Raw genomic sequence first — 72,089 nt, forward strand, 5'->3', positions numbered from 1 at the left:
GTCCACACTAGAAGGGAGGGAGGGTTATGACGGACAACAGGGGAAGGGGTTGAGCTACAGTGGATGTCCATGATTAGTATACATTTATATATAATTATATATATATTTCTCAATTATATTAATTAATATCATTGTTAAATGCCATTGTAAACAGTAAAGCATCACTTCCGATTATATTTACTTTGTTGTATTGATGAAATCATCCATATTTTCCTTAAATGGAAGTTAAAATGGAAGACGATCCACTCTAAAACTGTTCTGTTACCAGATGAGAACAAGCGATGCGAGTGTTTAGAAAAGAAACTTTTAGACCGAATAAACAAGAACGTTGCTGTTTCCAAGTGATAAAACTCCCCAGTTTCTATGACGTATGGTAGATTGATTTTCAACAAAACGACGATAGTTACAAAAATCACGTTCGATTTTTTCGTCTTACTTGTTCTTTATTTTGCTCTTAACACAGCTTTGGAAACTTTTTTCCACTTCCACATCTCATTTACTTGTCCTTCTAAGAATAAATACTATTGAATCTTTTGAATTTATGTCTAACTAATTTGCAACTATCTCTCGTATCCTCGTGTAAAGTTGGCAGCGAACGATGCTACCCAATGGTTAGAAACGACTACTTTAAATGCACGAGATGATTCATGCTGTAGTTTGCATTTAAAAAAAATATCCACTCTCTGTAGAATGATACTCATAAACATCTGAATGTAATGCTCTCTTTTGTTGTGGTTTCAGTTGAATCCCCGCATTTCTTGGAAGAAAAGTGTATTGCCAACATATAGAAGAATTGTATAAAGAATTATACAGATGGAATTTTTGGTAGGAACTTCTACGATTCCAATCCTGAAATTAAACAGAGCAGCATTTCTCTTTCTTCTCTCCTTCCTCTTCTTTCTCTTCCTCTTCCTTTTCCCCTTTTCCCTTTTTCTTTTCCTCCTCTCCTTCCTCTTCTTCCTCTTTTTCTTTCTCTTCTTCCAAACATAATACGTAATTTTGTGCATCAATGAGTTAACATTAAATACACGCCATTTGCCTAGTGGATAATACCGTAGAACATTCGTTTTTGATCGTGGGTTCAAGCCTCAATAACTTGGGGTTTTCCGGATTTTCTCCGAAAAACACTTAAATAAGTCCCAGTTTTTCGTAGAAACTCCTTCTGTGAGGTACCTTCTTTACATTTTCCGGGTTTCTTCACGTGACTAACACCTAAATAAAGTCTATTTTCCCATAGCCATGAGGTACCCTCTTTGCAGATTTCCCACGTGTTGCTATACCCTAAAACTCATCAAACAGTTGTGCTATTGTTGGATAATGATAAATCCTGTATAAAAATGAAAGATAAAGCTGCAAAATCAAGAGTTTTGTTCGTAATTTAATATTCTTTCTTGCTACAACTATTCCTTGGTGAATTGAATATTTTTCCTTTATAGAACTAATGCTTCGTGAATGCAACATGCTTCCTTGCTAGAGCTACAATTAGGCTGCAATATGAAAAAATTGTAGACCTATGGATATCCACTGTTGTCCATGTTAAATTCAGTTTATTGAATGACAGATTAAACCCCTCAATCGCTTGTTTAATTAATTAAATCGCATTGTTCTTCTTTTTCAATTTGTTTGTAGATTTACTTTGCAATGATTATATACAAAGTTTTTTCTTTATTTTTCCCATTACACCGCTTCCAATTATGTTTCCAGTTCTATGCGATATTGTTAAATTACATCCAGTTACAAATCCTCATTAGCGAGTATGTTATATCGAGGTTTCTTCCAGAGAAAATGATTGAAAAGTATTATAATATGTAATTCTGTTCATGTTGGAAGCTATGTTAAGGATTGATAGGAGAATAATCAATTTGTTTTACTTTAAATTTGAATTAAGGAAAAACTTCAGGTTGTAGAATTTATAATACATTAAAATATATGCTAATTTCAAAACAATAGCTTCTTAATTATCCTCACTAATGGTGAAAATAAAAATATGAATAATTCAAATTCGAAAAAATAGATTATCAATACATTATTTCATGTCAAATTTAATAATTCAATTTTTAAAATATTTTCGTATTTTTTCATATACTATACTTGAAAATCTGACGGTTTCATTCTTTCTCATCCTCTTCCCTTTCTCCCTCCACTTCTACCTCTGCTTTTTCCTCTTCTACCACTTCTTCCTCTTCTATCTCTTCCTCCTCTTCTACCTCTTCCTCCTCTTCTACCTCTACTTCTTCCCCTTCTTCCTCTTCTACCTCTTCTTCCTCTTCTATCTCTTCCTCTTCTTTTCCCTCCTTCTACCTCTTTCCCTTCTACCTCTCCATTCTCTTCTACATCTACCTCTACCTCTTCCACCTCTCCCTTCTCTTCCTCTTCCACCTCTCCCGCCTCTTCCCTTCCTCCTATTTTACTTTTTCCTCTCTCTCCTCTTCTTCCTTTTCTTCTTCACATCTATTCAAGAGTGTGGAGTCGCACACGAATTACTATTCTCTATTGGTTCCTGCTTTGTGCATTTATCCACATTTGAAAGAATCCAGAATATATTATTCTGGAGAACAACGACTTGATGCAGGTAATTCAGGGATTTCCTCTTTACTTCTTCAAGCCATTCTTCCATTTAGCAACACGCTTGACACCACTGAATATTGGTAGGTGGTCGCTGATTTGATCTTCACTAATGGGCTGGTCGGGTGAAGTTTTCACACTTTTCAGAGTCTCTCAGAGGCACCACATCTTGTTAGATAGATTACCCATGTGTTGCGTGCCTTCTATCAATCTGATGTTAAGTGATGGCTTATAGACTTAGTTTCCTGTAAGGTTCCTGTAATTATGCCTATGAATATGAAATTCTTAACTGTGAGGAGCAGAAGACAGCGAGTTGTGGTGCATTTCAATCAGATGAAACATTTCAACATTAAAGATTCTAGGGGAAGAGATTTTGTTAATGTTTACAATGGCTTTGTTAGTTAAATAATTGAAATATAAATAAATAATTAAAAATACACGTTGAATGTCCATCGAATAGTCTGGCCATTCGACAAACTTTCATTCGTGGATCAAAATAGTGGATACTGGTCCCTCGAAACCACGCGGAAGCGGCTACAACTAATAAAAATTGCCGTAAAATACAAAGAATGATTCGAATTAATTGTCACGGATGCTTTTAGATTTCACATGGATCCTTAAGAATATTTTTGGTGTCTTATGAGGCACTAAGATGGCCATTTTTAGTCATAGCCATCGTGGATTCAGCCAGACCCTCTATGGGAAAGCTGAGTATTGAAGGATGGTGATTGACATATCTTGTACACTCCATCCTTTAAGAATTCCTGGGAGTTCTAACTCGGATTCGAACCAGGAACTCCTCGAACAGGTAGACTGATGCATTAACCGCTCCGGTCATCCGGCCATCAAATATTTGAAGACCTAGAATATATTTTTATGAAAATCCCAGGATAGTACAAAGATCTTTGTCTTCTTCAGCATCTTCTTGAAAGGCCAGCAGAGATTTGCTTAGAAGAAAGAAACGTAAATGGTCCCTCTACCAATCAAAAATCCGCTTCCGCGCTCGTCAGTGGAACCAGTACCTTTGGTTTAATTCTTCAGTTGTCGGTGCAATGCGTTGTAGGAGCGATGTCATCTCTCTGGAAACGTAGTACGGGGGATCATGCTCCTACAAGGGATCCTTCCTTCTGCAAATAACACGGTAAACGGGTTACGCGCGGTTCGTGGGGAGGAATCACTTACCTAAAGTGAGTTTTTCCCCAGAATCGGGTGGCAGTGTGAAGCCCAATAACGTCATCGAAGAGATTAGAACGCAGGGGATGATAAGATTGAATCCGTAATACAACGTCCTCCGACGAATATGAATGGTGAATGTGATGTCTACATAAGGCTCCGGACAACATGCGTAGTATATTACATTTCGAATTCCCGGTAACCCTGAAATACAAAGGGGGGTTAGATTGGATCCGGGTTGGAGACTTCAAACTCTTCGAGTGTTTCCATCTTACCGATGAGATCCCATTCGCCATTGATGATGTACGTCGACAGGTCTCCGCCGTCTTCGCTGGCCAGCCTGAGATCTATCTGGTTCCCATCGTAGGTCCATGATCCAAATTTCATTTGGCACATCTGATCATCGAAAGGAAACCAGGTGATGTCGATTTTGCACGTGCTTTTGAAGATTCCCGGAGGTATGTAGGTACAACTTCCGTTGTTACGCACCACGACGTTGGTGGGATACGTACCATCAATCTTCTCATCCGCGCTGGAAAAGTCACGGTTTCAGCACTCGTTCTATGGCCAATTACGGACGGAAAAAAATTTCGGAACTCGTTTGAGATCGGGGATTCGAATCGGGATCTTTAGCACGGGGATGGGAGCCCATTCGTGAGGTCAGTGTTTTCACTTTGCAGGATTTTAGAGTGATCAATTTCTACCGAAATCTAAGGAAATACATTGAAGTACCCCTACTTTTTGGTTGGGTATTAGAGTAACGCGCGTGTACTGAACTGTGTTTGGGGCATGCATTCAGAAGGAAGACTACGTCACAAGGGTTTGGCTCTCCGCTTACGGTTCCTGAATTTCTTTCCGACCATGGAGGAAAGTGCCACCAAAGTAAGAAACTCCCGCATTTAAGATTGAGGCACACGCGGTGGTGGATGCGAATTTTAACGTGACGATCNATAAATATAATTTATCTACTAGGCGACTTTACGGCGCCCGTTCCTTCATTTCCACATTCAATTAAGCATCTCCAAACATACAACGATACTCACATACTGTGGCATATCGTGCGTTTCGGAACTTCTGTGATGATAATTCAATACTACCACCGTCATCACCACAGAAAAGGCTACCATTATCATGATGCAAGCAAAGTAGGTGCCTGGAATACAACAGACGATATTATAAAATTCCGAATGATCATCTCCTTTATTTTTTTTTCTTCTTTAAATTACTTAACTATGTGCACTAAAAATATATATATATATATATATATATATATATAAAACTCAAAAAAGGGAAAGAACACTTAAACGTGCAGTAAAAAAAGAAACAAACGAAAATCATCATCCGTCTGTCGTTCTGTTCGCTTCGATAGAACGTCCGAAAATCGTTACAACAACGAATAAAAGTCCCATTTTTGTATTTTCTGCTTACCCCGCTACACCCCGCTTTATCGCATAACTTGATAACCGAAAACGTGTTGCATCAGCAAGATATAGAATCCACCAAAGAATTTCTTCTGTATCCATTATTGTGTCGATGAATAAAGATTCATTCATTCTTCCTTCCGCATCACTTTTTACAGTTTATAAATGTAATTTTCTTATGAACGAATAACGTGATGAGACGTTTAAGGGATGGAAAAATCACATTGTGTGACGAAATCTCCTTTCTTTCGAGGTGAGAAGAAGCTAACAGAACAACAGACGAATCGTTCGAAAAGAAAAACATAAAAAACAAATAATGGAAGACGTAAATCACGAAATGCACGATGTGTAAAAAGTATGACATAAATTAATAAATGAAAAACAAACTGACTACAATAAAAAACGTATAAATTAATAATAAAAATAAGAAAATAAAAAGGTGTAAACGTATGTAATCGATACCTCTTCCACATTTCTAATTGGAATAGGTAAGCTCGTGTTTTTTTTTTTATTTCTTTAATTAAGTTACGTAACTTAAGGTACTTACCACTCACAAGTAAACAACTAAAATACTAAAAACATTTAAAAAAAAAAACAAAAGACAAATTCTGCACATAGAATATTTATAAGAGTTTTTGGTATTTAAAAAAAATAATAAATAAATAAATAAATAAATAATTGGTTGACGACAGACTATTACAGCGGCAGGACTGCAAATTCACGACATACAAGAAACAATATGTGCAAAGTGTTCGGTGTGAGCATGCATCTAAAAAGGTGCGCAACACACAAAGAAGCGCCTGTGCAATAATACTTCATGCTTTAATAATTATCATTAAATTTATTTGAATTTTTTTTTTATTTTTTTATTTTTTTCATTCCATTCATGCAAATTTTAAAGTGACGTCACTGTTTATGCGGCGAAATATATAGGAAATTTTTTGCACACGGCCGTTCCCGGAAGTGAGTTTCGTCGCCGACAAGTAGGGAGGGGGGTGGATGAAAGCATCCGTCATAGAAGAGTAATGGAATTTTGACAAATGTCTACGTGTTACGTCATCGTCCACTCTGCGTGACGCGTGTCCTTCGTCAAGAAAGTAGGTCGTACGGTATTGTGTACGTTTAAACCAATAGGAAAAGTCGTTTTTTTTTTGTATTTCTTCTGGTGTAGGGTGGTAAATTTTCCGACTAGCGGTTGCAACTCACTAGCGGGAACGACCTGACTGACAGTAAATGTATACACATATATAAATACAGTATACATAAATCCACTATAGATGTCATCTTAAAACCTTAGACGGGTTGCCAATCCAGTTTTAGGGGGAAGGGGGCTTTAAATTTTTCTGTTGTCTTCGTACTCCAGAAAAAAAAAAACAACCAGTGTCTAACACAGGGTAAAACGTTAATTATTTTTGAAATTTGTAAGTTAAGAAAAAAACAAAAACAAAATTGAAATTTTAGAAAGAGAATAATAATAATAGATCTACTCGAGTTAAGCACGGCTCCGTGACCTCCTAATTATCTTTCGAGTTCTCGAGATGATGTCAGAAATTACGAAATGTTNGAGAATAAATAGATTATTATTATTATTATTATTTTTTTTTTTTTAAAACGAGAGGTCAAAGGAGGGGGCCAGCCTGGGCCAAACGTGGGTGAAGTGCAAGAACATAAAACAAGCAACGTGGCGAAAGTAACGTATAAATACTAACAAAAAGGGATAAGTAGGAGGGACGCGTTTAAGCTAGGTGCGTTATATATATATATAGCGAACAGTCGGTGACTCCTGCATAAAAATCGCTCTCTTGGAGAAAAAGTAGCTCAGTCCTGCCTCGAGTCATCATATTTTTTTTTTCTTTTTTTTTTACATTTAAGATTCTAAGTATAAAAGAATACGTGTCGAGAGAGAGATAGAGAGAGAGCGCATCAGTGTAGTTATCTATTATTTATTTTGTTCGCACCTATTATGGCAACTGCATCAGAGGTCACCGGAAGGGTGTCTGTGACCAGCAGATTAAACACAGTCAAGGACAGAAGAATGGTGATCCCTGTGAACGGACAAACCGTGCGATAATTAGGGAGGAGTGCAATATTATAAAGTCTCTCGTTCCTGTCTGTTAAAGAAAAAAACATCTACACCATAGTCTCAACTACTCTGTTCCATCCCATGCACTTTTTTATTTTTTTTTTTTTTCGTTTAAAACATGGATATACTGTGTCTACTGTCCGCACCTATGATGGACACAGCATCTGATGTCGGTGGCATGGTTTCAGCCAACTGCAGCATAAACACCGTCAGAGAGAGCAGGATGGTTACCCCTATGGACGACAAGTACAATCATGTCAGAATGATGAAAAGTTCAGGGACACACTGCCTAGATCTTCCTCTTCCTTCACTTTACCCCCAAACCGCCGATTGGTAGACGGGCGGGACGGAGTGGGGAAGAGGAATTTAGTAACGAATTGTAATACCCGAAAATCCCGTGGGTACTCCACCGTCTATCCGGATCGGTGGATAAATAACTTATCTTATCTCTCCCCCCCCTGCGGCCTCCCAATCTAGGCAATGTTCGTCCCGGCCGCTTTCTTTACTTACCTCGACACCGGTGTAACACGCCACACACGCATCAGAAGTGTGAGCGTAAGCGTGACGTAGTCACGCGTACGCTCTTACGCCGATTGTTTCCTCTACGTGACTTATCCCGTCTACGTGGAAGATAACTCTCGACATTTATAGTCTAACCAGCACTTCCCAGTATCCGGAAAAAGAAAGAATAAAGAATCAGGGGTTCGAGTTCCGCACGTGCTTTTACAGCATCCTTCACTTAATTATTAACTTGTTAACTCGAAGCACGTGACAATATTATAATAGGAAAGTTACTAAACGCGTGTAGGTAAGGAATAAGTAAAAACTAGCATGTGTTAAAATTTGACGTCACTAATACAGTTACCACGAAAAGGTCACGTAGAAAGTGCTGATTATTTATACATTTATATATAATTATATATATATTTCTCAATTATATTAATTAATATCATTGTTAAATGCCATTGTAAACAGTAAAGCATCACTTCCGATTATATTTACTTTGTTGTATTGATGAAATCATCCATATTTTCCTTAAATGGAAGTTAAAATGGAAGACGATCCACTCTAAAACTGTTCTGTTACCAGATGAGAACAAGCGATGCGAGTGTTTAGAAAAGAAACTTTTAGACCGAATAAACAAGAACGTTGCTGTTTCCAAGTGATAAAACTCCCCAGTTTCTATGACGTATGGTAGATTGATTTTCAACAAAACGACGATAGTTACAAAAATCACGTTCGATTTTTTCGTCTTACTTGTTCTTTATTTTGCTCTTAACACAGCTTTGGAAACTTTTTTCCACTTCCACATCTCATTTACTTGTCCTTCTAAGAATAAATACTATTGAATCTTTTGAATTTATGTCTAACTAATTTGCAACTATCTCTCGTATCCTCGTGTAAAGTTGGCAGCGAACGATGCTACCCAATGGTTAGAAACGACTACTTTAAATGCACGAGATGATTCATGCTGTAGTTTGCATTTAAAAAAAATATCCACTCTCTGTAGAATGATACTCATAAACATCTGAATGTAATGCTCTCTTTTGTTGTGGTTTCAGTTGAATCCCCGCATTTCTTGGAAGAAAAGTGTATTGCCAACATATAGAAGAATTGTATAAAGAATTATACAGATGGAATTTTTGGTAGGAACTTCTACGATTCCAATCCTGAAATTAAACAGAGCAGCATTTCTCTTTCTTCTCTCCTTCCTCTTCTTTCTCTTCCTCTTCCTTTTCCCCTTTTCCCTTTTTCTTTTCCTCCTCTCCTTCCTCTTCTTCCTCTTTTTCTTTCTCTTCTTCCAAACATAATACGTAATTTTGTGCATCAATGAGTTAACATTAAATACACGCCATTTGCCTAGTGGATAATACCGTAGAACATTCGTTTTTGATCGTGGGTTCAAGCCTCAATAACTTGGGGTTTTCCGGATTTTCTCCGAAAAACACTTAAATAAGTCCCAGTTTTTCGTAGAAACTCCTTCTGTGAGGTACCTTCTTTACATTTTCCGGGTTTCTTCACGTGACTAACACCTAAATAAAGTCTATTTTCCCATAGCCATGAGGTACCCTCTTTGCAGATTTCCCACGTGTTGCTATACCCTAAAACTCATCAAACAGTTGTGCTATTGTTGGATAATGATAAATCCTGTATAAAAATGAAAGATAAAGCTGCAAAATCAAGAGTTTTGTTCGTAATTTAATATTCTTTCTTGCTACAACTATTCCTTGGTGAATTGAATATTTTTCCTTTATAGAACTAATGCTTCGTGAATGCAACATGCTTCCTTGCTAGAGCTACAATTAGGCTGCAATATGAAAACATTGTAGACCTATGGATATCCACTGTTGTCCATGTTAAATTCAGTTTATTGAATGACAGATTAAACCCCTCAATCGCTTGTTTAATTAATTAAATCGCATTGTTCTTCTTTTTCAATTTGTTTGTAGATTTACTTTGCAATGATTATATACAAAGTTTTTTCTTTATTTTTCCCATTACACCGCTTCCAATTATGTTTCCAGTTCTATGCGATATTGTTAAATTACATCCAGTTACAAATCCTCATTAGCGAGTATGTTATATCGAGGTTTCTTCCAGAGAAAATGATTGAAAAGTATTATAATATGTAATTCTGTTCATGTTGGAAGCTATGTTAAGGATTGATAGGAGAATAATCAATTTGTTTTACTTTAAATTTGAATTAAGGAAAAACTTCAGGTTGTAGAATTTATAATACATTAAAATATATGCTAATTTCAAAACAATAGCTTCTTAATTATCCTCACTAATGGTGAAAATAAAAATATGAATAATTCAAATTCGAAAAAATAGATTATCAATACATTATTTCATGTCAAATTTAATAATTCAATTTTTAAAATATTTTCGTATTTTTTCATATACTATACTTGAAAATCTGACGGTTTCATTCTTTCTCATCCTCTTCCCTTTCTCCCTCCACTTCTACCTCTGCTTTTTCCTCTTCTACCACTTCTTCCTCTTCTATCTCTTCCTCCTCTTCTACCTCTTCTTCCTCTTCTACCTCTACTTCTTCCCCTTCTTCCTCTTCTACCTCTTCTTCCTCTTCTATCTCTTCCTCTTCTTTTCCCTCCTTCTACCTCTTTCCCTTCTACCTCTCCATTCTCTTCTACATCTACCTCTACCTCTTCCACCTCTCCCTTCTCTTCCTCTTCCACCTCTCCCGCCTCTTCCCTTCCTCCTATTTTACTTTTTCCTCTCTCTCCTCTTCTTCCTTTTCTTCTTCACATCTATTCAAGAGTGTGGAGTCGCACACGAATTACTATTCTCTATTGGTTCCTGCTTTGTGCATTTATCCACATTTGAAAGAATCCAGAATATATTATTCTGGAGAACAACGACTTGATGCAGGTAATTCAGGGATTTCCTCTTTACTTCTTCAAGCCATTCTTCCATTTAGCAACACGCTTGACACCACTGAATATTGGTAGGTGGTCGCTGATTTGATCTTCACTAATGGGCTGGTCGGGTGAAGTTTTCACACTTTTCAGAGTCTCTCAGAGGCACCACATCTTGTTAGATAGATTACCCATGTGTTGCGTGCCTTCTATCAATCTGATGTTAAGTGATGGCTTATAGACTTAGTTTCCTGTAAGGTTCCTGTAATTATGCCTATGAATATGAAATTCTTAACTGTGAGGAGCAGAAGACAGCGAGTTGTGGTGCATTTCAATCAGATGAAACATTTCAACATTAAAGATTCTAGGGGAAGAGATTTTGTTAATGTTTACAATGGCTTTGTTAGTTAAATAATTGAAATATAAATAAATAATTAAAAATACACGTTGAATGTCCATCGAATAGTCTGGCCATTCGACAAACTTTCATTCGTGGATCAAAATAGTGGATACTGGTCCCTCGAAACCACGCGGAAGCGGCTACAACTAATAAAAATTGCCGTAAAATACAAAGAATTATTCGAATTAATTGTCACGGATGCTTTTAGATTTCACATGGATCCTTAAGAATATTTTTGGTGTCTTATGAGGCACTAAGATGGCCATTTTTAGTCATAGCCATCGTGGATTCAGCCAGACCCTCTATGGGAAAGCTGAGTATTGAAGGATGGTGATTGACATATCTTGTACACTCCATCCTTTAAGAATTCCTGGGAGTTCTAACTCGGATTCGAACCAGGAACTCCTCGAACAGGTAGACTGATGCATTAACCGCTCCGGTCATCCGGCCATCAAATATTTGAAGACCTAGAATATATTTTTATGAAAATCCCAGGATAGTACAAAGATCTTTGTCTTCTTCAGCATCTTCTTGAAAGGCCAGCAGAGATTTGCTTAGAAGAAAGAAACGTAAATGGTCCCTCTACCAATCAAAAATCCGCTTCCGCGCTCGTCAGTGGAACCAGTACCTTTGGTTTAATTCTTCAGTTGTCGGTGCAATGCGTTGTAGGAGCGATGTCATCTCTCTGGAAACGTAGTACGGGGGATCATGCTCCTACAAGGGATCCTTCCTTCTGCAAATAACACGGTAAACGGGTTACGCGCGGTTCGTGGGGAGGAATCACTTACCTAAAGTGAGTTTTTCCCCAGAATCGGGTGGCAGTGTGAAGCCCAATAACGTCATCGAAGAGATTAGAACGCAGGGGATGATAAGATTGAATCCGTAATACAACGTCCTCCGACGAATATGAATGGTGAATGTGATGTCTACATAAGGCTCCGGACAACATGCGTAGTATATTACATTTCGAATTCCCGGTAACCCTGAAATACAAAGGGGGGTTAGATTGGATCCGGGTTGGAGACTTCAAACTCTTCGAGTGTTTCCATCTTACCGATGAGATCCCATTCGCCATTGATGATGTACGTCGACAGGTCTCCGCCGTCTTCGCTGGCCAGCCTGAGATCTATCTGGTTCCCATCGTAGGTCCATGATCCAAATTTCATTTGGCACATCTGATCATCGAAAGGAAACCAGGTGATGTCGATTTTGCACGTGCTTTTGAAGATTCCCGGAGGTATGTAGGTACAACTTCCGTTGTTACGCACCACGACGTTGGTGGGATACGTACCATCAATCTTCTCATCCGCGCTGGAAAAGTCACGGTTTCAGCACTCGTTCTATGGCCAATTACGGACGGAAAAAAATTTCGGAACTCGTTTGAGATCGGGGATTCGAATCGGGATCTTTAGCACGGGGATGGGAGCCCATTCGTGAGGTCAGTGTTTTCACTTTGCAGGATTTTAGAGTGATCAATTTCTACCGAAATCTAAGGAAATACATTGAAGTACCCCTACTTTTTGGTTGGGTATTAGAGTAACGCGCGTGTACTGAACTGTGTTTGGGGCATGCATTCAGAAGGAAGACTACGTCACAAGGGTTTGGCTCTCCGCTTACGGTTCCTGAATTTCTTTCCGACCATGGAGGAAAGTGCCACCAAAGTAAGAAACTCCCGCATTTAAGATTGAGGCACACGCGGTGGTGGATGCGAATTTTAACGTGACGATCAGCAGACGGCGTTTCGTACTTTGGCAGGGGGGATAGAGAAAAAAATCATTCACCTGTTGTACATCAACACGTCTGGTTTCCAAAGCCGACTGGGAGGAATTCTCAGGTCCTTGACGCCGCCGTACTCCGAGGCATTCCATCGTAGGTTGATATCTACCCATTCCTACGTGCGAGAGCCAGTTAATTCGGGTGTGACGTTTTGCCGTTCCCGCCGACAGGTGGCACCGAGTCGCTTCTCTCGGCCGCCCATCACGTTTGCTCACCAGCCACAGTTGCAACATCCGAACCACGGATGAGGAAAGGGGTAGAAGAGTGCGCGCGCGCGAAAGAGCGGCGGAAGAGAAGCGGCGCGCGCAACTGTCGGCGGGATGCGAGGGATTAAAAATTTTTTCTTTTTTTTTATTTATTATTTTTGACATTCTGGCTTTAAGTTTAGGTATTTTTAAAGAAAATAGCACTTTAAATTTACTTTGATTTTAAAATAGAAAAATATGAAAAATATGCAAAGGGAACGAAGAGAAGCATGCAAAGGAGAGCGAGGAGGATGAGGATGAGGAAGAGGAGGAGGAGTTTAGATAGTGTCGAATCATGCGGATACAACAAAAGAGCAGGGGAGTGCCTGCGGGAAGAGGGGTGAGCGAGAAACACAACTGACATTATAGATGCTTCAACACTGGAGGACGTCTCGAGCTTGATTTTTTTTCTTTTTTTTCTTTTTTTTTAGAAAAGTTTACACGTCACGAATGTTAAAATTCGAATGTTATTCAAGGTTATTTATTTTAGAGTCACACCCGTCGAATTTTTAGTTCCTGTTTTAAGTATATGAAATTTTATTTACGAGACGATTTAAGGTAATATATTTTTTTTCCTTTTTTTTAGACATAATGGTCAGTTTTGTTTTATCAAATAAAATAAATTAAAATATTTAAAACCGGAAGGAAATATTAATTAATTAAATTAATTGGATTTTAATCTTTTAATTTAAAAAATAAAAATTCATGCAGATATTTTAAGCGTTGTAGAGGATAAAAGTTGGAGTTTTTCTTTTAGTTTTGCTTTAGTTTTGTTTTAAATTTGATTATTTTTAGAGGAGATTTTTTTTTCTTTTATTAGAAGTATTTTTTATTAATTTTTTTTAAAAATCATAATATATATACTTTTTAGGTTATTTTTTAAGAGGTTTTTTTAATTGGGGGGTAACATCTTTTATCCTCTAGATTTCACTTTTTAATCAATATTTTAGCTTTAACTTACCAATTTTAACCAGATATTTGTTATTATTTGTTGGTTCTTTTCGTCCTAAAGAGAAAACGAAAGCAAAGAAGAAAAATCATTTCCATTCAGATGAAAAAAAGAGGAGGAGGGAAGGAGGCTGGGAGGGGGACATATCTTGTGCCATAAACAGTTGCGGTACTCACCAGATTTAACCATATATTTGTTATTATTATTTGATTCTTTTCATCCTAAACGGAAGACAAAAAATCACATAACAAACATTTCCCTATTGGTCAGCCGGTATACTACTCATTTTTTTTTTTTTTTTTACATTTACGGCACTTGGCCTTAATTTTAATTCTTAATTTACTTTTAAGAAACCGAGAGGCGGAGGAAAAATTCGTTTTGTTCCCACGTCATTTGACCTCTGACCCGCTTGCCTCTTCTTGCTTGTGAACTAAGAGATGAAGACGTCATCAAACTATAGGCCATCTTCCTTATCAAAATTAATTATGTTTATTTATTTTTAGATTTTGTTCTGTATTTTTATTATATCCTGATACTTTTTTTTATGAGGAAGAAGAAGAAGAAAAGATTTCACATCTCATTATAGACAAGGATGTGTTACGTTTTTGGATGTTGCAAAGGGGCCCAATCACTAGAGAAATTTATCCAAAATTCCTTTTGACGTTTGTCTCTGAAGATAAATAAGAAGATAATAGGAATTTGGGTCAAGGTTCGTGTAGACGTGTTATCATTTAGGGAATGCCGTTTATATCCCTATAAATTTACGTCATAATTGGTCTCAGGACAGCGAACCTTACCGGAAACTCTCGTGTTTATGTCATATATTTTTATCTGTTTTATATACCATACTTCTGGTATATTTTAATATAAGGTGAGAATTTTCTTAAAGATTAAATACAAAATGATATATTTTCTTTCATATATTACACAGAATATATATATTTATATAGTAAATAAGCAAAATACTTACTCCATTTTATTTCATTTTCTACAGATGAGAGATGAGAAAGAGCTACACACTTTATCGTGATCTCTCCCTCTTTGTACTCATAATATAAATTTTATCTAGAAATAAAAATTATTAGCCTACACTATGGCCTAATATTTGTGACGTCTCGAGTTTTAGAATTGATGAAAACTCCAGATAAATTCAATAATTTTTCTTCTGAGGGCGAGAGAAACAGTTTGGATAAGAAGGATGCGGAAGATCAGCATCCGAAAAGTATCTAAGATGCTCTGTTGGTTTCTTAATCGGAATTTAAATGAAACTTCTGGATTTAAGATATTTTAATTCCAGGATTAAGGATGAAGGATTAGCCGAATCCATCTACAAACGTTTGTAAGAAACAGAGAAGAAGAGAAAGTTGACGGATGCAGCATCCATTAAGAAGCACCTCTTTCCATCATTGACGTAGACCGTCAATCTAAACGCTTTTAGTCACAAATAAAACGTGACAGGAAATGTGTTAAAACGTAACTTCCGGTTACATAACCTCCCGAGGCAAATTCCCCATTCGATCGAATTTTTCCTCTGCCCCGGTCCCAATAACGCGTTTACTTTTAGGCACCGACGAGGGAGAGCGAATCGAAATCTGCCCTTTGGGCATCGTACGGTAAAACCTCGTGGAGGAAGAAAAAAGGACTGATGGAAGAAAGATTCTGGGGGGAAGAGAAACCACCGGCTTTCAGCGGAAATCTTCTTTAGAAACTCGCTTCTCATTGGTCCCTCGGGGAATTTCCGTTCGAGTCACACGTCTCTAGCCACGAAAGAATGACGTCAGATGGCCCACGAGGTTTTATTACCGAATCGCGATCTATCATCGTCCGTTCCCTCTATATTTAGCGACGACGGTAAGCGCGTGGGATGACAAGTTCCGGTTTTTCTGCGATTGATACCGATTCATCCCCCATACAATCTTCTAATTAATTAGGTTATAAAATTAGCTCTTTAACACGGAGCGAATTATTTAAACGAAGTGAAAAAGACTCTTTATATTGTCTCGCATCCCTATAGAACTCTAGAGGAATTATTTACTAACGTAGAGGTCCATCACGTGAAGAAATTTCATCTCGGACATCCGCGCTAGGAAAACAGAGGAAAGCGGGGAAAAACGGGGAAAACGAGATGAGTAACGCATTTTAGGGCCATGAAATTAAGAAATTATATCGTTTAATGTGAATTATTCATTAAAATTTTGTATTTTCTTGCGATTGTATCGCTTCCAATTGCTCACAATCAGCAATTTTCAATAGAGAAAAGGAGAAAAAGACGTAGCAATTCTGTCGTCAGCAATTTCTACACCGTCGTTTAATTCTCAAAAATCGATTATAAATAATGGTTCCGTTTATTGAAAATAATAATTATAAAATGAAAATTTATTTCCACATTAAAATGAATACTTTACCTGATTTTATTGAAAGAAATTGAATTGAAATTTTCGTAACTGCTCATTAATTAAATGATGTAACTCGTAACAGAATGACATTTTTTTAAAGTGAAGACATTTTAAGTACCATAAACTTGACAATGACGGTTTTTTATGGGAAGGCCCTACAAAGGGGCATCAGTATTATATTTCGAAAACGTTTCTCTCATCTTACCTCATTTTATGATAGTGTAAAGTGATCAATTCCGCTCATCTTACCCTATATTTCCCCGCATCCCACCATCCTCATTTTTTAAACTCCATCTTATCAATACTATCGATAGGGATGGAGTGAAACTTATTCACTTTATTCACGCGATTTTCTTCCTATTTATAGAATAGAAATAGAGGAAGACGTTTAAAATAGTAAATGACGCTTCTCTCAACCTTTATATACGTTTCTACCCCATTCAATTTCCTCCCTCACCCGTCTTTTACTTCTCCTTCTATCACTTTTATGATGTGGAAAATCAGCCAGTCTCTTTTATTCACCTTCCACATAAAACGTTGCTTAATTTGTTGAAGAGTTTCTTATTTTTCGAATTTGTTTAAGTTTTCTTCCTCTTTTAATCCAATTATTCCACTTTAAACGACAATGTTCAATCCATGGATGCTTCTGGAATAGGAAGAGGCTGATATTTATCAGCTTCTTTCATCCAATTCTCGTTGGCAGAATCTTTCTCTCGTTTAAAATCTTATTAAATTTCGACAAAATTCTATAGATGAATGTAAAAGTTACAATTACGAGATCGCTTATCGAGTTAATAATGCCAAAACACCCGTAGCATCCTCCTCCTATCCTCAATTTTGTATACAATACTTAAATACCTGTCAACACCGATACAATATAGTAGAACGTTTCAACTAAAAAGAAAGCAAATAATTATATTTAAAAATATTCAATATTTACTAAAGAATATCCAGTGATAATTTTAATCATTTGCTTATCGTTAGCCTAGTAAACAGAATTTCGGATGTTGTGCGACAGATGGCTCCGTTCGACCTCACCTTACACTGCATCCGACCTCTCATCACTAATTCTCATTTAAAAGAAATACGGCAACCAATTCGTGGTTTTAAAACGTATACTAAAATTGAATCGCCTTGAGCTGCGGTAACGTCTCGTTCCAAGTATATGAGAGACATGTCATCGAAGATGTGAAGATTTAACTGAAATTAAATCAAACTTGAAAGATTTATTCAGAGCTAAGTTCAAAATATAACATGCCAACCAGTATCCTAGCAGATAACACTACTGAAGTCGTGGGTTTGCGTGCCCATGGGTGCTTGTCTAGCTCCTTAATAAGGGGCCAGTTCCGTATAGAATGTCACTTTTACGATAATTTATAGCATTTTTAACTCGATCCGGAAGGAAATACCCCGTTTCCACCCTACGAATACACAAAATTCTATCATTGAACTCAATCTCGCGGCCATGTTTGTGGTTTCGGCTTAGTTTCTCAACCACGTTTCGTGGTTTTTTCGGTTTAATCTCTTTAGGATGGACCAAAAAACACACGGTAATCTTGATATTTTTTGTAAGACATTTTTGTAAGCGTTTTTTTTCTTTTTTTTTTAAATTAAAAAACATCATTTCAATTTTATTTTACTCATCGATAAGAGACGAAATTCCGCATTGTTTCCCGTTGGCACGCTGCAAGCATTCATTCCTATTCAAAGAGTTTGTCTGTTTACGGACGGATCCAAAATCGATACGAAGCGGGAGTCTAAATCTTAAGGGAGTAAATTTATTGCGCGGTTTGTAAATTCTCCATTTTATTTTCAGTTAAAATACACTCGCCAATGCCTTCTTGTTGGAAAGAAATTTAAATTCTCGAATGATTCCAGGTGGGATGTCTGTTATATTTCTGAATGGCAGCTTCACTAACTTTTGACTTATCAGATTGACTCGCCAATGTTTTCTGTATCCACTGCATGCTCTGGAAATGGAGAAGGAGAAAGAAAATACTACTTTCTGGATCACGTGGCTGTCAAAAGCAATTTGCTTCTCCATCCTTAAGATAAGTTGAAAATCGTTCGAAGGGAAACTTTGATTTCTCGCGTTGAAGGTCTTAACAGAATTATTTTTGATATGATACATAAAATTTAAAAATGCTCTTCTCCACTTTCTAATATTGAAATAATATTTATGGCATTTTAAAATGTTCTACGTTCTTCTTCCTTCCTACATTTCGCTCTTCGTTTACGTCATTTTTTAATGTTTTTTTTTCACAGTTTCTGGCTCCGCACCAAACTAAAAATCTCAATTGTTGATTTGTTTTTATTTTCTACATTGGAAAAAGTGGTGTATTATTTATTGTGACATGGTCACAATTCCCTGCTGCAATCTTCAATCATATTTTTTTACATTTATTTAATGTAAAATATATGCTCTCCATCTCAAATTAGTAATTGCTTGCCCCTGTAAATCATACTTTGTCTGATAACGAGTGAGTCGTGCCGGTCATGCATTTAACCCAAGTGAAGGAAAATTGTTGAATTAAAAAATCACTTAACTTCTATTTAAAATTGAATAAAATTTAGTAATTTATTATCTTAGAGCTAACGATATAATATATATAATACAACAATATGATATTTTTATATAAGAAAATCCTTAAAGGAAGATATGAATAAGAATGTAACAATCTCTTCCAAGATGAATTCGTTTCTTATGCAAATTACATTCAAAACTGTAACGTAATAAATAATTCATGGATATATTCTTGAGACATTATTTAACAAAAGGATCAGAAAAGAGAATCATTATATAACTTGAAACCTCATTCAATTCGAGCTGAAGTAACACATGACATAACATGAATGGCATCGTTTTTGTTCCTCAGAATTTCATGAGATTTCAGCAAATAAATATAAGTTTACACGTTATAAGATAGTAAACGGTGAGGATTTCGTTGGTTGTGTGCTTAAAAACACCGTGTTAGCTTCCTTCAACAATGCCAATTGAAACCTTTTGCAACACGCTTCATGAATGGTTCGATTTATTTGTATACGTGAACAATGCCCTTCCGAGAGGACTTTCTAAGGAAAACTGGCCTCTACTTACAGAGAAAACTCTATGAGGCAACCCGTTGGTCAGACCACAACCAGTGTTCAGAGGTTTTTATTCCCTCAACCACTGGTGGGATTTCTTCATAAATAACTTAAAGCTAAGTGATCGTTAATATATGTTTTTTAACTATAAAAATAAGAAGAAATATGAGGTTTACGTCCGGTATCAACTGGACTAATGAGCAACGAATGGTACTTTTCACGGTCTAGTTTAGTCATGCACGAACCCACTGAATACGTGGGTTCGTGCATGACTAAATCCGAGATTTCCTGATTTTATTCACGTTCTAACACCTAAATAGGATTAGTTTCACCTAAAAATCCTTCAGGAGGCACCCCCTTTTTTGGCAAATCGTCTACGTGCTGCATCACTCAATCTAATCAAAAGTACAGATGAGTTCTTCTAGACATAACTCATCTCGAAAACATCACAGACGTGGCACTCAATCTTTTGTAAATGGCAGTTTTGTTATCTTGCAGACATTAATTTCTTGCTCGATCTCTTCAGAAACTAAAAATCATTAGAATAACTTGAAAATCTTCATAATAGAAAGTAACCATTTCTTGAAAACTCAATGTTTTGCCTATTTACTTGTTAGCTTTCTATATTTTTCTAACTCAGTTTACACTCGTTACCACATAAAAGAAAATGTAACTTGATGATAGTGTTTAACATCTCTCCATATTATTTTAATGGGTAATAAATATTCAAAAAAAAACCTTGATGATGGATGATCGGATGGAAAAAATATTGACAAACTCGACCCATTAAACATATTGATCTCTTTGTAAGATCCAGGCAAAAATCAATGGAGAAATCCACAGAAGATTATGTTAATCAATTGATTTTTAACGTTACAGAATATTTTTTAAATCCCTCAAGAGTTTCTCCTCTTCATCCATTTCGAATTTCAGCAAAGTATAACAGGAAAAAATGCAGAAAATACTTGAAAATTTTTTATTTTTATGCAATTTTATAACCTGCTGAATGAAATTACAAATTATTATTCAAATAATATAAAATTTTAAGTTGAAAAATTAACATATTTTGAAAGATTCTGCCTACGAAAATGGAGTAAAATAAATGATGAAGTAGAAAGAATCGAGTGCAACTTCTGATTAGTTTCTGTGCTTAATTTGGCTCGAAAAATCGGTAAATATATAGAAATAAATATAAAAATTAATTCGAAATTTGAATTTAGGTAGAGTTCACGCACATTTTCCCAAACTTAATGGTCAGAAAAGTGAATAAAACGAAAATATTTTCCGTTTCCTTCGTGTAAATGTCCAACCTTGAAACATCGGATTATCCTCCAAAGAATTCTCAGACCAATAAATTCCTCGTTCATTCTGGCACGTGATAAGAAGGTGGAGAGAACCAGTTGACCTGGATGTCGGTCGTCGAGCGGGTGGCATGTTGTTAATTATCCTTCGATGTTCCCACGGATGTCGGATGTTGCACGCGCTTCGTCTTCTCTTCCGTATCATTTCTGGAATTGTATATCTTAGAATGGATTTAACGGAAGCCAAATGAAAAATATTTTCGTTTCATTTTCTTCGCGAATTTTCTACCAGATAATGAAGAGAAAAATCGATGGTTTCTTTCATAAGAGGTAGAAATTAACACAGAAATTAAAGACGGGTGATGGCGGAAAAGAATTAGATCATTCTCTACAATAACCTTTGAGTTTTCGTGAAATCTCGGAGGATCTGCCAAATGATTCTTCTCTTCCTCTTCCGCTTTGTTTCTCAAGTTCTTCGTCCGAGAATCCGGTATTGACGTCTCTAAGAAATTCACGAGATTAACAAAAGACGGAGTATTTTAAAGAAGAGGAAGAGAATCGAGAATCATTTTCGCATCTTTCTCCACGCAATCGGCGCGACCCACATAGTTTCTATTAGTCGGACGAACGAATGGACGGAAAGGGTACTTACCACATCAATTATTTGCTGAAGCGTTAAGCCGAAGCTGAGTAGTAGAGGCTCGGACTCGTTGGCTACGGGTCTTTCCAGCACGTTGTAATCGTTCAGCAGTTTGTTGAGCAGTCTTTTCTCGTGCGGACCTTGCTTGGACTCTGAAAAAACACCCAGACATTCAGTACATCTCACTTAACACTCCCCTTTCCATCGCGAATCATGCTCTTCACAACTCTCTCTCCATCACTAATTCCTCCTGGATTATAAATATTTAAAAGTGGAAACTGGATCCTCTCGAAAGATTATCCGTAAACACCCTGGATTAGTCTAATATTCAAACTGTTTTGTACCAGTCTGTACCAGTGGAATGTACCTTAAACTAAGTAGAGAATGGAGGAATCTGAAACCGCATGATGATGCCGATGCGATTTTAAATAACGACATACAATGAAGGAATGATGCTGAGGAGGGAGTAGTAATGTTAGAGTGAAACGTGAGGGAGTATCGAGATTTGAACATTTTCAAAATATATTTTAAATATAAAAATCCATATCTGAATGCGGTACATCAAAATCACATTTATTTATAACGAAAAAAAAAGAAAGATTTCCCGTCGCTAAAGCTTCGATTTTATATTAAAAAAATTATATAAATATAGAGTTAGTCTCCTTTTTTTTAAGGTCGGACATTATGTAAAAATGAAAACGTGTTTTCGTTGCGTGCAAAGATCCATCGTTTTCCAACAGAAGAACGGATTTTTCTTATAGATTTTTTACAAATATTATAGTTAAATATTCAAAAGATGAAGATGCTGTTGGGTTAATGAGATTCTCTGAAAGATTTACAAACGTGAAAGTCAATACAATACTCTTAAGTTTGAACTGTTGGATTTCCTTTTGTGATTTCGGAAATATCCCCGAACACGTGATAAAAAATTCTGTAAACTCGAAGAAAAACAGAAAGGATCGCGTGTTGTGGCGTCTCTACGACGCCATATCACGTCATTCAAACAACATTTACACACCAAGACGGAGCCGAATAAGTAAGAAATCCACTGGGTTGAGCTTTCTTAGCTTAGATTTATAGCTTCTTTTCCATGGGGTGGTGCAGCCTGATTATCTTCCTGATGCCAAGTTTTTCTAGAAGCATCAGGAAAATAATCAAAATTAATTTTAAAAGTGAATTATAAGAGAATTATTCTTATAGAATGTCTCGTTTTTTTAGTAGAGTGGAAGATTCGTAAGAGATGATGTGGGAGAAGCTTGTGGAAAATGAAGAGCAAGAGGAACTGATACTTAAATTAGTGATGCTGTTACGAGTTTTAAATACGATAAATCTAAAGGAGACTGAATGCTGCGGAGATACGTAAATACTAAAATTTAGGATCCGTTTAAATCGCTCTCCGCATCACGAGAAGATAATGCGAACCAGATTGCTCCGGTCCGCATCATGCGGATGCGAAGCAATTTGCTGGGTGGAAAGAGAGATGTCGAAAACAGGAACATCCTACCCGGATGTTACCGAGCTCCGACTGATTAGAGGTGGTCCCAAAGCGGTACCCTTGTCGATTCTTGATGAGAATGGGCAGGGATATCTGACGAACGGAGAGGAGAAAGCTAAGGAGAGAGGTAAACGATCGATAGCAAGGTGGGGGACGTCGATAATTATATTATGAAACAGGATGCTGTTTGGGTTTTCCTTTTATACAACAGAAAATTCTGTAACAAATTTTCTGTAGTGTGAAAGAAGATTAAGGAGAATTCCTTGTTGCAAATAGGGCATTCCATGTTACATTCTAGCGCTTGAGTATCGACGAATTAATCCTGATCCTCGAGAAACTTCTCTCGAAAGTGAACCTGGAGATCCTATTTTAATTTCCGGACAGACGGAAGAAAATTTCGGTAAATTCGATCAAGTCAGCGATGGTGGTTCCGGTCGAAAGTCACGAGGAAAGCCATTCTCCATCCCGCTAAATTGTCTGTCCGGCGAAAGTTTTTGCACTCGAGAACACGTCGAGATGAGGAAGAAAACAAGAATGTCTCGTCTCTCCTACCGCCATTTTCCCAGCGCGGTTGCCCCGACAACAGAGCTCGCGCGCCAAAAGGATGGTCGGGATACGAGGTCGACAAATCGGGTCAATATTAATGCAGTCGTTGTTTATATGAAACGACAACGGTAGGCGCCGCATCTCCAGAGACGTCGGAGGCGAAAAAAAAAAACACGTGACAAATTGTTTTTCGGACCGCTCTCCTTTTTGCAGTTGCCATTGCGCGGTTGGAATTCGTCACCCTCCATCTCTGGAATGGATATTTTGGCTGGCGCATCTCCCACCTTCTAGTGTAAAACGATAAAGAAAGCGGGATACATCTAACTGGGTTCTTCTGTGTAAGAAGCTGGAGAGGAGGAGGGAAAGAGAGAATATGGTCGATATTTCTTCTGACGTGGCCCGGTCCACTTGTTGACTCTAGATGGCTTCTCGTTCCCTCCCCCTTCGATCCGAGAAGTCGCTCCAACCGGAGGAGGGATGCTGGATCAACGTAATCCGTTAGCGCGCGACGTCCTCGCAACCGCGAGCTGTCGTGAGACTCGCGTAAGCTAACGAGGGGAGCTTTTTTCTAACCAGGCGGCGCCATCTTGCTTTTCGTTTATCGATCGGGACGGCTCCAGTTGCTAGTTGTCACCGCCATCGATCACCGGACCGAGTCGAGTCGCTAGCTCTCGCTCCGTCCGGAAGGATAAGCGCCGGAAAGTTGGCGTTAATCCCCTGAAAACGGGGAGGGAAGTGGTGAGGCCGACTCCTCCTCCTCACTTTTCTCTGGTGGATTCCTCCCCCCCCGTCCGGACAACAGTTACCTGTACAAATCGCAGTCACAATTCATACAGAAGAAGTTCCACCAACTGCCGTTTGGTGGCGTTTTTTTTACGCTACGGAAGGAGTCATTAACTTCTAGCGCCAATGCGGAACGTCGTATAACCCGCACGTCATTTTTTTTCGATCCGGGATCGCTTTCCTCCCTCCCTCCCTCCTCCCCCTACCGGATAATCACGCGTGGCTTATGACGTAAGATTAGCGCTGACGTGAAGAAGGAGGGGGGTGGTTATTCTTTACGCGGCAGTACGTGATCCGGCGGAAGAGGAGAGTGAAGAATGGGAGGACGTGTACGTCACCGTTGGCTAAATGATTGCGCCGGGGATGGAAGGCGTCGAGCACGCTTCGCTTATCCAATTAGGATGGCGGAAACTCGATTGCGCAAATTGAAAGCCGACACTTTGACGGACGGCCGCATCCTCTCGTTCTCTCCGAAAAAAAAGTATTGTCTCTGCGGCTGGTAACACGTCGGAAGGACAAGAACGGCCGTCACGTGCGACTACCCCTCCGAGTTTGATCCATAGTCACGCGAAATCCGGCAGTGTTGCCAGGAAAACAATTTAATAAAATGTTTACGGACGACGGAAGCGCCCACTAACACCGCGCGGCGGAAATGTCTTTAATTTCGCGCTCCGTTTCACAATTTTTCTCACGTTCCTCCTCCTCCTCCTCGGTAGTGGGAATTAAGAAGACGCCAGCGGGGATTATCTCCCCTTTTGGAGGAATACTATTGTCTTCTGTGGCCAAATAAAAGGCTCAGACGAATATATATATACGAGCGCTTGTTTCCTCTGTGTAATGCGCTCGATCTCTCTCGTGTTTTAATTGTCTGACGTAGAATTCGTAAGAATACACTAGAGGAAATTACGTTAACATAGAAAGCAGGGAGATATTGGTTAAATAAATTACGTACTCGTTTACAATAAGAACCATATAATCATCACTCCTGTAATGTATGCGTGAAGTAGGAGATGTTAGATGTAGCAAATAATCGAGAAGAGTAAATTGGCCAAACACTAGATTTATAACTAACTTACCCAACCGGGTGTTTAACATGTTGTAGCGTGATGAACAGCTGCGTGCCGGCGATGACGAAAACGTAATTTTCTCCTTCACCTGTGCCTAACGGGTACTATATTTCCACAAAAGGATTCCTCTCGGGCATTAAGCGGGCCTCCTATTTTACTGCTTAAACGTGCATACGTCAAATTCTACTAATGTGAATCGGCAATTGTTTGAGCAGTGGATCCCTATCCTAATGCCAAAAAATCTTCAATTGCCTGTAGAAAATCACTTTTACTATATTTTGTGGGGATATTTACACGATCCGGAGAGAAATGCATCGTTTGTCCCTCTCTGAAGGGGCCCCAAAACAATCTTTTTTAAGAAAATCCCCACACGAACTTGAGGCCTCTTAATTCAAATCGGCTTGGGCCTAGCGAAGTCATAAAGCGCTAGTGGTAGGAAACGTGTCGTGGGGACAAATTACAGAGATATTTACGGAATTTCTATATAATTTGGCACTTTTTTACGTTTCTCTCGACAATAAAAATATGAAATGAAGAGTTAAAGAAGGCTAGGAAAAAAGGAATTTCTGTTTAGAAAATCCGAATCTCCTATCCATCGATTGGTGGTGAGAAAAGTAATGGAAGTAGACAGAAAAACACAAAGAAACTGTGCAGTATCGTTTAGAGAAATAGCATAAGTTGCCTGTTCAGTGTTTTCTAGTAAAGTAAAAGAATTACGGCTTCAGTTTCCTGTCTATTTATATCACAGAATGTATACATCATCCTCCGCATCTGCAGCCCGATCGACATTCTATTCCAGTGGACATCTCGAGTAAATTACGATTTAGAAAAGAGAAAACCATCGTTATTCTACCGATTAATGCTTTACTGATGAAATCTTCCACTCCAGGTACTCTTGGCTCTCTTTCTCTCTCTCTCTCTCTCTCTCTCTCTCTTTCTCTCAAGATTTTCGTATTGAAATTAAGGAGCCGTGTCGAGTCATCTCATCTTGACATCGATACTACATTTACTGAATGTTTTTTAACAAACCTAACTGGAATTTTAGTTAAGCCATCGACTTTAGTGAAAGAAAAACCGCAATTATCTATTAAAAAAATTGAAATATAATCGAATAAAATTACTTCTACATCAATTACTACTGATGATAAGCACCAGAGGATGCTGGAGATGAAATTTTCATCTCCATTCTCTAGCATCCGGCTCTTCCGCATCCTTTGGAAATTATGGTAAAATACGTGTGTTATGGATCTTAAATGCTATCTTACGAGTAAATTTAAATAAAATATAGTTCGATTTAAGTGAGAAATTGCAAAAATTAACGACCTATTGATCGGGGGTTTATCAGAAAATCGAGTATCTATCAACCGATCGATATCTAACTCCGCCGTGAGTGATTAGATCTTATGATAATCATATTTAATAAATAAATTAATTTGTATCGTAACTAATTTATTTTAAATTTTGTATTTGTTCTGTGATGAATTTTGTTTCGGTTATAATTACCTAATAAATTTATTTAACTAAATATAATTAATATTTACTTTATTCTGGATTGCAGTGATAAGCATACGTTTCCATTGTTTATGAGGAAGTTTGCATCCTCCTGACTTTACCTTCGAGCTTTCAGATCCTCCAGATGCGTGAGGATTCTACAGCGTGACGACACAGAAAGAATTTCGACGATGTGTATGATCTAAATCGTTAAAATGGCGTCATTACGTCAAGATTATACTCCCCCCCAAGCAGCCAACAACCTGTTCGATTAGTACATATAGTCCATTAAATGCGAACACTCCATACATCTTGTGGATTGCTCCGCGTTATCTCGAGTGTGTTGTTAATCGTTAGAGAAACAAAATTAATTCACTAAGTAAAAGCTGGATGAATAGAGAATTTGATGTTCTGTATTAAATCAGAGAAAGTAAACTCAGAAAATGATGAGAAACTGAATTATCTACCATTTCTGAAAGCGTAGGACGGAGCGACGTTGTTATCTGTCAGTTGACCAGACATCGACGAGATGACCTCGACTCCCGTGTTAGCTTTTAAGTGTCAGAATGACATCATTGTCACCATCCGGTAGTGGTCTGACAGCATCCAATAGCGTTGTAGTCAGGACGAAATTTGCAGTTACTCTTCGCGGAAAAATGGGGTGTAAAATATGCCATTACACAGGAGCACCTTTTGTTTAGTTTAATGGAATGCGCAACGGTTGAAGATAAGCCGTTTCCATCACACCAATGTGGTCATATGTGTGATGTAATGATGACGAATACGCTAGAAACGACTCGTAACGACTCGTCGTTAAAGAAACGACGTGACGATGGAGTAAAAACGACTACTTCAATGATGACGTATCGCTAGAGGAATTGGAATTAATTCCGCGTCAAGCTCGCGTGCGTTACGTTATATTTTTATCCTTTTGCGTCATACGCGTTGCAAATGAATAGGAGCACGGTCCTGACTTTGTTTTATTTTCCATCTCGTAGAATTTTATGAAAAAAATCACGTGCTCTTTCAGGATTGTATAACAAAAACTTCATAAACTTGGAGTAATTAAATAAATAAACGTGTATATAACTTAATAATTAATAAGATATTTTCAATAAACTTACATCATCGTGAATTTTGAGTATATCGTTATTACTGAAGCTTGAAATCTCATTAAGCAGTGTCGTGCTGATGTGGATTATGAGAATATTCCAGGGATACAAATGCCGCTCGCTTCCGGATGTCACGCGATTGTTTACAGCTATTGTATTTGAGAATTTTTATACTCTTCTATAAAATTTAGAAGGTCTCACGACGATCTTTTCGTCAAATAAATGCTTTATCTTTACGATATTGTAACAGCATCCCTAAGATTTATCCGAGTTCTCCTCCGCATCACATGGAAAGAAGTATCAGATTTTTTTTTCCTTTTTTAACGAATTCTTTTATAGAAAGCGGTTCGTTCTGTCGCTTTAAACACTACTTTTCGACAAATTGGGATAATCGCACGTACGAAATGTTATAGAGTCGTCACGAGACGTCAAAGGTCATCGTTAGGAAGCGACGTGTTTACCATGTAGATTGTGGCATTCCATTATAAGCATCGACATTGGAACGCGGTTAGCAAGTGTTTCCAGCTCTAGAAACGATCGAAAACAGGCCAATTTAGTGGATATTGTCAACTGGAGTGTAAATTTAAGGTCGAAAACTGCCCCTTTTTTCACCTCTCCATCAGAGAAACGTGCATATCAAAGGGTGGGATGTTCACGAGAATTTTTATACAATTCCACTTATTTTGAAGGGTGGATTAGAGGAAGAAAAGAGATTTTAACATTCTCGTGTTTTCAAAGAAGATCTCTTGAGTTTTTTCAATGAGAATTATTCCAAAAGTGTTTCTGTCGAAGGAGCAAAATGAAGCAGTAAAGGAGATGAGATAATCGGCTTATAGAATGGATAAATCAATTAGACTTATCACCAAGTTATAGGAAAAGGGCGGAGGCAGACTGAAAGCAAACACATATATGAAAGTCAATAGACGACAGTGGATTCATCTAATTATATTTAATTAAATAAAACATATGAGACGAAGGAATTTTGCATCGTTTTACAACAAAGACAACGAGCATCCCTTAAGAAAACTGCATCTTCTTAACGATATTTTGAGCAGAGAGCTTAAGTTTGTATGAAAAAAAAGTCAATTGCTTTATTAAATATTTAAAAAAGGGGGTTTAAGCGAGTAGGATCATTCTTAAAAGATGCACTCGGTCGACTTTGTATCAACCTTTGTTCTCCACTCTCACCATCCAGATTAATGATACCTATCTCAGGTATCAGTGACAAATGATGAAGTTGGAAGTGGCATTGTTATAAATTGAACAAAAAAGGTAGACGAGTTACCTTCTCCTTCGCTAACCAAATGATATAATGCTAACACATCGAAAAAAACAATAGGTTTTTAGATGTTTTCGAGTCTGAAATGCGGTGTTAAACAATTTTCTCCTTGTGGTACCTGACTTACTATCACAGAAACACCCTAAAAATATAGATTTAGAATACTACAGAAACCCCTTTTCTTAGTTTTATGATTATAAATTAATATTTTGTACGTCTTTCCGGAATTTACATCTTTATCATTAAACATCCTTAGCATCCTTACCTTAGCATCTTTATGATTATACATATTCAGCATCTTTATTAAACATCCTCGGCATCTTTACCATTATACATCCTCAGCATTTTTATCATTAAACATCCTCAGAATCTTTATCATTGAACATCTTCAGCATCCTTAACTTAGCATCTTTACCATTATACATCTTCAGCATCTTTATCATTAAATTAAACATTCTCAGCATCTTTACCATTAAACATTTTCCATCAAAGCATTGTTCTCCTCTATAATTTAACTATATATTTCGAGTATTGTTTTCCTGTCTTCCTGTAATATTTAGAAAACATTACACAATGCAGAAAGGTCATTAAAATTTAAGTATATTTTATCATGGAAAACATCGAATTTCCATTCATCAACAAGAGAAAATAGCGTGCTTCTACAACATTGATCCTCAGCATTATGCCATTATTTAACATTATGTTGTTATTTACTACAATTATATCGTAATGCTCTTCTAGAATTACAAACATGTAAGTCATATATTTACTTTTTATATTATATACCCTATGAGGTAATTGCGTACTACATACATGTACTGCACAGTACACGTGTTAGCAAACAGAATAAGTTTGTGTAACGTTTCGAGTCATACATTCAAATTCAAGAGAGCAGAAAGAGTGGGGAGAGTGCTACGTAAATTGCTATTACTAATTAAAATATTGAGCAATAAAATAGGTGTAGCGACATTATAGCTGCAATTATGGTTATTTAACGTGTAGAGTTCGTGTCTAGAATATAGTAAAATATCTTTTCCAACGTCTAGTAGCCAGGGAAGTTCCATTTTAATTCACAAATTACAATCTGTAAAGTAGTTTTCCACCGTAGGGATTATAAGAGGCAGTGAATATACTCCACATTCTAGGCTGTTTTATGAATTAAAAAAAGGAAAAAACAAGGAAAACACTTAAAATATTTTAAAAAAATAACTCGAAATTTTTAAATAGGACCACTTAAATTCGTACGTAAATGTTTTTATAGTCAGCAGATGCTTCACGATGATGCTTCATCCGCATCATTGATTTAATTGTCACTTGGTTACACGACGACGATACTTATTTATTTTTTCAGTCGAAGGATTTTAGTTTACGTAAGACATTTTTTATAGATATTTACCTATCATCCTATTTATAAAATGTCAAAAATATACATCTATTCTTCTACACGTAGAATGTGAAATATATTTTCAAGCATACTATAAATAGAGCTTTTCTACAAACATACATCACTTTGTATACAAAAATAGATTTTTGAAATCTCGATTTCTTAGTTCTGAATACCTTTTTCTAGTTAAAATTTACAGTATTTTCTTCTCTAAATATCTCTCTACGCGTTAATTTAGTACATTTTAAATCGTAGATGAAGTCAGTTTTTGTTTGGGATGCTGCAGGATGATGATCACTTACGGATGCTGAAGATGATGAAATTTTATATTAAATTCCTTGTTTAACTATTTATTTACTTACTTTAAAATATTTATTTTCGTTTTTGGGAAAGAATGAGAGGAATCAGTAGCTTACAGAATGAGAGGGAGAGAAGTTTTGGAACGAATGCCTTGAGGGTTCGATTGAATATATTAAAAATAAATCGAGAACTATGATAACTCCGTGTATTTACTTAAAGAAAATAGAAAAAAAAAATGAGATGGAGTTCCGAAATTAGTTTGAAAATATTAAAATTGTTAAGAAAAATAAATTTTCCCAGGAGTTTACCTCAAAATGAAGGGTTTAAAACACTAGAAATTAAGTAAAAAATGCTTCCAACTTATGCATATTTTCAATTTTTTTCTAACGTAAATTAAAATATTATTTCAATAAAAGGCTCATAAATGATAATATAAGAGTTACGCTGTATAAAATTGGAAGTTTTTCCATCAATCTCGAGTTTAATCTAAAGTTAAAGTCGCACTTTGTAATATCGAGTTCGCTGCAGCTGCTGAGGCTCTTCGCCAGCTCCATAGTTATAAAAAAAAAGGTATAGGATATAGTATACCGAGTATAGTCGAGCGGTCGATCGTGAACTACAATCAACCGTGGTGTAGAAAGTGTGAGAAGTTTTACGAGTTAAAAAAGTTATCCTCCGCATCACTCATCCGATTGGAGAGTCGATTGAAATCACTATTTACTCTAGGAACAAGATTCTTTGATTAAATTCGACATGAAAATGAGAAAAGTGTGCCATTCGGGAACCAATTTTGGTAAATTTTTCTTGGCACAAACATATATTTTATCCGTTCAGAAAGGAAGATGATGCGGAGCAATTCAGAGATGCTAATCTTTCTTCTTTGTGGTTGGATTTATGGTGTCAAAAAAACCAAAGAAAATATTATCTATCCGACAGAAAAATAGGAAAAATTTACCATTTAGGAACCAATTTTGGTAAATTTTTTGTAGAGAAAATCGTAAATTTATCCGCTTAGGAAAGATGATGATGCGGAGCAATCCAGAGATGCTAATCTTTCTTCTTCATTGCTGTTGGATTTACGGCTTGAAGATTGGCTAACCGCAGAAAGTATTGTCTTTTAGACAAGTAGCAGACTCTCGAGAATTCCATATATAAATTAAATCCTAAAAATCAACATAATTAAACCATGTTAAAACAGGAATTCCATGCAGTAAGTTATTGCAGAAAGAAATTGAAGGTGTGTGCATTGTATTTGTATATATATATATATATATTCTTAGAAAGAGAGCAATAAAACGATGCCACACGTCGACTGAATTATTTATATTCTCCTTCCTGCCTCTACGATTAAAAATCGCTTATTGGTTGCGTGTTCCTGGCATTTTTTTTGGTGACTTTTTCCTAGCGTAAACACGATTTGAATTGTGCATCGTACTGATGGATAACACTGCGATAACAAAGGGGAAAAAATGGATGGAGAACATTAATATACAATGTTTTTCATTATATTTATACATAAATCTGGTACAATTTTTGTTTACATTTTCGACTTTTATATTAGATTTTTATGAGTAGGTCCTATTATATTATGATACAAATCGACAGGGATGGATAAATTCCGGAATTTTATATAATAAACCACAGCATTATTCCCGTGTTGATGTTTGTGTCATACGTTTTATTATTCAGTTTTCTGTACTGGAACGTAATTTAATTTAGTGATTTCGTGTCATTTTCTATCGAAATTGCCAATTTTCTTGTTGGGATGCTGGTGAAAAGATACGTGCCAGAAATTTCGACAAGGAATTTATCCCTTTAGCATTTTAATAATGTCATTTTCTTTGCATTCCCCCTTACTATTTTTCCCTTACTATCGGATATATTTTAACTAGAAAATCATTTTAGTAAACGTCGAACAAAGCACAAATTCATATTCAGTAGCAGTTACATTCAATGACCATAAAATGCGAGTAACTTTTAACCTCCATCAACTGAGGATTTATAGTCGTGTAGGAGTACAAAAAAACGTTTCTTTTTATAATTTAAACGTTAAATATTGCGTAAATTTTCGTATAATTACGGGAATATTACATCAATAAATCCGAGAATCGATTAAATTTACAGGGGAATTTGTGTAACGCAACACTACTTAAAGAGTGGTGTTTTCGATTACGTTATACGATTTAACGTGTCTATTTTGAAGATTTATCGAAAATAAGCCTTTAAAATATACCGCTCCATTAAAAATAAGCCTTTAAAATATACAATTTTGTCGAAAATATTGTGTTTTTAAAGCTTAAGTAGAGAAGAATCACGTCGTATCACTTCTCCCCCCTTCTACACCTATTAAACTTAATTACACCCACAAACCGCATTGTATCGAATGTTCGAATCGATAATATGAAAGTTTAAAGTGATAATATCATCACCGTTTAGGGATATTTTTTATAGAACATAGGAAGAATCCTAAACAAGTGATGCACTTCTGTTAAGTCTTTAGTGAGAACGTCATTAAGTCAAACGTCGTTCCTTTAATTTGGTATAGGTTTATGTTAGCAATTGGTTCATTTTGAGGAGGAGTAGACCGCGGACGAGACGAGGAGAGCGAATCAATGAGCGAATGGCAATTCTCCCCATTCGTAAACAGTGGAAGTGACCCGCGCCATTGCGTCACGGATAAGTCGTTTCCGATACCTTCCTACGTAACAAATTCCAATTTGTCAATTAGTTTCATGTTTAAACTTTAATTTTTTAAAACGATTTAACGATAAAATATATAAATGATCGAAAGAAACAATGTAACAATACCAGTTACTCGGTAAGAGTTTTCAAGTGATGCAACAATTGTTACGTCTCTAATACTAGAGGAAAGTTATTCCAAAACTTTCATCCACAGCATCCCTCGTCCTCATCCCGACGTGTAAACATTAAAAATTGTGTAAAATTTAATTAATTTTTTAATATATTTTAACGTAAATTCATAATCTCCATCTCTCTTAAGAGAAAGAAGAGCGGGATCAAAGAAATTGTAAGCATTTTACAAGAAAATGACGGCTGGAATATTGCATATCGAACGTCGCCGTATATTATAATAGTATTTGAAATAAATTCTGTAATGTTAGGTTATATGGAAAATATATTCTGAAGTTTATTTGCCCGGAGAGATGCTCTTCTTTGTGTAAGGGGATTTCGAAGAAGCGAGGATGCTGCAGCAAGTAAAGAAGGCGCTTAAGTCGATGTACGTGCCTCCGTTTGGTTAGAAGAAAAGCGGATTGTTGACGAAACCCGGGGATGTATACAAAGAAAAACAATACCTTAGAACAATAAGAATCGTGCTAGATACAACGAACACCTGCAAACATTATTACAGAGGTGATAACAGGGATCAGCTGATGATTCAGGAAAATTTCGCTTCAATTAAGTGGCGCCAAGTACCGAATATCTATCGAGATTGGCGCCGCAAGTCCTATAAAACATGATAAATTACTCCAGGTGCAAGAAAATTCGAGAGAACGTCGACACAAACGTGATTAAATCAGAATAAGTGAATAAAATGATGCCAAAATCTTAGAGAAGATGATGTAAATCTCGTTTATCATCAGAATGCTCAGGTTTATCTTTTATCTCCTTAATTATTTACAAGATTTAAATTGACTTATAGGGTTGTAAAGGGTTTCTTTCTATTACCTTCACGTCTGTAAGATTTATATTTCTGTAAAGTTTTTCAAAGTGTCGGATGTAATTATTTGTACTTTGAAACGGAGCAGGTACCGTAGATCCGGTTCGAGAAACTTTATCTCGATCAATCAAGTTTTTGTCTCGAACATCTGAATCGGTAAAGCGTCTTTTCCTAATCGATAAATTGTTTCGAGTTAGCTTCTTACAACTCTCTTACCCCTGGATCGATACTTCTCTTCGCGGAGAATGCTCGAGCTGTTGCTCCTTCGCTTCTAACTTATGAGCTTCATCTTCTTCCTATCCTTCCGTTGACTTAATTATAAATTTGTAAATTAATATCCTAACCTATCAGAAAACTTGTCTAGTTTAGTACATCCACTTAAATCCGGCGTTAAATACGAGAAATACTCGATTTAGTGCAATCCCAAACGGATTATATATCAAGGAAAATGAATCAAAATCCTAGTTTTTAAAGATGCTGGAGAGAAATATGCAATGGATAAAACGAGTCGCGGGTTCGGACCTCACACGTGAAGAGTGTATAAAACTAAATTAGGGGTCAGTTTTCTACCGGGAGGCATTCCCTCGGTACTTCAATCCAACTAGTTTCCAGGAGGAGCGGGATGATAAAGAGAAGATCGTAAGAGGCAGTGAGAAAGGGAGGAGAGTTTTCTTTTTATTTTCTGATCATTAAATTGAGTTTAGATTAGAAATATGAAGAAAAACTTCTTCTTTCTACCCATTTTAATCTCTAAACTTTAAATTCTCGAGCTCTCGAGCATCCTTTCTCCCGGATAAAAGTGACAGAGAGAGCGAAAAGTAAACTTTCTAACTGCTCACTCTAACGAGGGGTGAGGAACGTTTCTCGTGTCTCGATTCATTCGTCAGCGAAGCACGTGACCGTGTAGAGGGGGGAACGGAGGGAGACATCGGCGCCTCCGGCACTCAAACATTTCCAATTATTGAAGCAAACGGGTAAATTTCCAGCGATTAACGGCGATTCAAACCGAAGTTGGCCGGGGGCCGAACGATTAACGTTCGTAAATTTGCCATAAATTGGATTAATTAGAATCGTCCATCCGAGCGGAGGACGGAACTTCCCGCCCTTTATGCAAATCTGGCGCGTGACTAGGACAATACCAAATGTACCAATCTCCCTCTTCCGTTTCTCGTGAATCGACAGAACGGATAATCGCCACGTCATATGGTGTGACGTAACCGGATGTCACGTCACCTTCTTTCGTAATTCCGACTTCATCACCGCAGCATCCCACTTTGAAAACTAAACTTTTCCGACGTCTTTGGTTGGCACCCGGAGTACTGAATTTGATAGGATGTGACGTGGAAGGGGGGGGGAAAGGGTTAATCTGAGGACCATCTTTGGTAATTAGTGAGAAATGTCGTCTTGTCGTCCCGATTCGGAACGGGGGGTGGGGAGGGAGAGACAGAAACTTCGATTATCGCACGAGCAGACAGAGTACCGTATCGGCTTTTTCTTTGGAGAAAAACCGAGTTAATTAAGGTTAGGGCGCTTCTCAATTAACCTCTGTTGGCAGTTTACTTTGTCGCCAAGTTTATCGTCACGCTCCGCGGCCCCGACGACTAATCGCTATTTAATTGCCTCCACCCGTCCCTTACTCCACGTCATCGTGTCGCCCCCGAACTATTCCTTGCATCGGGTCACCTACGAGCTTCTAATCGCAGCGCGCGCTAAACCGCGGTTCTTATCTCCCTTCGTCACTCGATCAAAACCCCGTAACGTAGTAGTAGCATTACAGTTACGTTTCGTCAGTTAGGAGGATACAACGAAAGCATTCGGTTTATCTACGTAACAATTGTGTGGAACAACCGCACTGTGGATGAGAAAATGATCCTTTAACCAGTTACGTTGGACGTAATATGAAAATCTTTTTTTTATTAACTATGGGATGGCGTAATAACTTCCGTTATTACCAACGTTCCCGGGAGGACGTTAACCGGACGATCGACGTCATTAGTGTAATGCTCCTCTCTTTCCTTCGTCGTTACGCCCCAAATGGAAGGATTCCTTAGCGTAATGTAACGTATAAAGACTTAATAAATAACTAAAATACGTCATTTGTGTTGTAAACGTAACGGGAAACATAAGAGAACGTTACTACGCCAACCACATAGCTGTGTATACGAAGATTTTTCAACCCCTTCCTACTCGGTTCCGCGTTACGTTGACGCCGTAACGTTATAAACGGGAAGAATATGGCTCGATTTAATGAGAATTTTCCACGAAAATCCATCAAATTTACAAAGAAGAAGAAGAAGAAGAAGAAGAAGACAACTGATCGGACAACTATTACTTTAATAGTAATAGCTTATTGATGCGAGTAGTCAATTGTAACCGTAACTATTGCCATTCGCGAGCTATTATTATTAATTTAGGTTACGCAGGTAACGGTTACCATAAGTGAACTCTCGACGCTTGGCTTACAAATCGAAGGAGGTTCATCGATCGGTAGTAGTTTTAACAATAAGCGTAACAGCAATAACTAGAATGGTGGGTGGAAAAGGAGGAGGAGGAGGAGGATACAGATATTCTGGTTGGAACCGGAATTCGGATCTCAACGTCACAATCCGAACATTATCTAAGATATAGGGAAGAGGTTACGCGCTCCTATTTTAAAGTAACTCCATGATTTGCGACTCGCGCTACGCCAAATTTTCTAGCTCTATTTTCTTTCTTCTATCTCCAAATTTCCGTCAATCAACTCTTCTTTCTCGTTTCCTCATCCCCATCGCTTCTTTCCTAATTCATAAGAGATCTTTCATCATTCGCTCACTCCACGCAAACCTGTTAATATGGAGGATGGGAAACCGGTGAAGATTGATTTCCTTTTTTTTTACCTCTTACGAACTGATAAATGTTTAATTGTTTACAACGATGTGGTAGCGTGGAATACGGGATAAGTGACAAAAATAACGTTAAAAAATAAAAAGAATATTTTATAATTAATGTCAAAAACGGTAGGAAAATGAAGCCATAGCCGAATTCCTTACGGGATTTAACGAAAGAAGTGATCAAAATCGTTTCCCAGCATCCCAAGATTTGGACGGAGGAAAAAAATTAGAGTTTTCCATCTGTTGCATCCTGATTTCTTTTCTTGCTCATCCTCATCTTTTCCGAGAGCAAGAATAAAGAAAATATCTCAATTCTAGCGTTAAGCTTTCAAACGATCTCATCTCCATCATTTTCCAATCGGAAAGAGAATGATAACCCAGCTAACTGTGAAGGGATGATCAGGTGTTTCTGCACCTCGTTTCGCCCCGTGCACTCCACGAGGGGGAGGGAGATCGAACCAAAATACGGAAACCCTACTCGGGCTAATCTTCCGGTTGGAATTTGCCCGCGGATACCTTCTTCCTGCATCGATCCCGAGCGGCTCGACGTCGTCCGATCGAAAGATCGAGCCGATTACGGTCGCCATTTTGAAAGCCACCTAATTGTTACTCCGGGCCCGAGTACACGAACCCGTTCGGAAGCCGACGCCGCGGTGGATTCCGAGACGGATATCCGGTCGATCCATAATTCGGTAGTCTCGCTTTACATCTAACGGAAAAATCAGTAGAAAAGGATGGGAGGGGGGGAAAAAACGCTCCTCCCGGAGGATATTTCCCTTCCGCACCACTTCTCGAATACTCACGCGCAATCACGAAAGACCGACGAGAACTATCGGGCGACGAACTTTTACGTTTCGAGTATGACCTCCCGTTAGGATGGAGAGTTTTGATCCACTTCTCCGGGACGAGAATCCGGGAGGATGAAGAGCATCCGACTTGCAATTTTTGGAAAAATCACAGAGGAAGAACGGCGATATAACTCGGACTAGAGGGATGCGGGAACGGAGAGAAAGAGAGAGAGAGGGGGGGAGGACGTTTTCTTTTTTTCCCGGGAAGAGGCACGAGGAAAATGTGGTTAAGAAACAACAGAACGGAAGGGAGATAGGTGGAGTTTCGATTGTGCGGGACGAAACCGAGAGAGGTGGGAAGAGGGTCAGGACCGCGAGTGTAGAAACTCCAAGTCAGAAAATCCGCGTCTCCGACGGGCCGTTAATCGCCTTAATTCGATAGGATGGGGGAAAATCGATGAGGCAAACACTTACCGTGAGGAAGACAGAAGAGAATGATGGAGACGAACAGATGGGTGAGATGAATGCCTCCCACTAGACTGTTTTCCATAGTGCTGGGCCACCGACGACGAGTACCCCACACCTCGCTACTATTGCCATATCCGGTAGGTCTGCGGCATGACGCCCCGTAGTTGCGCACCGAACGAAAGACGGAACGGGAGTGCGGCCGGCAGTTCCGAGGCTTCCACTAACCGCTTCTGTCCGTCACTCCCATGTCCCCGTGGCAACGGCGATCCTTGCCGCAACACCGTCTGACGCTATGCCCCGGCGCATGCGCCCGGCGCGGCGCGGGGCGGCCGGTTCCGTTTTTCCGGACCGTCTCCGGATTTTTACACTTTCTTTTCCGGAATTTCTCTCTTTTCCATCCGTCTCGCGCCTCTCCGACCTCCGGGTGAAGAAGCTCGGGACAAAACGGATGGAGTCTCTATCCTCCCCCTCCTCTTCTTCCTGCCTGGATGATCTACTTCTCCGCGCCGATCGGCGCGGAGGAGGATTGCATCCGCGGATTTTTTCTTTCTCTTTCCTTTATGACAAGTCCGTTACTCCTCTCGCTTTACTCCATCTCGCGTGAGAAGTCCCCCCTCGTCACCGAGCGAAGGATAAATCTTCCTGCTCCTGTCAAATACGTAGAAAAATACAAGAAGACTCGTATGGAAGAATGTGTACGGACGTAACTCGACTATTCGACCGTACAGTTTCCTTTCGTTAAGTTTGGCGTGGGCGGACTTGATACGGAAAGTAATGCGGATAGCGCGGCGTCGCGTCGCATCCGAGCTCTAGCGCTACGGAAGATCCCGTTGTTAGACGGAAGCGAAGTCGCGACGCGCTGCGGCGGCCGAGGAGAGAGAGAGAGGTGTCGCACGTAATTTTGTCTTAAATTCTTATAAGAAAAAATTTGCAAATTGGTAGGGGCCAAGAGGAAATGTTGGCGCTTTATATGCGCTTCGTCGCCGCGACATCCTCCCTCGCGTCGTCTCGAGAAATTACGTGGAGAGGTGTCGACCCTTTCCTCCATCCGATGCGAGTTCGAGCTAACGACGCCATTTTTCTTCGTTTGCGCCGCTTCTACCCCCCTCGTGCGACCGTTTCGACCCCGGTATCACGCTAAATTCGCACGTCAGGGGGAGGAAACTTAGTGAAAATCTCGGATAATTAACAGCTAGAGGCTCTACGAACCCACCCAAAGTGAGTGATGGCTCCTAAACTTTCTCATCTACTCTACGTTCGTGCCTCGCGCGCTTCCTTCTACCCCTCTGGATCTTTAAAATTGGTTCCAAGCAAGATTATTATGACCCTTGATAGTGTCACGCGTACAAGAAGAATGGATATTCTAGAATTTACTCGGATAATTAGAAGAGAAATAATATTCTCAGAGATGCAGAGGATGAGGAGAAGAGAGAGATTATATTTTAATTTCGTAAAAGAAATAAGAAATTAAAGGAAATTAATTTTTTAAATATTAATAAAAAATGTAATTTAAATCATTATTTATTTATTATTATTAACAATAAATAGATATTAATGGATATAAACGTACAGAATTAATCGTGTAATTAAAGACGTAAGAATTATTTTACTGTCAAACTTTTATATGACCGCCATAAAAGCGTACAAAAGCATTAAAAGTTTAAAATAAATAAAAATAATTCTTTAAAGATTAAATAGCAAGTTTAGAATTGAGACGACATCTTGAATTTATATTATTCAGCTGTCCGTTCGGCTGTCCTTCGTAAATACCGAGAAAGGAGTTAGATAAGTGATAATCGAGAGCAGATTTGGGATGCTGTGGAACCGGAGGCTTCGAATAACTATATAAAAACCTATAAATAATCCAAATTTTAATCATATTATCGATCCAAAATAGATATTTTTTTCTAATTTTTAAGCTAGAAGAATCATATTATAATGAGGAAGATGCTGCGAAGATGCTGAAGATGAATGAAGTCTCTTTGATGTTCTCTTTACTTTTAAACAGAAAAATTAATCAAATGTAAAATAAAACGAAAATCTATCTGTAGTTTTCATTTATACATTTTAAAAATTCGATCAAATTTATTATAAAAATATGATAAGCATATTCACCTTTTAACCATAAGATAATGAAGATCATTTGGGATAAGATAGAGTTGAATCGGGATGCGGCACTTCAATTTTACTTTTCGTTAAGTTATAATATCAATTAAATTATTCCAAAGAGAATTAAATTTAAATTTTTCTTATTCTTATGATAAATTTAAATTATTTAGCCAAAGAATTTTTAAGCTTTATTAGGAATGTTGAATATCTCCGGAAAGAAGCTGACGTGATGTGTAGTCTCGGTTAAATAATTTATCATCTTGTACACTTGATGAATGTGTGTGAGAAAATTTTAATAAGGATGATTTAGAGCCAATAAATAATTATAAGAATAGTTATGTTCAAAAATATCTTATCGTCTTACAAGAAAATACATTTAAATATGACATTTTTAACCTTTAAAATATATTTAACACGAATACTTTACTCCAATATTGTCGAATGATTTTAATATAAAACAGTAGAATTTTTCCAACCGATTTCTTAATAAATATAAAATTATTTATCGAATTATAAATCATCGACTTGCTATAACTTTAAACAAATCACAGAAGAAAAAAGGAAGAGGAGGAGGAGGAAGATGTTGAATTCCTTAAACAACTATTGCCCTTTTTCATCCTGAAATATCGTCTCGTATATTGTTAAAATAACGTAGTTTCCAACATATTTTCATCGTTTATTTCCTCTAATAAGTAAATATGAATTAAAAAGAAAATATTATGATGCAAACGAGTAGTAATACGAGAATTACTCGGTTTACAATAACGTGTGTGACGTTTGTCGATAGAAAATTTCATAACAAAACATATTCATCATCTTATTCGTTGTCTTGGAAAAGATGAGAAATTCTATATCTTTCTATTTTCGGTCATTTTTCTTTATTGTCTGATATATTAAGAAGAATGATAACATCTTATAATGCAGTATATAAATTGCATTTTAGCAATTATTAATATTTTAGATGTTGTTTGTAAAATTTTATAAAGGAAAACTTAAAAATCGAAACATTCACTTGATTTTTACTTTCCTCGATTTCCTATGAAATTTATATTTAATCTCTTTACGATAGATCTTTAGAGTTTGGATTTTCTGATTAATCAGTATCGTTTTTCCAAATTATATTATTTTTTATTTATAAAAATCGAAGGAAAACATTTGGGCAAGAACGATTTAACTTATATTTTTTTAATTTTTTCAGAAAAATTACTATGAAGTTCCGAATTTTCTCTGTGTTTTAGAACAGATCGCATGTGATTTGTGATATTACAGGTTGATAGGCCAGTATATGAAAAGTTATGGATCGTGAGTGTTGAAATTGTATCTGCCCTACGTTTATAATAATTAAAAATATATATATATATATATGAGTTAACAAGTTCTTATCTTAAGATCTTTAATTAATAAATTTAAAACGATTTATTTTCTACAAGATTTGCATCCTTCTTGTAAAAGATGAGGATGAAATGAATAATAATTAGTTTCATATTTACTAATTCTTCTCTTTTCCTCGTTATCTTTAATCTTTCCTTTGATATCTATTGAAAATTTTAAAGCTTAAATGCGATTATACAGATGCTACTTTATTTTGTATAAGTATGCGTTTCTAATTATGGATAAAATCTTTAACTTTTGAATACTCCATTTATCATCTACTCGTATACTAAAGTTATATTAAACAGAAGAGTTGTGTGTGTGTGTATATATATATATATTGATTTAAATATATTTTTCAATCGAATTAAGTTTAATAAATTTAAAGATAGTTGTAAAAGGTAATATCCGTGGTCTAGACACGCAATATATGTTAGCAATTAAAGTAATTATTGAGAGAATTTAATGAAAATATAAGGCCAATAAGAGGTAATTTGTTAAAACGAGCGTGATATTTCTTTTCTGGGATGGGAACGATTTAAATTAAAATTAAATTATAATTTAGTTATAATTGTAATTAAATTATAATCACCGACTTCGTTTTTTATAATTACCTTTTTACCTATATTTTAATTTGGCGGTTTTATTCACCGACATTTCGTTAATAGTCTTTCTTCTTTTACGTGGAATTTAAAGATCGTCTTCTTTTCTTCTCTTCCATTTTATCGTCTTAATTGACGCTCCTTTCAACGTCATTCTACAAAAGTTGAGTGAAATAATCAAAGTCGATTAGTTTCTACCAAACAAAACAGGAGACCATTACATTTCTAGTCCTGGAAAACATTCAAATAATACACTTTTTCCGTCTTATCTCTTTCATAGAAGCAAGCAAGCATCCTTGTTCTTCTGACTCCTGCAAATCATACTTCTCCGCAAATGCCGTTTGTTAGAAGGAGAAGCCGACTTAACATGGAAGTTTAAGATCGTAGCCATTTCTTAAGTTATAAATAATAAAATATAAAGCAGTATCATAAGAATTGACGTTTTATAGAATCTGAATTGTATTTTCTACCTTAAAATATCTCTCGTAAACATTTTTATTTTATTATAAACAGTAAAACAGCTTCGTGTTTATAGTGGTTACATTTATCCAAATATGTTGAAAGGGATGAAGAAAATAAACAATAAAAGGCATTTATTAAATAAATTTAAATTAAAATTTTATATAAAATTATGATTTACATAAAAAAGAAACGAAATAAATTTAATAATATCTAACGAACTAGTAGATATTTAATAAAATTGATATGATAAGTTCGTTAAACATAAATTTATTAAATAAAAAAACATGTGCAACGAATAAATATTTAATAAAACAGATTTTTACACAACAGAAAGACGAATTATTTTATTTGAAAAATAATTAAAACGATGGATAATTTTATATTTAAGCTCAATTATTAATTAAGATTCGGGTAAAGGATTTATCTGCAAACATCCCAAGCTTCGAGCTACTTAATTTACTAAAAATCTATTTTAAGTAGGGATTGGAAAATCGTAGAATAAACTAATAAAGCAAATAGAAAAGTTTATAGATCCATGATAAAAATAATTAACAATTCATCACAAATATTGATTATATAATTTATCATCGTCCAAATAAAATTATCTTTTATTGTATGATCCTGTTTCCACGGATTTATCGTAATATCAAATAGCAAATTATCTCAAAGAGATTAATAATTGAAACGAATATTTGTTTTAATTAAGAAAATAATAGTGAATTGTAAACTTTTGCATCTATTATGTAACAAAAAAAAATTCAAATCTTTAATATTATTCGTGTTATATAAATCATATAAACAGATATCGTTGATAGCATCCCGATTCTGCAACATCCGGATCGGACGTTGAAGAGTAAACAATGAAGAAAAGTTGATCTTTCGGCTTCCCATTGCGTTATTATTAAAATATTATTTTAAAAGGAGCCAATTTGGACAGTTTGTAGCCTTTATTTTATTCCAATTCGCGAAAACTTGTACTTTTTTTAATTCTCCAGTTATTTCTTTTGTAAGTGAAGCATCTTATACTTTGACTGAGCAGAATAGAATTTCTAGAGTCGATATAACAGATGTAAGGATCTTACATAAGTAGTTACAAGATATAAAACAGTATATTTTGTCTTCTATAATTTATATCTTTATAATATATGTAGTAGAAAGCAAAAATTACAATGGCGAGCTTCGATTTTAATCATATTTTTCATTTATTTAATTTCAAATATATGCTCTCAATTTCAAATTAGTAATGTCTTGTCCCTGTACATCATACTTTTCCTGATAACAAGAGAGCCGTGCTGGTCATCTATGTATCAAGGAATAATTTTGGATTCAAATCACGTGATTTCCGGTCTATACCGTAAGTTCGTATATAGTTAATCAGGATCCTCTGCCCCTAATCTTTCCACTTTCAACTAACAGCATTGTCGAAATTAAGGAAGGACAATGAGATTTATAGGTCTATAATTTTTTCCAAATTGCAGATCAAACATCATTACATATTTTTATACCTAAATTTCGAGAAAAATTCTAAATTAACGCAGCAAATGCGAGCCGGAAGATGGAAGTTAACGACGATGAGTAAGCATTTTTTTTTAAAGATTTTACTGGATTTTCTCGATGCTAGAAGCAAAAACGTAGGAAAGTCTTGGATGAAATTAATTCTATACGTTGTTATACGAAGCCAAACAGATGATTTTTGAATGATTTTTCTCTGGTAATTTGAAACTTTTCTGTATCAAAAATGTTTGGGTGATGTATCACTCCGGAAAAATCACTCGGACCGTCGATGCGAATGGAAAATCCGCGCTTTCCATTCGAGGTTATAAATAGGTCTTTCCGGAAGATTATCGTCTGAAAAGGGGAGGATGCAGAGCTTAGGAGGGATCTTGTCGTCATAAAGATGGAGTATCGGGAATCGCGAGAGGCGTTTACCGATTCCCGACGTCGAAAACAATTCCTCATCCGACTTAAGTAAATCGTTCGTCGTCTATAGACGCGTTAGAATCGATTATAAGAGACCGGAAACGGATGAGGATGTCTCTCTACGCGCGTGACGTTTTGTTCCTCTGCATCTTTTTCCTGCTTCCCCCGGTTTTTCCCTTTTAATCTCTTTCCTAATCTTTATTACCTATCATCGGTAGCAGAGATTAGCAGAATCTTGTTACCGCTCTCTACCTTCTTAGCCAACACCCTTATCTGGCTTCTTTCTGAGATGCGTGAAATTCGATCGATTCTCTCCTCGTCTCAAACTTTTGTAACAAGTTCGAAGTTTCACAGCTCAACATATCAAAAGTAAATCTATCAAAACCAATATTTTCTAAGTTCTAAACTGTTTGATGAGTGATACGTTGTGTTTGTTGGCCCGATATAATTATTAAAAAATTCCCTTCATGATCGATAACCAATAATTATCTGAATCGCAATCGATCAATTTTTTTTTCTATACATCCCAGCAACCAACAGTTAGTATTTTTCCTCGTTTGTTATGGAATAACATTAGTAAACTTGTCATCTCAATAGAAAATATTTAATTAGATGATTTAATTCCCTCGATTTATCTTTCAATTCAAATATTTTCTCCAGACGGAAATTTAGTTATAATTGTAATTAAATTATAATCACCGACTTCGTTTTTTATAATTACCTTTTTACCTATATTTTAATTTGGCGTTTTTATTCACCGACATTTCGTTAATAGTCTTTCTTCTTTTACGTGGAATTTAAAGATCGTCTTCTTTTCTTCTCTTCCATTTTATCGTCTTAATTGACGCTCCTTTCAACGTCATTCTACAAAAGTTGAGTGAAATAATCAAAGTCGATTAGTTTCTACCAAACAAAACAGGAGACCATTACATTTCTAGTCCTGGAAAACATTCAAATAATACACTTTTTCCGTCTTATCTCTTTCATAGAAGCAAGCAAGCATCCTTGTTCTTCTGACTCCTGCAAATCATACTTCTCCGCAAATGCCGTTTGTTAGAAGGAGAAGCCGACTTAACATGGAAGTTTAAGATCGTAGCCATTTCTTAAGTTATAAATAATAAAATATAAAGCAGTATCATAAGAATTGACGTTTTATAGAATCTGAATTGTATTTTCTACCTTAAAATATCTCTCGTAAACATTTTTATTTTATTATAAACAGTAAAACAGCTTCGTGTTTATAGTGGTTACATTTATCCAAATATGTTGAAAGGGATGAAGAAAATAAACAATAAAAGGCATTTATTAAATAAATTTAAATTAAAATTTTATATAAAATTATGATTTACATAAAAAAGAAACGAAATAAATTTAATAATATCTAACGAACTAGTAGATATTTAATAAAATTGATATGATAAGTTCGTTAAACATAAATTTATTAAATAAAAAAACATGTGCAACGAATAAATATTTAATAAAACAGATTTTTACACAACAGAAAGACGAATTATTTTATTTGAAAAATAATTAAAACGATGGATAATTTTATATTTAAGCTCAATTATTAATTAAGATTCGGGTAAAGGATTTATCTGCAAACATCCCAAGCTTCGAGCTACTTAATTTACTAAAAATCTATTTTAAGTAGGGATTGGAAAATCGTAGAATAAACTAATAAAGCAAATAGAAAAGTTTATAGATCCATGATAAAAATAATTAACAATTCATCACAAATATTGATTATATAATTTATCATCGTCCAAATAAAATTATCTTTTATTGTATGATCCTGTTTCCACGGATTTATCGTAATATCAAATAGCAAATTATCTCAAAGAGATTAATAATTGAAACGAATATTTGTTTTAATTAAGAAAATAATAGTGAATTGTAAACTTTTGCATCTATTATGTAACAAAAAAAAATTCAAATCTTTAATATTATTCGTGTTATATAAATCATATAAACAGATATCGTTGATAGCATCCCGATTCTGCAACATCCGGATCGGACGTTGAAGAGTAAACAATGAAGAAAAGTTGATCTTTCGGCTTCCCATTGCGTTATTATTAAAATATTATTTTAAAAGGAGCCAATTTGGACAGTTTGTAGCCTTTATTTTATTCCAATTCGCGAAAACTTGTACTTTTTTTAATTCTCCAGTTATTTCTTTTGTAAGTGAAGCATCTTATACTTTGACTGAGCAGAATAGAATTTCTAGAGTCGATATAACAGATGTAAGGATCTTACATAAGTAGTTACAAGATATAAAACAGTATATTTTGTCTTCTATAATTTATATCTTTATAATATATGTAGTAGAAAGCAAAAATTACAATGGCGAGCTTCGATTTTAATCATATTTTTCATTTATTTAATTTCAAATATATGCTCTCAATTTCAAATTAGTAATGTCTTGTCCCTGTACATCATACTTTTCCTGATAACAAGAGAGCCGTGCTGGTCATCTATGTATCAAGGAATAATTTTGGATTCAAATCACGTGATTTCCGGTCTATACCGTAAGTTCGTATATAGTTAATCAGGATCCTCTGCCCCTAATCTTTCCACTTTCAACTAACAGCATTGTCGAAATTAAGGAAGGACAATGAGATTTATAGGTCTATAATTTTTTCCAAATTGCAGATCAAACATCATTACATATTTTTATACCTAAATTTCGAGAAAAATTCTAAATTAACGCAGCAAATGCGAGCCGGAAGATGGAAGTTAACGACGATGAGTAAGCATTTTTTTTAAAAGATTTTACTGGATTTTCTCGATGCTAGAAGCAAAAACGTAGGAAAGTCTTGGATGAAATTAATTCTATACGTTGTTATACGAAGCCAAACAGATGATTTTTGAATGATTTTTCTCTGGTAATTTGAAACTTTTCTGTATCAAAAATGTTTGGGTGATGTATCACTCCGGAAAAATCACTCGGACCGTCGATGCGAATGGAAAATCCGCGCTTTCCATTCGAGGTTATAAATAGGTCTTTCCGGAAGATTATCGTCTGAAAAGGGGAGGATGCAGAGCTTAGGAGGGATCTTGTCGTCATAAAGATGGAGTATCGGGAATCGCGAGAGGCGTTTACCGATTCCCGACGTCGAAAACAATTCCTCATCCGACTTAAGTAAATCGTTCGTCGTCTATAGACGCGTTAGAATCGATTATAAGAGACCGGAAACGGATGAGGATGTCTCTCTACGCGCGTGACGTTTTGTTCCTCTGCATCTTTTTCCTGCTTCCCCCGGTTTTTCCCTTTTAATCTCTTTCCTAATCTTTATTACCTATCATCGGTAGCAGAGATTAGCAGAATCTTGTTACCGCTCTCTACCTTCTTAGCCAACACCCTTATCTGGCTTCTTTCTGAGATGCGTGAAATTCGATCGATTCTCTCCTCGTCTCAAACTTTTGTAACAAGTTCGAAGTTTCACAGCTCAACATATCAAAAGTAAGTCTCTCAAAACCAATATTTTCTAAGTTCTAAACTGTTTGATGAGTGATACGTTGTGTTTGTTGGCCCGATATAATTATTAAAAAATTCCCTTCATGATCGATAACCAATAATTATCTGAATCGCAATCGATCAATTTTTTTTCTATACATCCCAGCAACCAACAGTTAGTATTTTTCCTCGTTTGTTATGGAATAACATTAGAAAACTTGTCATCTCAATAGAAAATATTTAATTAGATGATTTAATTCCCTCGATTTATCTTTCAATTCAAATATTTTCCCCAGACGGAGTTATATAGATGATCAGCATGACTCTGCTGTAATCAGGAGAAGTATGATCTACAGNTTTCATCCACAGCATCCCTCGTCCTCATCCCGACGTGTAAACATTAAAAATTGTGTAAAATTTAATTAATTTTTTAATATATTTTAACGTAAATTCATAATCTCCATCTCTCTTAAGAGAAAGAAGAGCGGGATCAAAGAAATTGTAAGCATTTTACAAGAAAATGACGGCTGGAATATTGCATATCGAACGTCGCCGTATATTATAATAGTATTTGAAATAAATTCTGTAACGTTAGGTTATATGGAAAATATATTCTGAAGTTTATTTGCCCGGAGAGATGCTCTTCTTTGTGTAAGGGGATTTCGAAGAAGCGAGGATGCTGCAGCAAGTAAAGAAGGCGCTTAAGTCGATGTACGTGCCTCCGTTTGGTTAGAAGAAAAGCGGATTGTTGACGAAACCCGGGGATGTATACAAAGAAAAACAATACCTTAGAACAATAAGAATCGTGCTAGATACAACGAACACCTGCAAACATTATTACAGAGGTGATAACAGGGATCAGCTGATGATTCAGGAAAATTTCGCTTCAATTAAGTGGCGCCAAGTACCGAATATCTATCGAGATTGGCGCCGCAAGTCCTATAAAACATGATAAATTACTCCAGGTGCAAGAAAATTCGAGAGAACGTCGACAGAAACGTGATTAAATCAGAATAAGTGAATAAAATGATGCCAAAATCTTAGAGAAGATGATGTAAATCTCGTTTATCATCAGAATGCTCAGGTTTATCTTTTATCTCCTTAATTATTTACAAGATTTAAATTGACTTATAGGGTTGTAAAGGGTTTCTTTCTATTACCTTCACGTCTGTAAGATTTATATTTCTGTAAAGTTTTTCAAAGTGTCGGATGTAATTATTTGTACTTTGAAACGGAGCAGGTACCGTAGATCCGGTTCGAGAAACTTTATCTCGATCAATCAAGTTTTTGTCTCGAACATCTGAATCGGTAAAGCGTCTTTTCCTAATCGATAAATTGTTTCGAGTTAGCTTCTTACAACTCTCTTACCCCTGGATCGATACTTCTCTTCGCGGAGAATGCTCGAGCTGTTGCTCCTTCGCTTCTAACTTATGAGCTTCATCTTCTTCCTATCCTTCCGTTGACTTAATTATAAATTTGTAAATTAATATCCTAACCTATCAGAAAACTTGTCTAGTTTAGTACATCCACTTAAATCCGGCGTTAAATACGAGAAATACTCGATTTAGTGCAATCCCAAACGGATTATATATCAAGGAAAATGAATCAAAATCCTAGTTTTTAAAGATGCTGGAGAGAAATATGCAATGGATAAAACGAGTCGCGGGTTCGGACCTCACACGTGAAGAGTGTATAAAACTAAATTAGGGGTCAGTTTTCTACCGGGAGGCATTCCCTCGGTACTTCAATCCAACTAGTTTCCAGGAGGAGCGGGATGATAAAGAGAAGATCGTAAGAGGCAGTGAGAAAGGGAGGAGAGTTTTCTTTTTATTTTCTGATCATTAAATTGAGTTTAGATTAGAAATATGAAGAAAAACTTCTTCTTTCTACCCATTTTAATCTCTAAACTTTAAATTCTCGAGCTCTCGAGCATCCTTTCTCCCGGATAAAAGTGACAGAGAGAGCGAAAAGTAAACTTTCTAACTGCTCACTCTAACGAGGGGTGAGGAACGTTTCTCGTGTCTCGATTCATTCGTCAGCGAAGCACGTGACCGTGTAGAGGGGGGAACGGAGGGAGACATCGGCGCCTCCGGCACTCAAACATTTCCAATTATTGAAGCAAACGGGTAAATTTCCAGCGATTAACGGCGATTCAAACCGAAGTTGGCCGGGGGCCGAACGATTAACGTTCGTAAATTTGCCATAAATTGGATTAATTAGAATCGTCCATCCGAGCGGAGGACGGAACTTCCCGCCCTTTATGCAAATCTGGCGCGTGACTAGGACAATACCAAATGTACCAATCTCCCTCTTCCGTTTCTCGTGAATCGACAAAACGGATAATCGCCACGTCATATGGTATGACGTAACAGGATGTCACGTCACCTTCTTTCGTAATTCCGACTTCATCACCGCAGCATCCCACTTTGAAAACTAAACTTTTCCGACGTCTTTGGTTGGCACCCGGAGTACTGAATTTGATAGGATGTGACGTGGAAGGGGGGGAAAGGGTTAATCTGAGGACCATCTTTGGTAATTAGTGAGAAATGTCGTCTTGTCGTCCCGATTCGGAACGGGGGGTGGGGAGGGAGAGACAGAAACTTCGATTATCGCACGAGCAGACAGAGTACCGTATCGGCTTTTTCTTTGGAGAAAAACCGAGTTAATTAAGGTTAGGGCGCTTCTCAATTAACCTCTGTTGGCAGTTTACTTTGTCGCCAAGTTTATCGTCACGCTCCGCGGCCCCGACGACTAATCGCTATTTAATTGCCTCCACCCGTCCCTTACTCCACGTCATCGTGTCGCCCCCGAACTATTCCTTGCATCGGGTCACCTACGAGCTTCTAATCGCAGCGCGCGCTAAACCGCGGTTCTTATCTCCCTTCGTCACTCGATCAAAACCCCGTAACGTAGTAGTAGCATTACAGTTACGTTTCGTCAGTTAGGAGGATACAACGAAAGCATTCGGTTTATCTACGTAACAATTGTGTGGAACAACCGCACTGTGGATGAGAAAATGATCCTTTAACCAGTTACGTTGGACGTAATATGAAAATCTTTTTTTTATTAACTATGGGATGGCGTAATAACTTCCGTTATTACCAACGTTCCCGGGAGGACGTTAACCGGACGATCGACGTCATTAGTGTAATGCTCCTCTCTTTCCTTCGTCGTTACGCCCCAAATGGAAGGATTCCTTAGCGTAATGTAACGTATAAAGACTTAATAAATAACTAAAATACGTCATTTGTGTTGTAAACGTAACGGGAAACATAAGAGAACGTTACTACGCCAACCACATAGCTGTGTATACGAAGATTTTTCAACCCCTTCCTACTCGGTTCCGCGTTACGTTGACGCCGTAACGTTATAAACGGGAAGAATATGGCTCGATTTAATGAGAATTTTCCACGAAAATCCATCAAATTTACAAAGAAGAAGAAGAAGAAGAAGAAGAAGACAACTGATCGGACAACTATTACTTTAATAGTAATAGCTTATTGATGCGAGTAGTCAATTGTAACCGTAACTATTGCCATTCGCGAGCTATTATTATTAATTTAGGTTACGCAGGTAACGGTTACCATAAGTGAACTCTCGACGCTTGGCTTACAAATCGAAGGAGGTTCATCGATCGGTAGTAGTTTTAACAATAAGCGTAACAGCAATAACTAGAATGGTGGGTGGAAAAGGAGGAGGAGGAGGAGGATACAGATATTCTGGTTGGAACCGGAATTCGGATCTCAACGTCACAATCCGAACATTATCTAAGATATAGGGAAGAGGTTACGCGCTCCTATTTTAAAGTAACTCCATGATTTGCGACTCGCGCTACGCCAAATTTTCTAGCTCTATTTTCTTTCTTCTATCTCCAAATTTCCGTCAATCAACTCTTCTTTCTCGTTTCCTCATCCCCATCGCTTCTTTCCTAATTCATAAGAGATCTTTCATCATTCGCTCACTCCACGCAAACCTGTTAATATGGAGGATGGGAAACCGGTGAAGATTGATTTCCTTTTTTTTTACCTCTTACGAACTGATAAATGTTTAATTGTTTACAACGATGTGGTAGCGTGGAAAACGGGATAAGTGACAAAAATAACGTTAAAAAATAAAAAGAATATTTTATAATTAATGTCAAAAACGGTAGGAAAATGAAGCCATAGCCGAATTCCTTACGGGATTTAACGAAAGAAGTGATCAAAATCGTTTCCTAGCATCCCAAGATTTGGACGGAGGAAAAAAATTAGAGTTTTCCATCTGTTGCATCCTGATTTCTTTTCTTGCTCATCCTCATCTTTTCCGAGAGCGAGAATAAAGAAAATATCTCAATTCTAGCGTTAAGCTTTCAAACGATCTCATCTCCATCATTTTCCAATCGGAAAGAGAATGATAACCCAGCTAACTGTGAAGGGATGATCAGGTGTTTCTGCACCTCGTTTCGCCTCGTGCACTCCACGAGGGGGAGGGAGATCGAACCAAAATACGGAAACCCTACTCGGGCTAATCTTCCGGTTGGAATTTGCCCGCGGATACCTTCTTCCTGCATCGATCCCGAGCGGCTCGACGTCGTCCGATCGAAAGATCGAGCCGATTACGGTCGCCATTTTGAAAGCCACCTAATTGTTACTCCGGGCCCGAGTACACGAACCCGTTCGGAAGCCGACGCCGCGGTGGATTCCGAGACGGATATCCGGTCGATCCATAATTCGGTAGTCTCGCTTTACATCTAACGGAAAAATCAGTAGAAAAGGATGGGAGGGGGAAAAAACGCTCCTCCCGGAGGATATTTCCCTTCCGCACCACTTCTCGAATACTCACGCGCAATCACGAAAGACCGACGAGAACTATCGGGCGACGAACTTTTACGTTTCGAGTATGACCTCCCGTTAGGATGGAGAGTTTTGATCCACTTCTCCGGGACGAGAATCCGGGAGGATGAAGAGCATCCGACTTACAATTTTTGAAAAAATCACAGAGGAAGAACGGCGATATAACTCGGACAAGAGGGATGCGGGAACGGAGAGAAAGAGAGAGAGAGGGGGGGAGGACGTTTTCTTTTTTTCCCGGGAAGAGGCACGAGGAAAATATGGTTAAGAAACAACAGAACGGAAGGGAGAGAGGTGGAGTTTCGATTGTGCGGGACGAAACCGAGAGAGGTGGGAAGAGGGTCAGGACCACGAGTGTAGAAACTCCAAGTCAGAAAATCCGCGTCTCCGACGGGCCGTTAATCGCCTTAATTCGATAGGATGGGGGAAAATCGATGAGGCAAACACTTACCGTGAGGAAGACAGAAGAGAATGATGGAGACGAACAGATGGGTGAGATGAATGCCTCCCACTAGACTGTTTTCCATAGTGCTGGGCCACCGACGACGAGTACCCCACACCTCGCTACTATTGCCATATCCGGTAGGTCTGCGGCATGACGCCCCGTAGTTGCGCACCGAACGAAAGACGGAACGGGAGTGCGGCCGGCAGTTCCGAGGCTTCCACTAACCGCTTCTGTCCGTCACTCCCATGTCCCCGTGGCAACGGCGATCCTTGCCGCAACACCGTCTGACGCTATGCCCCGGCGCATGCGCCCGGCGCGGCGCGGGGCGGCCGGTTCCGTTTTTCCGGACCGTCTCCGGATTTTTACACTTTCTTTTCCGGAATTTCTCTCTTTTCCATCCGTCTCGCGCCTCTCCGACCTCCGGGTGAAGAAGCTCGGGACAAAACGGATGGAGTCTCTATCCTCCCCCTCCTCTTCTTCCTGCCTGGATGATCTACTTCTCCGCGCCGATCGGCGCGGAGGAGGATTGCATCCGCGGATTTTTTCTTTCTCTTTCCTTTATGACAAGTCCGTTACTCCTCTCGCTTTACTCCATCTCGCGTGAGAAGTCCCCCCTCGTCACCGAGCGAAGGATAAATCTTCCTGCTCCTGTCAAATACGTAGAAAAATACAAGAAGACTCGTATGGAAGAATGTGTACGGACGTAACTCGACTATTCGACCGTACAGTTTCCTTTCGTTAAGTTTGGCGTGGGCGGACTTGATACGGAAAGTAATGCGGATAGCGCGGCGTCGCGTCGCATCCGAGCTCTAGCGCTACGGAAGATCCCGTTGTTAGACGGAAGCGAAGTCGCGACGCGCTGCGGCGGCCGAGGAGAGAGAGAGAGGTGTCGCACGTAATTTTGTCTTAAATTCTTATAAGAAAAAATTTGCAAATTGGTAGGGGCCAAGAGGAAATGTTGGCGCTTTATATGCGCTTCGTCGCCGCGACATCCTCCCTCGCGTCGTCTCGAGAAATTACGTGGAGAGGTGTCGACCCTTTCCTCCATCCGATGCGAGTTCGAGCTAACGACGCCATTTTTCTTCGTTTGCGCCGCTTCTACCCCCCTCGTGCGACCGTTTCGACCCCGGTATCACGCTAAATTCGCACGTCAGGGGGAGGAAACTTAGTGAAAATCTCGGATAATTAACAGCTAGAGGCTCTACGAACCCACCCAAAGTGAGTGATGGCTCCTAAACTTTCTCATCTACTCTACGTTCGTGCCTCGCGCGCTTCCTTCTACCCCTCTGGATCTTTAAAATTGGTTCCAAGCAAGATTATTATGACCCTTGATAGTGTCACGCGTACAAGAAGAATGGATATTCTAGAATTTACTCGGATAATTAGAAGAGAAATAATATTCTCAGAGATGCAGAGGATGAGGAGAAGAGAGAGATTATATTTTAATTTCGTAAAAGAAATAAGAAATTAAAGGAAATTAATTTTTTAAATATTAATAAAAAATGTAATTTAAATCATTATTTATTTATTATTATTAACAATAAATAGATATTAATGGATATAAACGTACAGAATTAATCGTGTAATTAAAGACGTAAGAATTATTTTACTGTCAAACTTTTATATGACCGCCNAAGTAAAAACTACGATTAAACTTCAAGATAAACAGGTTCTAGAGGTTATCCCAAGACAACTTTTTATCTTCATTAAAAATTATATATATATATTCTACTCAAATTTTAATTGTAATTTAATTTAGAAAATAGAATTTATCCTAAAGTATATGTTAAATAGCTAATATAAATTATAAACGGTTCATTAAGGAAAGAAAAAAAGCACTTTCTATGGCATAAAACATGGCAAAGATAGGTTAATTGGATACAGTTTTATGAATATTCATGTTCTGCTCCAGGTTATCTTTTTTTTTGGGATATTTTTTTTTCCTTCCACGTGTGAAGAGTTTTTGTCATCTTTTTATTTTTGTTAATTAATACTTTAAGACCAGGCGACTTAGTCTAAGAAGAGATGGAAGAAACTGCAATTTTCTTTTAGAAAATTAAAAAGTTTAACAAATTAAATCACGTAGAAGTCTTCGATTCTGTTACTAAAACTTTCGTTACGCTTGGTTTTATAAATCTATTGAGATTAATGTTAATGGCTTGATTCCAGGTGATGGATCTCCCTTTCTTTCTATGGGAATTGATATTTAGTAACGCCATTTTTTAACTGTCCACTTAACTGCTGTGTTCCAATTGACATAATTTAGATTCCTGTACTCTTGCAGGAGTTCTCTATATAATTTTTGGCAATTTGCAGCTTCAGTCTTTTTCAAAATTTTATTTTAATTTAATTAAATTTCACCGCGCAATCGAAATATCCTTATTTCTCAGTAGAGGAAACTCGATTTTTATTGATTTATCCCTTTGATTTAAGGAATTATTTTTTTTTTCTTGTTTCTGCGGTTAATTTGGAGGCAAACTCGCTTATCTAATCTGCTTTAGGTGGAAATTTATCAAGGAAATTTTATGTTGGGATTGGTGAAAAAATTGGAAATTTAACTAATCCTTTTGGATAGAGAAGCAACACGTTTTCGATCTTTCAGCTTTTCCTTCGGAGAAAATTAACAAAATCTTTGTAATTTTTAATCAAATTAAGAAAAATTTAATGTAAAATAGTTTACAAAGTGTTAATTGTTTATTAATTTTCTTAAAAATCGCAAAGATGTTACTCTATAAAACCTTTCTAAACAAAATATAGATGAGGATGCGGATGAGAATCATCGATAATTTCAATCTAAGCCAATTAAATTTGATTAATTTTTAAATATTACTTACTACAACATCTTACGATAGATATAAACTAAAGATGATTTACTTCTATCCAATGAAGATAGACGAAGAGAGATTGGTGAGAATGTACAGGGTGAGATTAATTAAATACAGAACGCTTTTCTGTTTATTCACGATTAAACTGAGTGGAAAAAGTGAGATGATGAAGAGCAGGAGGATAAAATTTCCTATACAGTTTCTATCTTTCATCGACGATCTTATTTTATCTTCATTTCTTTAATTTTATTTCTCAACAAACTCAGTTTGTCTCATTTCTTCAACAGCACATTTCATCCGATTTTTCCAACAGCATCACTTTATCTCATTTCTCCAACAGCATCACTTCATCCCATCTCGCCAACAGCATCACTTCATCCTATTTCTCCAACAGCATCACTTCATCTCATTTCTCCAACAGCATCACTTCATCCCATTTCTCCAACAGCATCACTTCATCCCATTTTTCCAACAGCATCACTNTTATGGAATAACATTAGAAAACTTGTCATCTCAATAGAAAATATTTAATTAGATGATTTAATTCCCTCGATTTATCTTTCAATTCAAATATTTTCCCCAGACGGAGTTATATAGATGATCAGCATGACTCTGCTGTAATCAGGAGAAGTATGATCTACAGGGGAAATATTCTACTAATTTGAAATCAAGAGCATATATTTTTTAAGATAAAATAAATTATGAATGTGATTAATGATTTTTGCTGGTAATTAAAATAAATCCTCCGAATCCTAGCGTGTAGTAAGGATAATATAAAGAGAAAGTCCACACTATCATCAGGGATGAGGCAGAGAAGTTGATATGATATCAAACAATGTCACTACTCATGTTACGTTTCAAAGTAGATTTGTAACTAAACAACAAATGTCGAGTTATATTTTATTTATAGCTTTATTCTCTGTTTTATTTTTAATAAATGTTTTAGTAGCATTCATATGTTTCTTCTTGCTTTTTTTCTCTTTTTTTCATCCGCATCTACACATCTTTCTAGTATTAAATCTTCCAACTTTCCCACTATGCTTGGTAAGTTTTGGAGTGTACATGAACCTAAATAATAATATTCTTGCGCCCTCTAAAGTAATTATTTACTGTACTATCAATAATTATACATGATTATGTATTTTTTTGATCCGTCTATAAGAGGTTTTCCTGTGTTAATTATGCATTTATATGTATACCCGACAATGTAATTCTACATATAAAGCATGCATTTATAACTGAAGCGACGATTTTTATACAATTTTTAGTACAAATAAACAGGAATAAAACAGAATTTATCGAAAATTATTTATGTTAATAAAATTGTAAATAATGGTTTTAAAATGGTTTAAAACTCGTTGAAACGTATAAACAATGAAAAGATAAAATAAAAAAAACCTGAACAAAAACTTAAAGATTTGTTGTAAAACAAAGATTCGATAGAAATTCAATTAAGATGGAAACACTATTGTTTATTGTAGTTGTTATTTCTTTTATTTTTTGTCTTGGGAAATGGAAAAAAAAGAAGTTAGTGTATTACACACTGCAGTAATGATTTTTTAGTTTTATAAGTCACTTGGGAAGTAAAATATGATGAATATTATTGTTATAATCTCGAATTAAGAAGTAAAATTAAGTGATATTTTCTCTTGTTTGAATTATAAACGAGTGAGGAGCTTGAAGAGGAGGAGCGGAAGCAGGAGGATAATGATAAAAACTGTTAATAAATTTCTCTCGTAAACCTTTTCCAATGTATTGAAGATCACCAAATGACAAACGTAACACGAATTTGCATATAAATGCCGACATGACACGACAAGGAAACGTTAAATTACTACGTAACACTCGGCAGGATGCGTTACGATGTTAAGCTTTAATTATTTTTTTTTAAATCATTTTTACGGGTGATTTATTAGCGATTTTAAACTATTTTCTATTAAAATATCAATAAAATTTACAGGAGAAGTAAGAAAAGAGAAAGATGTAACTCTGTCGTTACTTCTAACCTTCTTCTTTCGTCTTGCTAGGTAAATGTATCTTCTGGATTTTATAGCCGAATGTAAAGAATTTTTTGAAAAGAAAAAAAATTCTTTCCTGCATAAACACGTTTGCGCATCTTTGCTTTTCTCCATTTCCTCGGCGGAAGACGTCATAATATTAAAAGTTTAGCTAGAAAGTATAGTTACTTTTCTACGACAGAAAGAAGCCAAGCGTGACTCAAAATCGAAAAAGTAAGTTCGTTTCTTCACTTTCTAAATAAAAATAAATCACTTACTTTTTAAACTTACTCTTCTCGACTCAATCAACTAGTTGAAAAGATAACATAAATGTATTTTACTCTAGTTTATTTGGTGTAAAATCCATAGATAAGAACCCACGAGTAATACTGGAAAGCTTAGATTTAAGGTACTAATTTCAAAAAAATCATCTGATAATTCTTTAAATTTTTTATTTATTTATTTATAGAAATATATAACAGTAAATATATAAAACACATCCCAAGACAGTTAGATACCGAGTTGGTAAGTAATTGCTGCAAACAGTCCAAGAGAGAGAAAAAAAGGAGTCGAAGGAGATACCGTTGGAAATAATTAATTTCTACGACAGAAGATTGGGTAGAACATATTTTTAGCATCCTGGTGCAATGCGCAAAATGTATCTTCATCTTCTTTCCTCTCGATCTTCCATGAAAATATTTAAATAATTTTTACAAAGCTTTTCCTCCTCCCTATGAGGACATCTTGAGAGTTGAGGTGAATAGAAACGAGTTTATAACGTTTTTTTTTAACGTGTATAAGCTTAAAACTTGATAATTTTACGTATAAAATTCCAATTAGAGAATAAATTTAAGCATAAATATATTCTTTACTGTCTCAAAATGTATCTTCATCTTCATTTTTCTCGATCCTCCACACGAAAATATTTAAATAATTTTTCTACAAAGCTAAGAGCATTTCCCTTTCGAGAGCATTCTTGAGAATTGAGTTGAATAGAGACGAGTTTATAACATATTTTTAATTTATAGAAGCTTAAAAGTGAATAATTTTACGTAAAAAAAATTCTGTTCAGAGAATAAATTTAACCATAAAAATATTCTGTACTGTCGAAGGAAGGAGCTTAATAAACATTTTGGGGTAGAAGGAATCGTATCTGCTGTTTATGACGAAAAATTGCCCATAGTAGATAGGGAAGCTATTGTCGAGTGATGGATGACCGAGCAACCATTGGCTGACGGACAATCGCTCTGTAAGCAATTGTTGAATGAGTAGAGAGCAATCGAATTGACGGACAATTATTTGTTGAGCCAAACATAGAAATAGGCATTTTTATTATTATGATTATATTAGATGAGTTTCTAGAACAGGAAAATAATTAATTTTTCTACAACGATTCAGTTTTACTCGCAGGAATCACCAAACAACAACGTGACTTTCAAAAGAAGGGATAAATTCGGATGAAAACTAGATAAAACTACACTTAGTACACTGCAGATCCTCTTGTCTGTGCAATCATTTGCTGCCTTCTCGTTATAAAATAATGTAAACAAGGTACTAATTAAATTAGTTTTTGTGTTAAAAATATCAATTATTATTCACTAAGAATGGATCCTCGTGTTTAAATTAGATTTTAGACGGTGACACGAATTTTAAACGCATTTGCATACAACGAATGGCAAAAATTTTTTTTTTCTATTCAACATTCCAGCGAAATTATTTTAAAATATAAACAGATTTTCTAATTAATTAAACGTATAAATAATTAATTAAACGGTAGTGAAACCCTCAAAAATTCGCCTATTTTATAATTAATTAAATTATTGAAAATGCAAAAGGTAAATTCGTAAATAATCAATAAGACTCGCTGGATGTAATTTGTGTAATGTTAATTTAACAAATGAATTAAATGATAATTTCGTTGGATATTCTACGAATTGAGTAATTTATCTCCTGTATTTTCTAGTGTAATTTCACACAGAAAATGCATTTTTTTATTTATGATTAATAAGGTAATGTTGTAAATTTAAAAGTGCTGCTGCTGTTGTAATGGTGTGGGTGTGTGTGTGTTTGTGTGTGTGTAGACGACTCTCAAGAGACCTGTTCCTGTAACCGATAAATACGAAATTACGTGTAAAAGTCCACGGGGTATTTCTAACTGATACAACTGGTTCCTCTCTGTTTATTTTTAATGTGAGGAATTTTCTTTTTACACGATCTTTTACACTATTTATAACACTCCTAAAACGTTAAGAATGGTGCGTAAAATTTAGATTAAATATTATAATTTTATGGTTTTTTCTCTCTTAAAATTTCCTTAATTATCTATTTTCTTTCCCTAATGATAAATTATTTANAATTAATTTTTTAAATATTAATAAAAAATGTAATTTAAATCATTATTTATTTATTATTATTAACAATAAATAGATATTAATGGATATAAACGTACAGAATTAATCGTGTAATTAAAGACGTAAGAATTATTTTACTGTCAAACTTTTATATGACCGCCATAAAAGCGTACAAAAGCATTAAAAGTTTAAAATAAATAAAAATAATTCTTTAAAGATTAAATAGCAAGTTTAGAATTGAGACGACATCTTGAATTTATATTATTCAGCTGTCCGTTCGGCTGTCCTTCGTAAATACCGAGAAAAGAGTTAGATAAGTGATAATCGAGAGCAGATTTGGGATGCTGTGGAACCGGAGGCTTCGAATAACTATACAAAAACCTATAAATAATCCAAATTTTAATCATATTATCGATCCAAAATAGATATTTTTTTCTAATTTTTAAGCTAGAAGAATCATATTATAATGAGGAAGATGCTGCGAAGATGCTGAAGATGAATGAAGTCTCTTTGATGTTCTCTTTACTTTTAAACAGAAAAATTAATCAAATGTAAAATAAAACGAAAATCTATCTGTAGTTTTCATTTATACATTTTAAAAATTCGATCAAATTTATTATAAAAATATGATAAGCATATTCACCTTTTAACCATAAGATAATGAAGATCATTTGGGATAAGATAGAGTTGAATCGGGATGCGGCACTTCAATTTTACTTTTCGTTAAGTTATAATATCAATTAAATTATTCCAAAGAGAATTAAATTTAAATTTTTCTTATTCTTATGATAAATTTAAATTATTTAGCCAAAGAATTTTTAAGCTTTATTAGGAATGTTGAATATCTCCGGAAAGAAGCTGACGTGATGTGTAGTCTCGGTTAAATAATTTATCATCTTGTACACTTGATGAATGTGTGTGAGAAAATTTTAATAAGGATGATTTAGAGCCAATAAATAATTATAAGAATAGTTATGTTCAAAAATATCTTATCGTCTTACAAGAAAATACATTTAAATATGACATTTTTAACCTTTAAAATATATTTAACACGAATACTTTACTCCAATATTGTCGAATGATTTTAATATAAAACAGTAGAATTTTTCCAACCGATTTCTTAATAAATATAAAATTATTTATCGAATTATAAATCATCGACTTGCTATAACTTTAAACAAATCACAGAAGAAAAAAGGAAGAGGAGGAGGAGGAAGATGTTGAATTCCTTAAACAACTATTGCCCTTTTTCATCCTGAAATATCGTCTCGTATATTGTTAAAATAACGTAGTTTCCAACATATTTTCATCGTTTATTTCCTCTAATAAGTAAATATGAATTAAAAAGAAAATATTATGATGCAAACGAGTAGTAATACGAGAATTACTCGGTTTACAATAACGTGTGTGACGTTTGTCGATAGAAAATTTCATAACAAAACATATTCATCATCTTATTCGTTGTCTTGGAAAAGATGAGAAATTCTATATCTTTCTATTTTCGGTCATTTTTCTTTATTGTCTGATATATTAAGAAGAATGATAACATCTTATAATGCAGTATATAAATTGCATTTTAGCAATTATTAATATTTTAGATGTTGTTTGTAAAATTTTATAAAGGAAAACTTAAAAATCGAAACATTCACTTGATTTTTACTTTCCTCGATTTCCTATGAAATTTATATTTAATCTCTTTACGATAGATCTTTAGAGTTTAGATTTTCTGATTAATCAGTATCGTTTTTCCAAATTATATTATTTTTTATTTATAAAAATCGAAGGAAAACATTTGGGCAAGAACGATTTAACTTATATTTTTTTAATTTTTTCAGAAAAATTACTATGAAGTTCCGAATTTTCTCTGTGTTTTAGAACAGATCGCATGTGATTTGTGATATTACAGGTTGATAGGCCAGTATATGAGAAGTTATGGATCGTGAGTGTTGAAATTGTATCTGCCCTACGTTTATAATAATTAAAAATATATATATATATATATGAGTTAACAAGTTCTTATCTTAAGATCTTTAATTAATAAATTTAAAACGATTTATTTTCTACAAGATTTGCATCCTTCTTGTAAAAGATGAGGATGAAATGAATAATAATTAGTTTCATATTTACTAATTCTTCTCTTTTCCTCGTTATCTTTAATCTTTCCTTTGATATCTATTGAAAATTTTAAAGCTTAAATGCGATTATACAGATGCTACTTTATTTTGTATAAGTATGCGTTTCTAATTATGGATAAAATCTTTAACTTTTGAATACTCCATTTATCATCTACTCGTATACTAAAGTTATATTAAACAGAAGAGTTGTGTGTGTGTGTATATATATATATATTGATTTAAATATATTTTTCAATCGAATTAAGTTTAATAAATTTAAAGATAGTTGTAAAAGGTAATATCCGTGGTCTAGACACGCAATATATGTTAGCAATTAAAGTAATTATTGAGAGAATTTAATGAAAATATAAGGCCAATAAGAGGTAATTTGTTAAAACGAGCGTGATATTTCTTTTCTGGGATGGGAACGATTTAAATTAAAATTAAATTATAATTTAGTTATAATTGTAATTAAATTATAATCACCGACTTCGTTTTTTATAATTACCTTTTTACCTATATTTTAATTTGGCGGTTTTATTCACCGACATTTCGTTAATAGTCTTTCTTCTTTTACGTGGAATTTAAAGATCGTCTTCTTTTCTTCTCTTCCATTTTATCGTCTTAATTGACGCTCCTTTCAACGTCATTCTACAAAAGTTGAGTGAAATAATCAAAGTCGATTAGTTTCTACCAAACAAAACAGGAGACCATTACATTTCTAGTCCTGGAAAACATTCAAATAATACACTTTTTCCGTCTTATCTCTTTCATAGAAGCAAGCAAGCATCCTTGTTCTTCTGACTCCTGCAAATCATACTTCTCCGCAAATGCCGTTTGTTAGAAGGAGAAGCCGACTTAACATGGAAGTTTAAGATCGTAGCCATTTCTTAAGTTATAAATAATAAAATATAAAGCAGTATCATAAGAATTGACGTTTTATAGAATCTGAATTGTATTTTCTACCTTAAAATATCTCTCGTAAACATTTTTATTTTATTATAAACAGTAAAACAGCTTCGTGTTTATAGTGGTTACATTTATCCAAATATGTTGAAAGGGATGAAGAAAATAAACAATAAAAGGCATTTATTAAATAAATTTAAATTAAAATTTTATATAAAATTATGATTTACATAAAAAAGAAACGAAATAAATTTAATAATATCTAACGAACTAGTAGATATTTAATAAAATTGATATGATAAGTTCGTTAAACATAAATTTATTAAATAAAAAAACATGTGCAACGAATAAATATTTAATAAAACAGATTTTTACACAACAGAAAGACGAATTATTTTATTTGAAAAATAATTAAAACGATGGATAATTTTATATTTAAGCTCAATTATTAATTAAGATTCGGGTAAAGGATTTATCTGCAAACATCCCAAGCTTCGAGCTACTTAATTTACTAAAAATCTATTTTAAGTAGGGATTGGAAAATCGTAGAATAAACTAATAAAGCAAATAGAAAAGTTTATAGATCCATGATAAAAATAATTAACAATTCATCACAAATATTGATTATATAATTTATCATCGTCCAAATAAAATTATCTTTTATTGTATGATCCTGTTTCCACGGATTTATCGTAATATCAAATAGCAAATTATCTCAAAGAGATTAATAATTGAAACGAATATTTGTTTTAATTAAGAAAATAATAGTGAATTGTAAACTTTTGCATCTATTATGTAACAAAAAAAAATTCAAATCTTTAATATTATTCGTGTTATATAAATCATATAAACAGATATCGTTGATAGCATCCCGATTCTGCAACATCCGGATCGGACGTTGAAGAGTAAACAATGAAGAAAAGTTGATCTTTCGGCTTCCCATTGCGTTATTATTAAAATATTATTTTAAAAGGAGCCAATTTGGACAGTTTGTAGCCTTTATTTTATTCCAATTCGCGAAAACTTGTACTTTTTTTAATTCTCCAGTTATTTCTTTTGTAAGTGAAGCATCTTATACTTTGACTGAGCAGAATAGAATTTCTAGAGTCGATATAACAGATGTAAGGATCTTACATAAGTAGTTACAAGATATAAAACAGTATATTTTGTCTTCTATAATTTATATCTTTATAATATATGTAGTAGAAAGCAAAAATTACAATGGCGAGCTTCGATTTTAATCATATTTTTCATTTATTTAATTTCAAATATATGCTCTCAATTTCAAATTAGTAATGTCTTGTCCCTGTACATCATACTTTTCCTGATAACAAGAGAGCCGTGCTGGTCATCTATGTATCAAGGAATAATTTTGGATTCAAATCACGTGATTTCCGGTCTATACCGTAAGTTCGTATATAGTTAATCAGGATCCTCTGCCCCTAATCTTTCCACTTTCAACTAACAGCATTGTCGAAATTAAGGAAGGACAATGAGATTTATAGGTCTATAATTTTTTCCAAATTGCAGATCAAACATCATTACATATTTTTATACCTAAATTTCGAGAAAAATTCTAAATTAACGCAGCAAATGCGAGCCGGAAGATGGAAGTTAACGACGATGAGTAAGCATTTTTTTTTAAAGATTTTACTGGATTTTCTCGATGCTAGAAGCAAAAACGTAGGAAAGTCTTGGATGAAATTAATTCTATACGTTGTTATACGAAGCCAAACAGATGATTTTTGAATGATTTTTCTCTGGTAATTTGAAACTTTTCTGTATCAAAAATGTTTGGGTGATGTATCACTCCGGAAAAATCACTCGGACCGTCGATGCGAATGGAAAATCCGCGCTTTCCATTCGAGGTTATAAATAGGTCTTTCCGGAAGATTATCGTCTGAAAAGGGGAGGATGCAGAGCTTAGGAGGGATCTTGTCGTCATAAAGATGGAGTATCGGGAATCGCGAGAGGCGTTTACCGATTCCCGACGTCGAAAACAATTCCTCATCCGACTTAAGTAAATCGTTCGTCGTCTATAGACGCGTTAGAATCGATTATAAGAGACCGGAAACGGATGAGGATGTCTCTCTACGCGCGTGACGTTTTGTTCCTCTGCATCTTTTTCCTGCTTCCCCCGGTTTTTCCCTTTTAATCTCTTTCCTAATCTTTATTACCTATCATCGGTAGCAGAGATTAGCAGAATCTTGTTACCGCTCTCTACCTTCTTAGCCAACACCCTTATCTGGCTTCTTTCTGAGATGCGTGAAATTCGATCGATTCTCTCCTCGTCTCAAACTTTTGTAACAAGTTCGAAGTTTCACAGCTCAACATATCAAAAGTAAATCTATCAAAACCAATATTTTCTAAGTTCTAAACTGTTTGATGAGTGATACGTTGTGTTTGTTGGCCCGATATAATTATTAAAAAATTCCCTTCATGATCGATAACCAATAATTATCTGAATCGCAATCGATCAATTTTTTTTTCTATACATCCCAGCAACCAACAGTTAGTATTTTTCCTCGTTTGTTATGGAATAACATTAGTAAACTTGTCATCTCAATAGAAAATATTTAATTAGATGATTTAATTCCCTCGATTTATCTTTCAATTCAAATATTTTCCCCAGACGGAGTTATATAGATGATCAGCATGACTCTGCTGTAATCAGGAGAAGTATGATCTACAGGGGAAATATTCTACTAATTTGAAATCAAGAGCATATATTTTTTAAGATAAAATAAATTATGAATGTGATTAATGATTTTTGCTGGTAATTAAAATAAATCCTCCGAATCCTAGCGTGTAGTAAGGATAATATAAAGAGAAAGTCCACACTATCATCAGGGATGAGGCAGAGAAGTTGATATGATATCAAACAATGTCACTACTCATGTTACGTTTCAAAGTAGATTTGTAACTAAACAACAAATGTCGAGTTATATTTTATTTATAGCTTTATTCTCTGTTTTATTTTTAATAAATGTTTTAGTAGCATTCATATGTTTCTTCTTGCTTTTTTTCTCTTTTTTTCATCCGCATCTACACATCTTTCTAGTATTAAATCTTCCAACTTTCCCACTATGCTTGGTAAGTTTTGGAGTGTACATGAACCTAAATAATAATATTCTTGCGCCCTCTAAAGTAATTATTTACTGTACTATCAATAATTATACATGATTATGTATTTTTTTGATCCGTCTATAAGAGGTTTTCCTGTGTTAATTATGCATTTATATGTATACCCGACAATGTAATTCTACATATAAAGCATGCATTTATAACTGAAGCGACGATTTTTATACAATTTTTAGTACAAATAAACAGGAATAAAACAGAATTTATCGAAAATTATTTATGTTAATAAAATTGTAAATAATGGTTTTAAAATGGTTTAAAACTCGTTGAAACGTATAAACAATGAAAAGATAAAATAAAAAAAACCTGAACAAAAACTTAAAGATTTGTTGTAAAACAAAGATTCGATAGAAATTCAATTAAGATGGAAACACTATTGTTTATTGTAGTTGTTATTTCTTTTATTTTTTGTCTTGGGAAATGGAAAAAAAAAGAAGTTAGTGTATTACACACTGCAGTAATGATTTTTTAGTTTTATAAGTCACTTGGGAAGTAAAATATGATGAATATTATTGTTATAATCCCGAATTAAGAAGTAAAATTAAGTGATATTTTCTCTTGTTTGAATTATAAACGAGTGAGGAGCTTGAAGAGGAGGAGCGGAAGCAGGAGGATAATGATAAAAACTGTTAATAAATTTCTCTCGTAAACCTTTTCCAATGTATTGAAGATCACCAAATGACAAACGTAACACGAATTTGCATATAAATGCCGACATGACACGACAAGGAAACGTTAAATTACTACGTAACACTCGGCAGGATGCGTTACGATGTTAAGCTTTAATTATTTTTTTTAAAATCATTTTTACGGGTGATTTATTAGCGATTTTAAACTATTTTCTATTAAAATATCAATAAAATTTACAGGAGAAGTAAGAAAAGAGAAAGATGTAACTCTGTCGTTACTTCTAACCTTCTTCTTTCGTCTTGCTAGGTAAATGTATCTTCTGGATTTTATAGCCGAATGTAAAGAATTTTTTGAAAAGAAAAAAAATTCTTTCCTGCATAAACACGTTTGCGCATCTTTGCTTTTCTCCATTTCCTCGGCGGAAGACGTCATAATATTAAAAGTTTAGCTAGAAAGTATAGTTACTTTTCTACGACAGAAAGAAGCCAAGCGTGACTCAAAATCGAAAAAGTAAGTTCGTTTCTTCACTTTCTAAATAAAAATAAATCACTTACTTTTTAAACTTACTCTTCTCGACTCAATCAACTAGTTGAAAAGATAACATAAATGTATTTTACTCTAGTTTATTTGGTGTAAAATCCATAGATAAGAACCCACGAGTAATACTGGAAAGCTTAGATTTAAGGTACTAATTTCAAAAAAATCATCTGATAATTCTTTAAATTTTTTATTTATTTATTTATAGAAATATATAACAGTAAATATATAAAACACATCCCAAGACAGTTAGATACCGAGTTGGTAAGTAATTGCTGCAAACAGTCCAAGAGAGAGAAAAAAAGGAGTCGAAGGAGATACCGTTGGAAATAATTAATTTCTACGACAGAAGATTGGGTAGAACATATTTTTAGCATCCTGGTGCAATGCGCAAAATGTATCTTCATCTTCTTTCCTCTCGATCTTCCATGAAAATATTTAAATAATTTTTACAAAGCTTTTCCTCCTCCCTATGAGGACATCTTGAGAGTTGAGGTGAATAGAAACGAGTTTATAACGTTTTTTTTTAACGTGTATAAGCTTAAAACTTGATAATTTTACGTATAAAATTCCAATTAGAGAATAAATTTAAGCATAAATATATTCTTTACTGTCTCAAAATGTATCTTCATCTTCATTTTTCTCGATCCTCCACACGAAAATATTTAAATAATTTTTCTACAAAGCTAAGAGCATTTCCCTTTCGAGAGCATTCTTGAGAATTGAGTTGAATAGAGACGAATTTATAACATATTTTTAATTTATAGAAGCTTAAAAGTGAATAATTTTACGTAAAAAAATTCTGTTCAGAGAATAAATTTAACCATAAAAATATTCTGTACTGTCGAAGGAAGGAGCTTAATAAACATTTTGGGGTAGAAGGAATCGTATCTGCTGTTTATGACGAAAAATTGCCCATAGTAGATAGGGAAGCTATTGTCGAGTGATGGATGACCGAGCAACCATTGGCTGACGGACAATCGCTCTGTAAGCAATTGTTGAATGAGTAGAGAGCAATCGAATTGACGGACAATTATTTGTTGAGCCAAACATAGAAATAGGCATTTTTATTATTATGATTATATTAGATGAGTTTCTAGAACAGGAAAATAATTAATTTTTCTACAACGATTCAGTTTTACTCGCAGGAATCACCAAACAACAACGTGACTTTCAAAAGAAGGGATAAATTCGGATGAAAACTAGATAAAACTACACTTAGTACACTGCAGATCCTCTTGTCTGTGCAATCATTTTCTGCCTTCTCGTTATAAAATAATGTAAACAAGGTACTAATTAAATTAGTTTTTGTGTTAAAAATATCAATTATTATTCACTAAGAATGGATCCTCGTGTTTAAATTAGATTTTAGACGGTGACACGAATTTTAAACGCATTTGCATACAACGAATGGCAAAAATTTTTTTTTTCTATTCAACATTCCAGCGAAATTATTTTAAAATATAAACAGATTTTCTAATTAATTAAACGTATAAATAATTAATTAAACGGTAGTGAAACCCTCAAAAATTCGCCTATTTTATAATTAATTAAATTATTGAAAATGCAAAAGGTAAATTCGTAAATAATCAATAAGACTCGCTGGATGTAATTTGTGTAATGTTAATTTAACAAATGAATTAAATGATAATTTCGTTGGATATTCTACGAATTGAGTAATTTATCTCCTGTATTTTCTAGTGTAATTTCACACAGAAAATGCATTTTTTTATTTATGATTAATAAGGTAATGTTGTAAATTTAAAAGTGCTGCTGCTGTTGTAATGGTGTGGGTGTGTGTGTGTTTGTGTGTGTGTAGACGACTCTCAAGAGACCTGTTCCTGTAACCGATAAATACGAAATTACGTGTAAAAGTCCACGGGGTATTTCTAACTGATACAACTGGTTCCTCTCTGTTTATTTTTAATGTGAGGAATTTTCTTTTTACACGATCTTTTACACTATTTATAACACTCCTAAAACGTTAAGAATGGTGCGTAAAATTTAGATTAAATATTATAATTTTATGGTTTTTTCTCTCTTAAAATTTCCTTAATTATCTATTTTCTTTCCCTAATGATAAATTATTTAACTAATTGGATAGTAAATGCATCGATATCTTTTAATTTTAAATTACTTCTTACCTTGTAAATTAACTATTACCCTCGAAGTTGGCTTTCCCGCAAGTTAAGTTACGTCTGCAGGGGAAGTATGATTTACAGGGGATTTCTAATTCGTTTATATATGTAATATTTACACTTTAAAATGGCATTTTTATTATATTTTTAAAATTAAATTATGTCGATTATTAGGAAATCTATTAAATTTTCCACATTTTAAACATGATTTTAAGGAGTATTTATAATTTTTATTGCTCGAAAAAAGCGATTAAATGCGTATCATACTTCGAATTGTAATCGTGCTGTTACTTAATTACACATAATTCGGCTGTAATTAAAAAAAAATTAAATTGTAAATTTCTACTGTCGTCCGTCTGTCTGTCTGATCGTCTATTTGTCTGTCTGCCCTTCCTTAATCTCGTGAACGATGTTAAATAGATTAATGTCACGATCTCGACTATAATCTATTAGTTAGTTAATTGGGGCCTTTCGATAGTTAGTCGTGTCAAGAGGCCCCAATTAATTATATACGAACTTCCGAAAGTCAAGTGATTTCATTTCAAAAATTATTTCAGAACAGAGAGTTGCATAAGTGACCTGCATGACACTGATGTTATCAGGAGAAGTATGATGTACAGGGGCAATACAGTAGTAATTTGAGATGGAGAGCATATATTTTAAATTAAATAGATTAAAAATTGTAACGATTGCCCATTTTCGTATAAAAATATTAATTATTTAATGCGTTTTTCAAAAAAATTTAGCTGATAAATAATTTAAGTGTGTTTAATAAACGTTTAAAAAGTAAAAATAACATAAAGTTTGCACTCGATAAACATTTTTTTTCCTGTTGTAAAAGCTAAATTGTATTGGCGAGTGTCACGATTTAAAGATAAATAAATAAATAAAAGATACGCCGAAAAAATTTGATTTACAACCATTGGGAGAGTAAATATGGATGAGAAGAGCAGCCGACATGGCATAATCAAGCGAGAGTTTTGACCCCAGAAAGGATGTAAAGTGAATTGGTCTGGAAGGTCCGACGATCGTAGCGTGTAGAAATGTAGTTGGCATGGTTATTCAACCTATGATAATATTTTAGGGGGAAAAGATTGAAACAGAATGGCTAGTCACGCCTTCCTCGTGTTGCTTCCTACTCGGAAGCTGTAATGTAGCGAAAGAGAGCACGACATAGAACGTATCTGTACATTGGCTTTAGCATTTCCAGATATGCAATGTGTTTGGATATGTCTTTTTTTTTTATTTATTTTTCTATGAAGCTAGCATCCTTCTTTACTAAAACCCATTATTAATGTGGATCTGTAGATAAATATTGCATCAATCTCTTTGACAGAGTATCACAAAAATTACAGCTCTGTAGAAATTAATATTTCAATCTGTTTCCATCGATGCTGTGAAGAAAATCTGAAGTATCTCATCTTCTGTCTCCAATTATCTATTAATGCATAGCGTTGGCAGGAGAAAATTATGATAGTTACAAAATATAACACTGTTCTTCGTTCTTAGTCAACGGATCTTTTTGAAAATTTAAACTAAAATTTCATGTACATTAAGATGAAAGTGATAGATTCTAAAATATG

The 72,089-nt window shown here is 35.4% G+C and overlaps 2 protein-coding genes across 5 annotated transcripts; both read right to left on the bottom strand.

Moving 5' to 3' along the window:
- Nucleotides 1–2,387: 2,387 nt before the first annotated feature.
- On the bottom strand, nucleotides 2,388–4,589 carry LOC111640146 (CHRNA7-FAM7A fusion protein-like). The gene is made up of 2 exons (XM_023386143.1): nucleotides 4,014–4,589; nucleotides 2,388–3,942 (listed from the first exon to the last, which is right to left on the bottom strand). Exons 1-2 carry the CDS (start codon nucleotides 4,132–4,134, stop codon nucleotides 3,740–3,742), a joined length of 324 nt encoding a protein of 107 aa, XP_023241911.1. The 5' UTR covers nucleotides 4,135–4,589; the 3' UTR covers nucleotides 2,388–3,739.
- A 155-nt stretch (nucleotides 4,590–4,744) lies between these two features.
- LOC111640145 (neuronal acetylcholine receptor subunit alpha-7-like) lies at nucleotides 4,745–38,941 on the bottom strand. 4 transcript variants are annotated; one of them, XM_023386141.1, is made up of 8 exons: nucleotides 38,682–38,941; nucleotides 21,426–21,565; nucleotides 14,005–14,049; nucleotides 12,804–12,913; nucleotides 12,077–12,333; nucleotides 11,811–12,005; nucleotides 7,118–7,204; nucleotides 4,745–4,891 (listed from the first exon to the last, which is right to left on the bottom strand). In XM_023386141.1, exons 1-8 carry the CDS (start codon nucleotides 38,755–38,757, stop codon nucleotides 4,746–4,748), a joined length of 1,056 nt encoding a protein of 351 aa, XP_023241909.1. In that variant the 5' UTR covers nucleotides 38,758–38,941; the 3' UTR covers nucleotide 4,745. The 4 variants fall into 4 exon arrangements, with proteins under 4 accessions (XP_023241909.1, XP_023241907.1, XP_023241910.1 ...); XM_023386139.1 differs by lacking the exon at nucleotides 7,118–7,204 and adding an exon at nucleotides 7,389–7,475; XM_023386142.1 differs by lacking the exon at nucleotides 14,005–14,049 and adding an exon at nucleotides 14,169–14,213.
- Between the last annotated feature and the right edge of the window lie 33,148 nt (nucleotides 38,942–72,089).

Source organism: Centruroides sculpturatus, unplaced genomic scaffold, assembly GCF_000671375.1.
Source record: "Centruroides sculpturatus isolate CEXI.00-Female unplaced genomic scaffold, Cexi_2.0 scaffold1458, whole genome shotgun sequence".
Taxonomy (NCBI): Eukaryota; Metazoa; Arthropoda; class Arachnida; order Scorpiones; family Buthidae; genus Centruroides; species Centruroides sculpturatus.

Bases quoted from the DNA above. Each gene is read 5' to 3' on its own strand.
- LOC111640145 (XM_023386141.1), bottom strand. From the start codon at position 38,757: ATGGAAAACAGTCTAGTGGGAGGCATTCATCTCACCCATCTGTTCGTC. The intron at 12,006-12,076 runs GTAAGATGGAAA...TTTGTATTTCAG, and splicing joins TGGCGAATGGGATCTCATCG to GGTTACCGGGAATTCGAAAT. The intron at 7,205-11,810 runs GTAAGTGATTCC...GTCCGTTCACAG, and splicing joins TGGGGAAAAACTCACTTTAG to GGATCACCATTCTTCTGTCC.
- LOC111640146 (XM_023386143.1), bottom strand. From the start codon at position 4,134: ATGTGCCAAATGAAATTTGGATCATGGACCTACGATGGGAACCAGATA. The intron at 3,943-4,013 runs GTAAGATGGAAA...TTTGTATTTCAG, and splicing joins TGGCGAATGGGATCTCATCG to GGTTACCGGGAATTCGAAAT.